This window comes from Lissotriton helveticus, chromosome 2_1 (genome assembly GCF_964261635.1).
Source record: "Lissotriton helveticus chromosome 2_1, aLisHel1.1, whole genome shotgun sequence".
Classification (NCBI taxonomy): Eukaryota; Metazoa; Chordata; class Amphibia; order Caudata; family Salamandridae; genus Lissotriton; species Lissotriton helveticus.
This window is the reverse complement of record NC_136059.1, coordinates 387,393,362-387,465,450: the sequence shown is the minus strand read 5'-3', so window position 1 is coordinate 387,465,450 and position 72,089 is coordinate 387,393,362.

Below are 72,089 nucleotides of genomic sequence, written 5' to 3'. Positions count from 1 at the left end.
CAGGTAAGTGAAGGAGCCGAGGGGACATGCTCACAATATACTGTCGAGCAGAACTACATCCACCAGCAGGGCGGTGGACCCAATAGCGCACTAGTGACCCGCTGGTGTTGTGGTCACCCTGTTCTCCCAAGATGTGAATGCTTGTTAACTTCATTGGTTGAAAATATGCAATAATTGACAGCGACAGTGGAAGATATTGAAGAATTGTTGGAGGACTTAGTTGAGGGTCAGGCCAGGATACTATTAAGAAATTTGGGGCCAGATGTAGGTAACTTCAATTTAGCGAGTCCTTAATAGTGCTTTTTACCGAATCGCTATTAAGGACTCGCTAAATGGAATGTAGGTAGGAATCGCTAAAATATTAGGGATTCCTTAACATTCCTTAATAACGAATCGGTAATTGAGATTCGTTATTAAGGAATACCTAGCCATTCATTCCTATGGGCTAGGAGGCCCATAGTAATGAATGGGAAGATATTCAATATTAGCGATTCAGTATTACCGAATCGCTAATAGTGGGAGCTATTTCCAGGGTGCCAGGGTGTCCAAAGTAAGCATGGGCGGATTTTGCGAATTGGCAATCCGCGAACTTGCGTATTTACAGATTCGCAATCCGCAAAATCCGCGAACTCTCGCAAATTTTTTTTTTTTGTGTTCGCAAGGATTTCTGCCAGTTCGCGAGGGTTCTGTACCAGTTCGCAATTGCGAACTTACTTGTCGGCTCGCAACGGCCGCGACTATGTTGTTTCTACATCTGGTTCATCATCACAGGTTCACAGCACCCTCTGTTTCACTGCCACCCTCTGGTTGGTTTATCACTGTAGATTATGGGGGTGAAAAAAAGCAAGCACACCTGCCCTGCTTCAACTGACATGAATTAATTTGGGGTTGATTAATGTGTCACTGAATTTAAACTTCCAGTCTGGCTGGCACCTGCTTCCTTATCTATAATTTGCTTTCTGTTGCAGTGCACTTTTTTTCACAGGACCTTTGTGGCCTATAGTTGCAAGTAGGCAACTGAACTCTGAAGGGGCCCCTCATGAAGCACTACAGGGAATGGTTACTAATGATAAGATTGAACTTTTGCACCTGCTGAGTGCTTTCAGTTTTGTCTGTAATTGCTTTCTGTTGCAGTGTAATTTTTTTAACAGGACCTTTGTTGTATACTTGTAGCTATTCTCTGAGCCTGCTGTGAGGGTCAGAGCAGGGTCATAGAATAGTTGCAAGTAGGCAAATGAACTCTGAAGGGGCCCCTCAGGAAGCACTACAGGGAATGGTTACTAATGATAAGATTGAACTTTTGCACCTGATGAGTGCTTTCAGTTTTGCAAAAATCCAAATATCCAGCAGCATCCACAAAAAGTAATCCTTCCAGGTCAAGATCCAAATCAAAGTGACCAGCACATGAAGAAAGCACTGGGAGGAGCCTGGTGGACAGGAACAGGAAGTTGGAGACTGTGGGGCACTTCCTTCCTCCCACCCCCACCCCCCAAAATGGACTCCTTGCAAAGAAAAAGTGCAGGCAAATGTCAACCTGAGGAGTTATTCTGATAAAAATCATAATTTTCAAGGTTTATGCTGCCTGCTGGTGGATTTCTTGTGCGAAATTGCAAATTTTGCAATCTCGCAATTGCGAGATTGTCGCTGCCCGCCGCATCTACGTGTTCGCAAGTGTTTACTCCTGCGAAATTGTATAGTATTCTAGTTGGCAAGTGCGACCAAGCAAAAAATCCGCTTCGCACGGATTTTACGAATTTTCGGCAAGTTCGCGAGAGTTCGCGGATTGCGATTTTACCGAAAATCCGCGAGCGGAACGGATTTTACGCCCATGCTTATTCCAAAGGACACCCTGTTGCACCCCTGAAATGTGCATGCGTGCACATGTGGCACACATACGTGCCCTAAGGGCATTGATGTATGCCACATGGCACATTTAAAAAAGCAAAAAAGTGCTTTTTTAAAGGAAATCACTACTTACCACCAACTTCAAGTTGGTGATAATTAGCGATTCCTTAAGGCTCAAGTGCACTATTGTTAGTGCTACATACATTCAGGCACATGCATCAAAGCCTTTTGCGATCGCACACGATGCGATTCGCAAAAATCGTCCGTTTGCGATCGCAAAATTAGCTTTTGCGATGCATCAAGAATCAAGGCCCTCGCAATTTGAGAATCCGCAATTCATTGCGAGTTCTCAAATTGCGATTGCATTTAAGGAATCGCATTTTGCTTACTTTGAAGTAGCGATTCACCTCCAGGTTTAAAGGAATGAATGGGGTGGTATTCCTTAATTGCGACTCACATATTTGCGAGTTGCAATTAAGGAATGTTTAAAATCGCTATTTTTTTAAGCGATTTCTACATGCATAGGCTTTTGCGATTCCTTAATTGCGATTCCTTAAAAATAACAATTAAGAAATCGCAAAAGCCAACATTGATGCATGTGCCTGTTTGCATTTAAGGAATCGGTATTTCCAATTCCTTAAATGCAAGAGCAAAATAAGGAATAGCTATTTTGCGATTCCTTATTTTGCAAGTAGCTTTCAACTCACCTACATTGCACTTAGCCAAATACCGGTCGGTACCGCTCGGTATTTGGCCACCTACATCTGGCCCTTGAAGAGCAAAAAAATCTGTTGAAATAAATGTGAGGATGAGAAAAGAGGAAGAAGAGAAAAAAATTGTCAGAGATAAACAAGTTCTTTTGCCGCCTCAATACTTACCTTTGTCAAAAGATGTGATGCACTAGTAATAGGAACTCTAAAGAAGATTCTATTGCATCTGGAGAAAAATCATCAGCCTTAGATACTGGTCAACAAGGTACTCTTAAAAGGCACATTTGACTTCATAAAGAGGAGAGGAAAAGTCCGTGGAGGACAAGCAAAAACCAAAGGCAAAAAAGTTTACAGACGAGAGATCTAAAAAGTGTATTTTAGAGATCACATATGAAGTAAAAAGAAAGTTGTGCATTTGGTTAATAGTAATAAATAAAGAAAACAAGCATGGGTAAAAACAATAGGTTTTGCTTCAATGTGGCTGGTTAGCTAACCATTTTTCAATTTAGACAAAACTGAATTATTCCTCATGCACAAACAACACCATCCCAAATTTAACTATGAATGGCTCAAAGAACTTAGGAATTCTGCTTCACTTAACATCTCTCAACCAAAGTAGATTTATTAGGCATTTGGATTACTCACTCTCTTTCTATGACATCCCAAATCAACCACGTTAACAAATCTACAAGACATTTTCTCCTCCTAACTTGCATCTGTTCGTCCAATCTATGTTTTTTTTCCCACCTCAGCTATGGCACTGCAACTCCCATCAAGGTTCTTAAAAATTCTCTTGCACCTCTTAAAACAGTTCTATACACCACAGCCCATTTACCTCCAGCACCCACAAATTGAATGATATTACCCAAATGCTATAAGACATACATTGCCTCACAATTGAGGGCTGAATGTAACTCAAATGTGCCTGCATTATTTTTAAAGTAGTTCACTCCCCTTTATAGCATCTTATAAGTGGAGCCATCCTCAGACTTGAAAATGAAGATCTGAAACCCAAGTCAACTAAATCTCAGTCCTTGGCATGAGCAGCATGATCCCACTGGAACTCACTCCAAGCTGAAATGCATCCCCAAGACGGCCTGCTCACCTTCCACAAGTAACTGGAACCATCCTATCAACTTAAAGGTAAACTGATTATGGTTCAGAGCACTAGTCCTAACCTTTTCCTTCCTCGTCTCTCTCCTTTCTACCTTCTCTTCTCTTGCTCTTTCTTCTTTGTCAGTACCTTCTTCTTATTTTCCTCATTTTTTCTCTCTTTCACGTCCTCTCTGACAACCACTTACATTTCTTAATTCGACACACTGTCCCCACCCACCTCTGTGCTTCCTCTCCCACCATCACTGCCTCTCGGCCCCTCTTTTTCCCCATACCTGCTTCTTTGACCCTCTTCTCCTTTGCCTCATTTCTTCCTTCACCAGCCTCCCCTATTTTAGCTTCCCCTTGTCTCTCCCTGACTCCACCCTCAGCCTCACCCCTCCTTCATCCAAGCCAAATATCTTTCCTAACCTACTTTCCAGTTTTCCTTTACATCTCCCCTCCTCAGTCTCTCTGTGCCTTCTTTCTACCTGTTCTCACTCGATCCTGACTACCTTCCTTGATCCCTCACCCTCATCTCTTATCCCTCTTTCGCCATCTCTTTTTCTGTTTCCTTGTACCACCTACATACAGCTTCCCTTTCTCCTACTCCTGCTTCCCCATCATCTCCTCAACCATAACAGTTTAAAGTGTTCTTAGTTTACTATTCTTAATCTGGGGATTGGTCTGCCCATTTTTAATGATTAATATAAAATGAGACCCGAGCTTCCCTCTTTCATTACATTATAAAATGTGCAGACACCCCCACGTAGAGTGGTGCTACTGAAAGATTTTTAATACATAAAAAAAATATATTTTGTGGAATTTACAATCTACCTTGTAAACAGATGATTCAACAATTAAATGCTGAATTGTGATCACGCTACCAAGGGCTTTATTACTTCCTCAGAGATGTCCCTCACACTTAGTGTAAATAAAACGCCTATAGGATTTATTAAAAGACCCCTCACCCACCAACCTAGTTGATGGGATGCTTCATCATTGGGGTCCCACCTAAGGCACCTAGTATGTCATGGGTGTGCTTCAAAGCCTAATTACAGCTTAGCCGATGTTTGGGGGAGGGTTAGTTTATCTTAAAAGAGGAAAGAGGTGAATTCAATTTTCTTTGGGTTACCCACCGCTGTGGTATATTTTTATTAGTGGCAACATAGGACAAGGATTAACAACAAGGAAAACTAAGACACTCATCTTCGAACACAGCAGTAACATCCGCTGCAAATGGAACACAACTACAATGAATGACCATTTCCTTAGAGAAGGCCACACCACCTACAACATAAAATGGGTCATAATTGAACAACTGGATGGCAACAACAGCAACACAGAGAGACAATTGTTCGAAAAAGAACACTTGATTTACCAGCTTTCTCCACAGAAAACCAGTTGATTTACCAGCATCCAATTGTGAGTCCATAACTCTCTACTATATGTTCTACAGAAAAACATTTTGAACTGCGCATCTGCTACATTGCCTACTACTGGTTGCCAAGTGTGCCCTGGTTTTTCATATAAGCCTAAAACTACATGATCCTAACTCCACCGTTTTTGGAAAATACGATATGTTGATTGGTTGTAAATAACTTAAGCCACATGAGCATAAAAGTGGCTCAATGATTCCAACACACTTTGGTAAACTGAATCAAGGACAAACCTGCCCCCTCTTTTTCACATATACAGTGTAATTGGTGCAATTTCTTAATAAAAATAATTTTGTGGAATTGTTTGTTAATATCCCAGTATTAGTACATACTTTCCTAGTCTTGTCCTAGTCTTCCTTTATCAAAGTTCTTCTTCAGTTTTTAGGTCTCGCCTACGCAGCGTGCATGCGCTGCATAGGAAATAGACCTCTTGAGATCACTTTAGCTTTCTAGGCAAAAACGTGCACGCTTTCCATTGCTTTCAATGCAGCGCGCGCACGTTTTGGCAATTTCCTTGCACGAGCGCGCAGGCCCCCCTCCTACCCCTGCTGCAGCGCGAGGCGCGCGCCTCCCCCTGTTGCGGCACAAGAGGCATTCGCGCTTGTTTGCTTCTTGGCAGTGCCATGCGTATGTTTGCTTTGCCTCAGCTAATCTTAAAGTGCCTGGGAACGCTGGAGAGCAGTGAGCAGTGTACACTGCTAGCCATGCGGGAAGCAGCGCGCACTGGGAATACAGATGCAGACTCGGGGAGAGATCGAGTTAGGCTCAGCAGTCGCACGGAATGTCTCAGTGACGAGGTCCGGGGGCACTTCAGCTTCCTTCCAGAGTGTAATCTACTGCTCCAGAAGGCGTCTGGTCGATTTACTTCATGGCTCGCTTGACAGGTGGGTTATGTCTGGTAGCACCTGTGGTGCGAGCCAACAGGTGGACCATTTATCAGATCAGCGCTGCATGACTGCCAGGGGTAGTTGGACTCCATGTGTGCGTAGGCCAAAATGTGGGAGATATTTAATATTGGATACATGATATCAACCTTACCCACATCTACAGAACAGTGTGGTCTGAACACGCATCACATAAATGTCAGCCACCACTTCCAGAACAGGACTCGGTACATTCTCTTATGCTATGCCTGTATGTCTGCCAAACGTGTACATATGGAGCTGTTTTGCGCCTCCCGGGAGGCCGAGGCAGGAAATGCTAGCCATCCCAAAGGGCGCAGGCGACATTCCGGCATTCCGTGGCTCTAGCTGCCACATTATTACAGCAGCTTTGAGTGACAGCTCCGGGCTTCCCCGTTGCCAAACTTCTGGCGCGAGCATCAGCACTTGGAATGAGGTGAGAACTTGCTGGAAGTATGAATAAAAGCACACTTTTCACACAGCTCACCCCTGACATGTAACTTTCACCAACGTCTCACCACAGCCATTTTTCAGTGGCCATGCGAAACACTGGATTTTTTTCAATTCGATTTAGATATAGCAGAGTCAGACACAAACACATTTCAAACAAGCATTTGCAATGCAATTGGTCTTGCATTTGCGAGAGTATAAGCTATTGGCATTGTAAATGACAATGCCTTTTATTTATGTTTTAAAAACCAACATGTACATAAAAGGCATTGCCATTTACAATGCCAATAGCTCAAACTCTCACAACTGCGAGACCTATTGTATTGCATCCTATTGGAGAAGCGTGGCTCAGTGGTTAGAGGCGGCAGACCTGGAAGCTGAGATCGACCGTGGCCAGGGTTCGATTCCCCTCCTCGGCGGGTCTCGGGCTCAAAATTCCACGGACTTGACAATTCTCGCTCTGGTGCCTACTCAACTCACGGGGTCAAACTCTGCGACTCTGGGCAATAGCTTGCTTAATCTTCACTACGGCCCCTCGCGGCGGGATGCCTGGCTTTCACCTTGTGGACACCCTGCCGGGGTTTCTCACAGGGGAATACCAGGACGGGTTCCCTAAGCAAGCGCCGGGATGCTCACGGGCAGCCGTGCGCTTTACAAATCCAGCACATTTACATTGCAAATGCTTGTTTTTGTTAGCCACAGACTTGTGCTGCAATGTCAGAGCACGTCCTCCTTTGTTTCCATGGTGCTTCTATCAACAGATACCAACGGCACGCCCACATGCACCTGCCTAGGATGCTACTGACAAGCCCATGTACATTTGTGGCTTCGTCTCAATGCGACAACTATTTAGTCAGGAGCAGTTAGGGGTAGAGGCAAGGTACAGAGCTCCAGAGGTCGCAAAGTAGGTATTAGGGCAATCACCCTTAACAAAGTAAATACGGGCTATGGGCAGAGCAGTTGAATCCTTTTTATCTGAACAAAGCCACAACAATGGAGGGATTGTTAATTATTTGTATTATTACTAACAGTGTGTGACTGCAGGGCTTGCCCCCATGGTGCTTCCATGTTGTCAGCGACTGCTGAGCAATAAGTATGTAAATACAGCATGATATTCATGTCCTTTCTTCACACCATTTTGTGTACTTTGTCACTCTGAGAATATTCATTATGAGCCTTATTACTCAATGTGATGCATGTTCACATACATCCCTATGTCATTACACAGCAGTGCATGCAGATTCATATTCCTCTGCATAACATCACGGTGCAGAACACAGCAGTATTTATCTATTTTCATTTTGGGGAAAGGAGGTTCCTACTGCTCTCTACTGCCACCACCACTCAAATGTAGTGAAACACAGCCACATGTGTAAGTTAAACATGGTAATTTTGTTGCATACCTTAGTGAGCACGCATATTTGGTCCTGAAGAAAGTATTACTGACCCTCTTGGGTTGCTTAGACATTATGGCTGAAACATGTCGAGTTCATAGGTTTCTCAAACCACATCCACCACTACTTTTAATTCTTGCCCAAGGTAGCCCCTTAAACAAATGTACCACATTGGTGAGTAAAACCTGAATTAAGATTGTTTTTTGTGCACCATCAAAATAGAACTAAAAGGCTAAGTAATGGTGACTAAACATAAATTACTACTGTTTATTAATTTTCCTTTTTTTTAATTATTAACCCAGAATGGCCTTGCCATTTTTACTACTCACCTGAGAATAAAGTTTATGCACATTTGTTTATAATTTGTACACGTTTTGGAATTATATGTTTATATTTATTAGTTTTATAAAGTGTGCAAAAGTCAAGAGGTGTGCTGGAATGGAAAAAACACCACAGCAATAAACCAAAAAATGATAAATTGAACAGCCATGTACTCCGTGCTTTTTGAATTTAAGGTAACAAGTTATTGCTTCTAAGTCCAGAGGAAGGGAATTCCAGAAAGAGGCTACTTTGTAAGAGAAGGTGTGCCTGCCTTCTCTCGATTTTTTTTATCCTCGGCTCACAAAGCAGGAAGCATAACATGTTAACTGCTGTATTCTGACAGAGTGCATTGAAACATAAACAGAGGCTTATAAACAGAAAACTCTAATGAATGGGAAGCCAATGAATCTGCTTTAGATGGTTAGAAATGGGAGAAAAACAAGGGTGTAGTAGCAGGACGCTGTTAGCATCATCTAGGCAAGAGGCCAGAATAAGCTGGCTAATACTGACATCTTCAAGTGTAGTGTAGTTCCGATAGTACCCTTTCATGCAGGGCCTATGCTGTTTACAGGTAACATTTACTGTGGGCTTGGTGGCAACCCACACCGAATATTTCAGCCTATGTTTTCGCATTAGGCAGCTCTCAGTGCTACTAGAATATCCTGTTATCAGAGAGATTGGTTTTTGCAACTTCAGAACATAATAACCTCAGACATGTGGAAACAATATAATACATTTTACCCAGTCACTCGTGCTTGCTTGTTTTGCTCTCAGAGAGATACACAGAAGAAACAGTTGAGCATGTTTACAATAAGAATTTATTGTACCGTTGTTCTTCTCATGTAAAATAAGTGTGCTGCTATAACTGTAACACAGTAGCAGAAATATAGAACCAGCAGTACAGTGAATAAAAAGAAATAGTATTGTTCTACCATTTTGCAATAGACATGAACACATGCATGAATATGAAATGCATTCATAAAATAAAGTATGTACTCCTGAGATGCCTGTCTAGATGTACCTAAGTGTACCTAGCATGTGAGTAGGTGCTATGAAACCTAAGTCTTAAAAGCCAAGAATCCCACTAGGATTTAGTCAAACCCCTATACCTGAATAGTGAGAGTGTGGGACTTCGTCCTGGACTTGAGTTGGACAACCCGCAAGGGATCGTCAAACCACTGTCAGCTGGAGCGATGGCATGCCGGAGCTGCAGCGTATCTGGTCAGTGTGTCGGCCTTGAAGTCTTGGTTCCCTCCTGCCTACTGATAGCAAGAGGTGCTGTATTTATACAGTCCATGTGCATATGTTCCCCATTGTTCAGTATGAGGATGACGTTGGGGATAACATCTTGTGCATCGAAGGGAGAAGTGAAGTGGACCTCCTGTAGAGTGTACTCATAAATTATTCAAATGCGCTAAGGATGACGTCTTAGCAATATCGATTGGGAAAAACCCACCCTCAGCATGGAACTAGGTGAAAGGTTTAGTCCATAAAAGGCTATAGTCCTTATAAGGCGTTATGTCCATACAAGGCAGCCTGTCCTTATTTGGAGTTATGTCCGTATAAGGCTCGTTCATATGAAATGATGGGGAGATGATGTAGGGAAAGTGTACGATGTTCCATAGATGTATATCAGGGTACCGATATGAAATAGAACACCCACTCCACCACCCACTCCACCTTAGACTTAACAATGATAATACACATTTGAGATACACATTTATAACAGTGTCAGTGCATAAAATTGTCAAGCAGTCATTTAAAATGTTTCTAAAAATGTTAAAAAGTTATTTAAAAGCAGTTTAAAAATGAGGAAAAATGTTCTTTGTGAAAGTATGACATTTGTAGTAAAGTTGCGCAAATCACAGTTCTAAATGAGTTCGATCACACAAGTTGAACTACTGTAATCATACTTAGAAGGCCATGCTTGGTATAGAAAGTGTCACTTTGAAAAGGTTCTTTAAAAAAAAAAGGGGATTGAAAAAAAACGCAAATCGTTCCCAGCACACGGTGAGCCAGATTCAGATTATATGTCCTGGCTGAGAGACATAACATTGTCGCTGCCTGCTGTCGTAGGGGACAAACGTTGTAGTACCACGCATAGCACATCAAGTGTGCATAGATGAAACTCCTCAGTGCTGCCAACAGTTGTTGGTGAGGCAACCGTTGCTGTATTCAATACCTCGGTGCCAAGGGTGGAGCTGAAATCCAACTCAGTCAAGGGCACCTGTGGATCCTCGAGGAATGCTTGCGAATATGCTCGGGACAGAGTCGAGCATGGGACTGCAGTGGTTCCAGCCTGGAGTCTAAGTCCATTGGCGTCTCCGTTAGAGGTGTAAGACAGATGTCTAACTCACATTCTCCTCCGCAGAACAGGCATCGGAACACAGGTTTGATGCAGTCGCCGTAGACTGGTCTGAATGAAAGGAACAAAGACACACTTAGTTCTCGAAGGCGGGGCGCACAGATGTTGTACCATGCGCTCACAGTAGTATCTTTCCAGGAGAACTTTTGCAATCTAGCTGGCATATGGTCCGTCCGTTGCGAAGCAGGTAAACGACAATCAGGATTCCAGCAATAGCAAGCAGGATCCGAGGTAGACCCTCGAAATTGCTTCCAAATACGGAGTGTATAAAGTTTGGAACAACTCCAAGGATGGTCTGGAAGGTGTTAAGGAATCACCAACCCTATGGTTTTAAATAGGTGTACTACACTGCTCGTATTTGACATATTTACGATACAACCCACCATTTCTGTGAAATGTCGGGGCAGTTTGTACAGATTAGTGCCTGTATCTCTGTCGAGGTCCTTGCAACTTGAAGTTCAGAGGATTCTCGTGCAGGGATCAATGGCACAGTTTGTTGTCAAAAACAAGGCTTTCACGCTGCTCAAAGCATCAAACTGTAAAAAGAAACATTCAGTGAAGGCCATACTGGCACTTCCCTGACTACATTTGTCGGAGGAAACAATACTTGCATACAACAAGTAACCCTGGTGTTCACGGTGACCGGATATGCAATAGCCGGGAGCATCCCACAACAACCTTGATCATTCAGCATCAAGTAACTCCCATTCGAAAGTAACTCAAACATTGGCGTGATCATGGCAGCTGGAGTTCCTTGCATGTGGCAAGACAGATTCGAAACCGAACCACTACATGCTCCGCGCAAGATGATATCTTGGCACATGAGAGAATCGCTTAAAGCGCTCTTGCAGTTAAAACTACTAAGAACCACTTCTTGATCCCCACTCTGTCATCAAAATCTATAGGGTAAATTCCAGGATTTCTTAATGTATTCTTTACCCAATTTCTCATATTTGCCTGCATGCCTTTGTTCAAGGCAATAGTGAAACTGAAAGGTCGTGACCGGGAGAGGGATATGTCCGTGGATTAGCCACTCTGTGGATGGTAATTCAGCCACTGTAAATGGATCCTGTCCAATTTTTCAGTTTACAGCATTGCATATTTAGCTCCCCTTTGTGCCATTTCTATCTGTGTATCAGTTAGATTGTAATCTGAAAACAGAGACGTACTGTTGATAAAACGCCAAGGCACAAAGCCTGCATGCAAAGATTGTAGCATCCAGCTCAATAACTTAATAGAACATAACTGAGATTGGCTGTGTTGTAATATTGCCAAATCCTGTTCCAGAATGTCTATAGCAGAAGATACTATGTTGCCCAATGAATATACTCTGGAGGTCAAAGCTCATTATCCACCACAGGTAAAGCTTTTTCTAAGTTTAAACTGTCTATTTCTTGTATTCTCTCGGTGGCTTCTTGTTGGAAAATCTTCCAGATTTCATTATAGGCAGCATAAATGCCTGCAAATATGAAATGTTGTTGACGTTGTTTCCTAGGTCCTAGTAAAAAGTCCCTAAGATCCATGTCTTGTGAGAGTAAAGATGAGTGTTGTTTCACTTCTGCAAGTGTTGCGGTTTCTAGCCATTCTAGGCACAACTTCCCAACACTATAGGATGTCACTACCCCTGGATGTTCTCTCTGTACATATCGTGGATCTGGCCTATGCATACTGAGTCCCTCGGTGATGTGCAGGAACCATTTATCTCAACAAAGAAGAGGGATATGGGGGGGCTTTTTAGAGAGGTCCAAGGTCCGTTCCCACCTGAGTCATGCTCAACAAAAAGATAGGGAGCTGTTCCTCTAGATAAGGGGCCAACCACCAGTCAAGTTTAGTGGTGGTTGGTGGGGTGTCGAGGGGACTGGTAAGGAGGAGGAAGTGGGATGGGGGACCCCACTTTTGCGGAACTAGGGTCCTCACACACCCAGCAAGCTAGGTGTCATGCTTCATCATTTGTACATGCTCCTCGTTGGACCGGCGCTGCAATGTCCAACGAGCACCCGCGAAGGGGCTCTTTATCGGAGATCTTTTGTTCCTTTGCCGTGTGATGAAGTGGGGGTGTGTGGCCCATGGGAGTGTAGATACTAGGTGGTGTCTAGGGAAATTATGAAAAAGGTTTTCTACAAAGGTGTTATGCACAATTTTGGGGAATATTTCCTTTCAAGCTTGGTTAACAAACACCCAATACATAGGATATCTCGTCTACTTTTTTTTCTCACATACTCCAGACGTCTCTGGGTTTTGTAAGTAGGGTCTCTGAGAAATAAGCACGACTGAGCTACTCTAATTCTACTGTTGAATATGTGCGCCATGTATTTACCACATTGGGCAAACCATGTTTGGCAAATTGTGTGCCGTTAGACCACGTTGGGCGCCATGCAGTGTAGTTCCGATAGTACCCTTTTATGCAGGACCTACACTGTTTACGGATAACAAATACTGTGGGCTTGGTGGCAAACTGAGTCGGTACACCCCCACCGAATATGTCAGCCTATGTTTTCCCATTATCTAACTCACAGTGCTACTAGAATCTCCTGTTATCAGAGAGATTAGTTTTTGCAACTTCAGAACATAATATACTCAGACGCGTGGAAGCAATACAATACTTTTCACCCAGTCACTCGTGCTTGCTTGTTTTGCTCTCAGAGACATACACAGAAGAAACAGTTGAGCAATTTACAATAAGAATTTATTGTACCGTTCATGTAAAATAAGTGTGCTGCTATAACTGTAACACAGTAGAAGAGATATAGAACCAGCAGTACAATGAATAAAAAGAAATAGTATTGTTCTACCATTTTGCAATAGTCATGAACACATACATGAATATCAATCAGTCAATCAATCAATCATTTGTAAGTGCACTACATACCCGTGAGGGTCTTAAGGCGCTGGGGAGGGGCGCTACTGATTGAACAGCCAGGTCTTGAGTATCCTCCTGAAGGTCAGCAGGTCTTGGGTCTGTCGTAGGCTGAGTGGGAGGGTGTTCCATGTCTTGGCGGCGAGGTGGCAGATGGATCTCCTACCGGTGGTTGTTCTCCGGATGCACGGGACAGTGGCGATTGAGAGGTTGGCGGAGCGTAGCTGGCGGTTGGGGATTTAGGAGAGTCGTCTGTTGAGGTAGGCTGGGCCGGTCTTGTGGAGTGCCTTGCGTGCATGGGTGAGGAGCTTGAAGGATATCCTCTTGTTGATGGGGAGCCAGTGCAGGTTTCTCAGGGTGATGTGGCCGTGGCGTGGTACGTCAAGGATCAGTCGTGCCGAGGAGTTTTGGATGCGTTGTAGTCATTTGATGAGCTTGGTCAGGGTTCCTGCATAGAGGGCGTTTCTGTAGTCGAGTCTGCTGCTGACGAGGGCCTGTGTGACTGTCATTCTTGTATCTGTTGGGATCCATCTGTAGATCTTACGGAGCATGCGGAGGGTGTTGAAGCAGGAGGAGGAGACGGCGTTGACTTGTTTGGTCACTGAGAGCGTTGAGTCGAGGATGATACCCAGGTTGCGTGCGTGGTCGGTGGGTGTCGCGGCTGCCCCCAGTGCCGTCGGCCACCAGGAGTCGTCCCAGGCTGAAGGGTTGGAGCTGAGGATGAGGACCTCCGTCTTGTCCGAGTTCAGCTTCAGACGGCTGGTCATCATCCCGTCGGTGACGGCCTTCATTCTTTCGTGGAGGTTGGCTTTGGTGGTGATGGGGGACTTGGTGAGGGAGAGGATCAGCTGAGTGTCGTTGGCATAGGAGATTATGTTGAGGTTGTGCTGTCGGGCTACGTGTGCGAGCGGGCCATGTAAATGTTGAACAATGTTGGGCTGGGGTACGTCGGAGATGTTCTCGGAGGCATTGGAACGGAATGGTGGGAGGCGGATGCTCTGGTTCTGCCGGAAAGGAAGGAGGTGGTCCAATCCAGATCCTTGTCTCGGATCCCTGCGGCGTGGAGGCGTGCACATAGTGTGCGGTGGCAGACGGTGTCAAAGGCGGCAGAGAGGTCAAGGAGGATGAGTGCTGCGGTCTTGCCGTTCTCCAGCAGGGTCCTGATGTCATCGGTGGTGGCGATGAGGGTAGTCTCAGTGCTGTGGTTGATGCGGAACCCTGACTGGGATTCTGTTTTCATCGTGGCATCGGGTTAGCTGTCTGTTGATGGTTTTCTCGATGACCTTGGCCGTGAAGGGGAGCAGAGAGATGGGCCGGAAGTTCTTGAGGTCTCTTGGGTCTGCCTTAGGTTTTTTGAGTAGGGCGTTGATCTCGGCGTGTTTCCAGATCTCTGGGAAGGTCGCGGTCTCAAGGGAGAGATTGATGATGTTGCGCAGGTGGGGTGCGATGGAGCTGCTTGCTCTGTTGGAGACGTGGTGCAGGAATGGGTCTGACGGAGAGCCGGAGTGGATTGTGCGCATGGTCTTGATGGTGTCATCGATGCTCAAGCTGGCCCAGACTAGCAAGGGGGTCATGGTCGATGGTGCGCGGAGGGTTTGTTGTGTTGCTGTCTGTTGGGGCTGTCTGGGTGTTGAAGCTGTTGTGGATGTCTGCTATATTGCGGTGGAAGAAGGTGGCGAGGGAGTTGCACAGGGCTTGCGACGTCGGGATGTCGTTGGTGTTGGAGCTGGGGTTGGAGAGTTCCTTCATGATGTTGAAGAGCTCCTTGCTATTGTGTGCGTTGTTGTCGAGGCGGTCTTTGAAGGAGGTCCTCTTGGCAGCCCTGATAAGGTGGTGGATAAGGTGGTGGTGGTTGCAGATGGCGTCCTTGTGTGCTGCGTGGCTGTCCGGAGTTTGTTCACTGTGCCATTTCTTCTCTAGTTTCCGGCAGGCTTGCTTGGAGGCTAGGAGTTCTGGGGTGAACCAACTGGTCCTATTGCTGGTGTCTCTGTGGGGGGGTTTCTTCAGTGGGCGAGGGTGTTGGCGCAGACCTCGATCCAACGTCTGAGGCTGTGGGCAGCGTTGTCGGTGTTGGAGGGTTTGGTGGGTGGGCTGAGAGCGAGGTTTGCGTGTAGTTGGTCTTCAGTGATTTTTCTCCAGCAGCGGCAGGGGATCTGCGTGGTGGTGTGTGGTGGGCTTCTGGAAGGTGAAGTGGATGCAGTGGTGGTCGGTCCAGAGGAGTTCGGTGGTGTGGCTGACGAAGAAGTAGGGGCTAGAGGAGAAGACGGAGTCGAGTGTGTGGGTGGCAGAGTGGGTGGGCGTTGTGATGAGTTGCTTCAGTCTGAGGCTGGCGAGGTTATCGATCAGGGTTGTGGAGTTGTTGTTGTTGTTGTTCTCAAGGTGAAAGTTCAGGTCTCCGAGGAGTATGTAGTCGGTGGAGGTCAGGGCGTGCGTGCATCGGAGGTGGTTGGGGTCTTTCTTGGCGGGTGGTTTGTCGGCTCTGAGGCTAGTGTAGCTGCAGTTCGGGCAGGAGAAGGGGCCGTGTGTGCATTTTGAAGCAGGTGTGGCTCCGTTCGGAGTTCAGAGCATGCAGAGTGCTGGTATCGTAGTGGCGACGGTCGTCGTGGTGGGTGCGGGGGCCAGGGGTTCTGTCGCTGGGCGCGGTTCAGGCGCGGTCCAGGTGCGGACGTGCGGCGACGGGCTTGCCTTAGGCACACCTTCGGCACCTTCGGCTTCGGAGAAAGGGTCACAAAATCGAGGGGAAAATGAGTGGCACAGCAGGCAAAGGGGCACAAAAACTAGTGTAACAGAAGGCAAAAGGGGCACAGAAATGAGGGGAAAACAAGTGGCACAGCGAGCAGAAGGGCACAAAAAAACGAGTGGAACAGAGGGCAGAAGGGCACAAAAAACGAGTGGAACAGAAGGCAAAAAGTGGCACAAAAACAAGGGAAAAACGAGTGGCACAGAGGGAAGAAGGGCACAAAAAACGAGTGGAACAGAAGGCAAAAGGATCACAAAAACAAGGGAAAAACGAGTGGCACTGAAGGCAAAAAGGGCACAGAAATACCGGAAAAACGAGTGGCACAGAGGCAAAATACAGAACACAGAAATACAGGGGCAGCTAAGAAATGAAGGCAGAACGGGCAGAGAGGCACGGGGGCAGCGAGGGGAACAGAAGGGAAAACCGGGCAGAGACACGGGGCAGCGAGGGGAACAGAAGGAAAAAGCGGGCAGAGACACGGTGGGCAGCGAGGGGTAGAGAAGGAAAGACCGGACAGAGAGAGCATGGGGACAGCAAGGGGAACAGAGGGAAGAAAAAGGGGCATGCACCATGTACAGGCAGCGGGGGAAGACAGACAACAGCAGTCACACACACAACAATGAAAATACAGGCAATACAATAAAAGCAATAAAGCAGAGGATGAACAAACCAACCTACGGCCTACCACTGGCCACCAGGGATGAGGCGCAGGTGGTAGCCTGCTGGCGGTGGAGGGCCTCGAACTTCCTCAGCAGCGGTCGCTGGGGCAGGGAGACACAGGCTGTGCTGTGCGGAGGGGGAGCGACCTACCTGGTGGGGTCAAGGGTCGCTCATAAAAAGCATTTATAAAATAAAGTGCCTATTCCTAAGATGCCTGTCTAGATGTACCTGAGTGTACCTACCATGTGAGTAGGTGCTATGAAGCCTAAGTCTAAGAACCTTAGTCTAAGAGCCCAAGTCTTAAGAGCCAAGAATCCCACTTTTGATTTAGTCAAACCCCCATACCTGAAAAAAGAGAGTGTGGGACTTCGTCCTGGACTTGAGTTGGACACCCGCAAGGGTTCGTCAGACCACTGTTAACTGGAGCGATGGCATGCCGGAGCTGTAGCATGTCTGGTAGTGTGTCGGCCTTGAAGTCTCGGTTCCCTCCTGCCTACTGATAGCAAGAGGTGCTGTATTCATACAGTCTATGTGCGCATGTTCCCCATTGTTCAGTATGAGGATGACGTTTTGGATTAAACCTTGTGCGTTGATGGGAGAGGTGAAGTGGACCTGCTGTAGAGTGTACTCATAAATTATTCGTATGCGCTAAGGATGACGTCCTAGCAATATCAATTGGGAAAAACCCACCCTCAGCATGGAACTAGGTGAAAGGTTTAATCCATAACATGATACAGTCCTTATAAGGCGTTTTGTCCATACAAGGCAGTCTGTCCTTTTTTGGAGTTATGTCCTTATAAGGCTTGTTGATGATGTAGGGAAAGTTTACGATGTTCCCTAGACCTATATCCAGGGTACCAATATGAAATATAACACAAGACCTTGAGGTTGAAAAAATAGGTTAAAGCAAACTTTGCAATCTGTAGTTATGTCATCAAAATAAATCGCAAAGTTGGGAAGGGCCTAAAGGGTATGGCCGCTAAGTTTCATTTCATTTCAAAATACTTTATTCGGTTTATGAAAAAACCATAAAAGTAAACATATCAGAAAAGGGAAAAACATTCAGAATACAATATAAGTTAACCATCAGGAACGATACATTAGCTGCTGGAAAAAAAAAATTATTACATTTTTTTTTTTAAACTACAGCAATTCATCTCGATTAAAAGGCCACAAGTCATTAGTTAACAGTTTCCATGGTATCATCTCAAACTATTTAATTAATTTTTCCCTCAATCTCATAGCTATATTTAAAAAAGTAGCAACATTAAAAATTTCCCACGTATTGGACAACAGTTGGAGATATAGAAGCGCAGGTTTCACTTGTTTAAACCCTTTGTCCTTTAGCAGTGGTACAATACATTTTTTCCGTATCTCCCTAAAGTACCCACAAAAGAACATAAAGTGGGCCGTGTCCATTATTGAAAAACCATCACAAGTACATAGTTTCAAGTCTATATCCTTAGTCCAGCATGTGCTCCCAGATATGAGTAAATGAATTTTGTTTAATCTAAACTTTGTTAATAGATATCTATGGTTGGCATTGTTGACAACTTTCAGATATAGTTCTAGGTCATTTTCTGATGTAACGACTAACTGATGGGTTCTCACAGATGGCTTAATCAACTCGAAACCCTCTCTTTCCATCCCTCTGTGTAGTTTAAAGTTGGTCTTGACCCATTTTATGTCAGCTTTAACCAGTTTAGATGGTTCCTCAAAAAGTTCCGGGCGTCCCAATGAGACTGCAGTCTTTTTCACATAGCTTAACCATGGTATAGAGTCCCAATGTGCTAGTCTAAGGCAATCCATCAGGATCTCATGGTTTACCTCAACCTCTGGGTTTAACCATACCGAGATCCACTTCAAGAGGGGGGGCGATAGCAATTCGGTCTTCTAAATAACCCACCCCACACTCTTGGTGGACAATAAAACATGATGTCGATTGTGGGACAGAGAGAATAGACTTTAGAAATTTATCCTCTGCCACCTGTAGCTGCTTGACATTCTTAAATCCCCATAAGTCTGCGCCGTACATTGCAATGGAAACGCATTTAGCGTCATAAACTTTTAACACTGCTTCTAGTGGTTTTACCCCCAATTTGCGAGAAAAGCTCAAAACAGCCGAGATAGATCTTACAAAAGCATTTCTCTTCTCAAACAGTTGGGGAAGCCAGGTGGATTTTTCGTCAAAGACCACCCCTAGGTATGGAAATTTGGTTACCCTAGAAAGCCTATTTCCATTGCAATGTAAGGTCATCAGCTTCCTTTGCCTGCCCTTTGTGCCCAAGGCCATGACATGGGATTTAGTGTAATTAACACCAAGATCCAAAGCGGACATAAACTCATAAAATGTATTTAAGAGACTTTGTAGACCCACTGGTGTACGCGATATAAGTGCGGCATCATCCGCATATAACAGAGCGGGTAATAAAAACTTGCCTGCCTTTGGAATATCTTTACAGGCTGTTCCCAGGATGCTTGCTAATTCATTGATATATAAGGTGAATAATAATGGGGCTAGAATGCAACCTTGCCTAACCCCATTAGATATTCCTATCTCACCCGTCCTATTCCCCTTCCGATCGTATCTCACTGTAGCAGTGAGATCCCGATGGAGGTCCGAAAGAAAGTACACTATGTTCTCGTCGATACCCATTTTGAGAAGCAGTTCCCATAGCTTGGACCTGTTTACTCGATCGAAGGCCGAGGACAGGTCCATAAAAGCTATATACAAACTACCTGGCTTCGCTAGAGTATACTTACCGATTAACAATTGAAGGTTAAGGCTCTGGTCAATGGTACTGTGTCCCTTTCTAAACCCGTACTGTACGGGTGCAAGGGAATTTGTAACCTCAAGCCAGTCAGATAATTTGGACAGTACCACTCTGCCAAGTACCTTTACTGCAGAGTCTATAAGGGAAATTGGGCGGTAATTGCTTGGCTCTCCTCTGTTACCTTTTTTGAAAATGGGGACAATTACCGACTGCGACCAGGTCTTAGGGATCCCAATTGTTGGGATTCTATTAAAAATATTGGTTAGAACTTTTGACCATGTCTCTATATCACACTTAAAAAGGTCGGCTGGCACGCCATCAGGACCAGGGGCCTTGTTACTAGTCATTTTATTAATGGCTTCAGCCACCTCTGCCTCGTTCACCTCTAAGGTGTAAAAATGGGTAGACCCCCTACTTCTATTGTCGCCCCCTACGGACATGTGTTCATAAACTGATTTAAAATGGGAAAACCACTTGTCCTCTTGGATACCACAATCTAAAACATTATTGCTTGAGTCTGAGAAGTAAGGTTGATTGATCACTTCCCAAAATTTTGCACTATTTTTTATGACTTCTATAGAGGTCAATTCTGCCCAAGCATCTTCCCTGATCTCCCGCCTCCTCTGTTCTACTGCTCCTTTGTAAGCTTTCCTTAATAAAGCCACTTGTTTCCTATCAAGGGGCTTACATTTCAGAGCCTCCTTCAGTTTACGATTACATGTTGAGAAGTTTCGGTCAAACCACCCAACGGATCCCGAATCTTTAACTTTACCATTATTTGTTAAGTCGGTCATAACCTGGCGGCAAACCGTTTGATATGCATCCGCTACCTCCTTGTCCCCTGCTTCCTTATCCATACAGATATGCATCTCCTCACCTCTACTGTGGAAAAGGTTGCATGAGAAATCCTCGGGGATAACTTTGCACCATTTATTTCTCCGGGCCTGGTCTGTGGCCCGGATGTCTAGATTGACCCCACTATTTGATATAATCTCGGAACCACTAAAAACTCCATTGACTCGTAGAAAAACAGGGTTGTGGTCACTAAAGTAGGACCATTCCGGGGAGTATTCTGCAATATTACTCCCTAATGTTAAGCTTGTAAAGATGTAGTCAATAGTGTACCCACAACCATTACCCTTGAAAGTTGGTATATCAGAGTCATCCCCCATAGGCAACATCAAACCATTTTCCGCAAGGATATATTCCAATAATGTCCCCTGTTCCCTGTGCTCAAAGTGAGAATCAACTAGCCCAGGGGGGGCAAAAAGATAATTGGGCGGACATTTATCAGGACATCTATGAATGTTGAAATCCCCCAGCAAAATTACGTAACAATCATTCTCTGGCAAATCCTTGTAGTCTGTTAAAAAAGAGTGTAGCGCTGTCAGATTGCTCGTTGAGGTAGCTCTATCAAAGGAATTATAAAAATTCACAATTAACACGTTATGAGCCCCTCTACAAACAATTTTAACTACCAAACAGTAGGGTGAACCTGAGTCAATCATAGTATGTTTTCCTGCTATATTAGCAGCCACTAAAGTTACCAGACCTCCTCTTGCTCTACCACTAGAGGTGGGGACCGCGGGGAGGAAATAGGTGGTATAGCCATCTAAGGTAAGTATGTTATTAATGTCCCAGGTCTCTTGAAGAGGGATGATATCGGCGGAGCCTAAAAGTTTCCTCCAAATAGGATCATCAATTTTATTTCTAAGCCCGGCAATATTCCAAGTTCCCACTTTGGTGTATCTTCTTACTCTTGAGACATTCCTACCCTCAAGTTCATTTACTGAGCTAGTTGTTATAGCATTGCCGGTTCCAGGGTCGTGGATAATTGAGGTTGATACCATATTATTCGTATCTTTGACCCTGTTGTCCAAACCCATATTTATCGGGGACACTAAATTAACCCTTTTTGGTTTATCCAAATCTGATGAAGTGATCACCTGTTGTCAATCAACCCAATCTAGGTCTGTCAGGCACGCATACTGATTTGCCATCGGAACATTATAGGGGTTGTTTAGTGTATAAGGGACTTCGGCATGATTATGGTTATAGCCAGCAATCATGCCGTTGCCCCTACGCCTATCTGTTTGGAATCTAGGGTCTTGATTATACCTGCCTCCTCTATGCTGAACTAAATTCCACCCCTCCTTGCTAGTCCTATGCCAACCATTGGGATTTCTTTCCCTGAGTACCTCTTGCCTCATACCTCCTTTATGATAGGTTGGATTTTTGAGCCAGCTCCATCTATTATCTTGCTGATCTTTGGGCATATAAAAAAAGGACAGGGGTCTAGCCGCGACCAAGGAGCCATTATGGTTACGGGGATTTCTCCTACAGATATATTCTACAACATGTGGATCTTCGAAGGTCACTACTATACAGTCATCCTGTATAGTTTTCCGATTTTATCCTACCCATGGTGTTCTTTCGGCCATTAACATATTACCACAGAGATTTGGTGGTAAGGGATGATAATTCATGAGCCAGTGACATACCTTATTTTTAAGTGCCTGAAAAGTTTCTGATTGTGAGGGAGCCAGTTCTGTTACCCCTGTCAGTATGATCACATATGGGCAGGCATCTGGTGGGAGATGAATATTGCGCCTTGTTTGATTTATTTCAGTAGGAACAGGGTCAATCTGTGGGGCAGGAATTATAGGAGTTTTAGGATTAGCTTGGGCAGTGGACTTATTTAATGTATGGGATTGAACATGAGATTTTGCTTTACTCGTCACAGGGGTAGGTCGATTCAGAGTCTGATTCTTTGTCGTTTTCCGATTTTCTATTACTGTGTTCTTGGCGGCTGCCCGGGCTTTAGTGGCTACAGTGGAGACATTAGTGGCCCTATTAGCATAACTGCTATTATGGAACCTGATATCTTTATGTCTATCATGTAGCACTTTTTCAATGCCATTGAGTCTGGCTTCTAGGGGTGCGAGTAAGCTTTTGTTAATTTTCGTTATGGTACAACCTAATGGTTCCTCCTTCCCAACAACTTCCCCAGTAGTGTCATACTGTGACCTATCGGCTATGATGCTGTCTTTGAGAATATCCACCAAGGAATCATCCAGGATGGTGTCATCAATGATGGTCAAGGGTAAACTGACGGTATCCGGGCCATTTTGAACTGCCCCATTTATCTGACCGGTAGGCTCAGTTACACAATCTCTTGCCTCTACTGAGCTGCCCGTATTATTTACATCCTCACTAGTTTGACTAGCATGAACGGAACGAGCTTGTTTGGCTTTAGTGACACAAACAAATGATTGCTTACGTTTAGGAATTGCCCCCTCCCTCTTCCCCCTTCCTTGTTCATCTGTACACAGTGTCTGGTGGGCTACTTGAGGGATTATTTGTGCTTGCCCCATGCTGGTCTCCGAGGGGATAGAAGACTCAGCCTGGGGATTTGGGGGCAATAGAACTGGAGAGCCTTGCTGACTACCATTCATATTATGGATATCAGCCACAGCCTGAACTAAGTTGGGTGTATGTAGGGATTTATCTGGGGTACGGGCAGCACCAATAAGGCCTAACGACGATCTCTTTGCTATTGCTAAATCATGTGACACCCTTCTTTCCATAAGTACAATGCCCTCATTAATCAAGGAATTGGTGCGCACAATAAAATCATCTAGTGTCCCAGTCAATTTTTTCCCTCCCGCAGCTGCCATGCTTCTGGTTTCACGGCACTCCATGATCCCTGCCAAGACAAAAAGCAGGGGTGGCGGGAAACGTGGGCGCTATTATAGGGGTGGATTATGTAAAAATAACAACTTGGTAAATCAATAAATGAATATAACCCCACACTAAGCTAACAACTACGGCACACGAAAAGGCACTATCACAATAATTTCCCAAATCAACCTCAAATTAAAGAGCCTAAATCCAGTCCAGTCTCTACCGGCCTCGGACAGCCACAGACGGTCCCGCCCTTGTCCCGGGCTTCTCCCGGTCGCTCCCGCGCGCTCCCGCGCAGCGGGGATAGATAGTTAGTTTTGTATGGTCAAGGTGAGAGGGGAGGGGCCTGCAGGGAGAGCGGCCCAGGTGGTGGCAATTGGGTCTGGCGGGCGCTCCTGGGACTTGAAGTCCTGCGCCCGCCCTCGCTCGCAGCCCCGCACAACACAGACACCCCAAGAAGCTTGTTAGAATCCTCACACGAAGCGGGACCCGCGAAGCGGGTTCCGCGAGCAGTGTCCTTAAAATATCGGTGAGAGCAGGGGATTCCTCTGCAGCACGATTTCCTCGGCGTTTACCAGCGTTGGCGTTTAGCACCTCCAATGGTTTCCCAATCAGCAGGCACAAGGAGAGGTTTCTTATCTCAGAGCGGTGGGGAGGGGCCTGCAGGGAGAGCGGCCGAGGTGGTGGCAATTGGGTCTGGTGGGCGCTCCTGGGACTTGAAGTCCTGCGCCCGCCCTCGCTCGCAGCCCCGCACAACACAGACACCCCAAGAAGCTTGATAGAATCCTCACACGAAGCGGGACCCGCAAAGCGGGTTCCGCGAGCAGTGTCCTTAAAATACCGGTGAGAGCAGGGGATTCCTCTGCAGCACGATTTCCTCAGCGTTTACCAGCGTTGGCGTTTAGCACCTCCAATGGTTTCCCAATCAGCAGGCAGAAGGAGAGGTTTCTTATCTCAGAGCGGTGGGGAGGGGCCTGCAGCGAGAGCGGCCCAGGTGGTGGCATTTGGGTCTGGCGGGCGCTCCTGGGACTTGAAGTCCTGCGCCCGCCCTCGCTCGCGGCCCCGCACAACACAGACACCCCAAGAAGCTTGATAGAATCCTCACACGAAGCGGGACACGCGAAGCGGGTTCCGCGAGCAGTGTCCTTAAAATACCGGTGAGAGCAGGGGATTCCCCTGCAGCACGATTTCCTCGGCGTTTACCAGCGTTGGCGTTTAGCACCTCCAATGGTTTCCCAATCAGCAGGCAGAAGGAGAGGTTTCTTATCTCAGAGCGGTGGGGAGGGGCCTGCAGGGAGAGGGGCCCAGGTGGTGGCAATTGGGTCTGGCGGGCGCTCCTGGGACTTGAAGTCCTGCGCCCGCCCTCGCTCGCAGCCCCGCACAGCACAGACACCCCAAGAAGCTTGATAGAATCCTCACACGAAGCGGGACCCGCGAAGCGGGTTCCGCGAGCAGTATCCTTAAAATACCGGTGAGAGCAGGGGATTCCTCTGCAGCACGATTTCCTCGGCGTTTACCAGCGTTGGCGTTTAGCACCTCCAATGGTTTCCCCTAAGTTATTGACCATATTGAGGGTGATCCTCTAATCACAAATACCTCTGTTTTATCTGTATTTAGCGGTAAGATGTGGTAATTCACCCATGATGCATCTTAAAATGCCAACATTTGACTAAAAATGAGTTGAGCGTCATCAGTGCAGCACATTAAAGATAGGCCAAAAGTGGGGATGAGATAATCAGAGGGGAAACATGGATATTAAAAAGGATTAGCCTAAGCAAGCGCCCTGAAAAACACCACAAGGCAATTGAATAGGTGAAAGATGGTAAAAGAATTTCCTGACTCCATCTGGAAACAAAGGATTTAACCCAGTCCAGAGCCATCCACCATCAGCTTCATGCAACCCGGTGATCGGTGTCTTATGGGATACTGTATCAAAGGACATTAAATAAAAATATTGATGGCTTGTGACGGTAAGTCACACATAGCCTATATTCTTTTTATTTGTCTCGACTATTACAGCAAGATAGTTCTCTATTTTCATACATACTGGGTAATGCAAATAAGAAAGATGAAAAACGAACCGTGTTTTGATACATTTTGTCATGACAAAAGATTTACTGGCATATGTTGAAACTTGTTGCTGTGATGCAATAAACATAAATATTTATAACTGACTTGAGAAACTAATGCTTAATACTGCAAAGCTTCCATTCTAGACTCACTCTACCGAAGAAAGCAACGGGGGCCTCACATACAAGCTGACTTACATGGATTTAACCGCTTGTGCCCTCGTGTGGCTAAATACATTCTTTATGACTACCACTCATGTAAACAAAACACAGTATAAATCGTACATGCAGATTCGCTGAGTGCAACATGCATCTATTACCAAAGTTGATGGAGAGTAGGAGTGCCATGACCTATTCAAGGTTTCGTCTCTCATGAGTTTTGGCCCCTCCCAAAAATGGTCAATAATAATATTTTACACTCTGTACATTTGCATATAATTACTATATATAAATATGAATTTTGTGTGCATGCGTCAAACATTATGAAGAATGAGTTAGAAAAAACAATATTTTTTAATGTAATAAAAATATTTATTGGGAATTATCCTACCCCCACTGTAATTCCAAACCCACTGTTAAAATCATCAGCATCCCACCCTAGCAGAAAACACCATGTAGCATTATCTTTCTCCTTCACCTCTCACTAACCACTACTCATTGCAACCTAGCCGCATCCTACTGATAAACCCATTCCACTAGGCAAACATCCCATAAACCCTTTCTCCTCCCCCATATCCCTAACTCTAAACCACCCATAGGGAAAGGAGGAAAAATGGTTACCTTTACAAATGGGGAATGTATTATAAGATTTGCTGTGACAGCACTCAGAATACTACTGGGTGAGAGTGCCATTGCTAGAAATGATCCCTCGGCTGTGCTTCTTCTTGGTCGTTGGTAGTGCTGTAGTTGCGGGCATCGCCTAGAACAGGGGTTTTGACTTGGCAGGCATTACAGTTGCTACAAGGTGTTTGGTGCAGAGCCCCCCTCCTAAAGCCAGTGGTAGAATGCCTGAATGCTGGTTTAACCACATTTCTGCCACATGTTTCCTGAAGTGGATCATAATTTGGACCAACTTCACCTTAACCCTGAACTATGTATCACGCCCCTTCCTGACTTAAAAACTTTCTCTTAGTAGATATGGGATTTCAGCGTGCAGCATTGCCTCAAGTTTCCCAACGTCACCAGTCTGAATTAGCTGCTCTCTCTTGTCCATTCTCTTATCTGAGGGACATAAAATATACAATTATAGTATCCATAGAGAAACCTGTTAACAAGCACTTGGTTGGAAACTTGTTATTATTGTCTAGCCCAATACTTTCAGTTGGACTATGCAGCCCAGATACCTAGCACTCCTAGAACACTTAGCTGTCTTAAATACAACAAACCACAGAACTGCATAGCTTTCTTGAGCTTTAATTACATTTCTCCCACCACTTGTTTTCTATTCAAAGTAATTTCGCACCTCGCTCTCTGCATTGCCTAATAAGGAAGCAGCTGTGGCACCAAAAAACATAGAACTCCATACACTTGATCTGTTCATATAGTCTGGTCTTGTTAAAGCAACCAAACTGGCAACGGATAAGTGAAAACATGTACTACATATAACGGGTAGTCAGAACTTACATTTATTGACTGCTTTATTTGTTGAAGTTATGGCCAAATGCAAAAAAGACAATTTTCAGTGAAGAAACATTATGATTTTGTAAATCTTCAGTAATCCACTACTGCAAACATTTGGTAACAATTCATAAAAAAGAGGTGTACTGTACTTCTGAAGGTTATATCAGATCAAATACTAATTAAGTTTTGGAAATATCAAATAGCATGACTATATTGTGTGCGGACACATAGCACTAAGATTTTACAGAAAGTGTCATTTGACAATCACGTTTATTGGACTCACCATTTTACTTACTTACCTAGATCACCTGAGTGCTAGGATAATTATTCCTTTAGACATAGTTCATCTGATCTCTAGGTCAGGCCTTCTAAGAGACCTAAAATTGCTAGGGCTCAAATTTGATTTTTCGGTTTAGGGCTCACATTGGACCCAGGTCTATTGATTGGTAGGGTTAGTCACTAGACCAATAGGGCTTTCCTTCATACCTAAGAAGAACATTTAGGGTGTCCTGCCTGGGTAAAGAGTGGCAAGTTAAGGATGATATCTGTTTGATCATGTTAGGGTCTGGAAGAGCCTAGTGCCAGAACCCTGCCTCTCTAACATCAGACTATCAGATAAACCCTGTACTCCCTATACATGTATGCCTTACTTGGCTCTGCATAGCCGTTCCAGGTCAATACCTTGAGGATGGCTGCAGGATCTAAAACACATCAGTTATAACCCAGTAGCTCTCTACAAGGTGGATACTTCTCAGTCCTGGCGAGCCAACTTGACAACATTTAAAAACAAAATCCAGCCTCACTCCATATGAATGAAACAGGTTACTTCTGAGCAAAATCTTCTACCATCTGAGTATGTGGACAAACTACTATTGTTTTGGCATACATCCACAAGTGGGGAGGGAATAGTCACTCTTCAGTTAAGGTACTCCCGGATATTGAATTTAGCAACTCTAAATGGTGGAAAAGACTTTCCTAAGATTACTGCATAGGTACAATTTAAATGTTATTCTGCAGGGTGGGGACAGTAGTTACTCTTGGGGCATACCATTCTAGTAGGTAGGCTATCTTCACTGGGTTATAACTCACAGTCAACCACTTAATAGCTCACAGCCTCTGTACAGGGTGGTAATAATCAGTTATAGTTACACTTGGCCATAGATCATAGCCCATATAGGGCGGGAATAATTATTTACCACGGGATGTTGCTCATGGGTATACCTTACAGCCACTCTAAAAGGGAAAGGGAGAGTCACTACCAAGCTTACCCTTACTGCCTACCTACAGGGTTAGGATAACTGTTCTTGGTTATAGCCCACAGCCACTCTATAGTTGGAAAGAACCATTCCTTTATAGAACGTGTAGCCTCTCTACAGCGTGGGGATCACAAGTGTTCCATAGCATAGCTCACAGCCACTCCTGGACATAACTCGTGTGCACTTTAGCAGTCAACGATAGTCACTCACAGACTTAACTTTCAGCCATTTGACAGGGCAGGACTGATTAGCCAACACCTGTTTCTGTTTCTACTTAGCTTAGGTTCACAAGAAGACCACAATCCATTATTTACCTTGCTCACCAGAAGTGAAAACTATAGCCCTGCGAGTCACAAGATTGGAATGGCACCAAAAACATTCCACTGCCAAACAGTCAAGACAAATCAGTGCCCTAAAAAATGTCTGCTGTCCATCCAGAGGTGAGACCAGTCTCTTCTGGACTTCGAACCCTTTTTGTCTTGGCCTAATGCTTGAACACTCAGCGTTCCTGTGTATGATCGTAAACCAATACATGCTGCATAATAAGACACTTTGTGAAATGGCTCTCCTATACTAAATGCTAGAATATCCACCTACTACAGATTTTGCATATAATCCAATACATTTATTAGTCCACAGAATCTAACTACTCTGTATACCATCTGGAAAAGTAAGGAATTACTTTCTGAAGAGATCTGCTGCTCACTGCTGGCAACTAGAGAACTCTAATATAGGCCACCCCTGCCAGACCATCCAAACCACATACTATGATAGCCAATTGACATCTGCTAATGACATTCATAGAAAGGATAACCATATTGCAATCTTTCCTGACAGTTTGTTGATTCTCTCTTCTTTCACCCCTGCCTGTTTGAATCTATAAGACCTCAGAATAGATGACCCTATGCAGTAACGATCAAGGTAGACTGTAAAATACAAGAACACTACAAAGGGTACCACTACTAACCACAAACTGTGCTGCTGTCACTCACACCTCTTAATCCATCACACCACTATGTGTTGTGGCTCATAACATGATAACAGCACCTCGGATGTCATCATGCACAACATGGAAATATTTCTCTTATAGGATCAAACAGGGTGGGCGTTCTTTCACAAGGAAGTCTCACAAAAGTGGCACTTTTACGACGCTGCTGCGTCAAAACCTAACCCCTGTTTGACGCAGCACTATAAGTATAGGCTTCCCCATAGCATTTAAGTATAGGCTGCCCCTGAGCATTGCTGGAGTTGCATTGTGCTTGCAACACAACTACTGCATTGCGCTGCCCTTACGACATAAGATGTGACACGCATCTGTCTATCCTTGCGCCACAGTGAGCCGCATTGTAATTGTGACGCATCCGTGGAGGCACAAGAGTATTTTTATGTGTCGCATATTTACTGGTGCATCCTTTCTAATATGCAGAGATGCGCAAGTCCTTGTAAATCTGCCCCATAATATGGAAATCATTTTTTCATTGTGGTTGTTAATGTGAAATTAACTTCTGTCTAGTTAGGTTTCCTAAATGTAGCTACTGTATTGCATTTATAATCACATTCAATATTTTAAAGGAAAATAAATATCAAATACATTCCTAATCCTGTGTGACAGGGTGTTATATCGCTTGCTAATGATCTCTCTATCAGTTCTATTGTCTTCTCCTTGTGCTTAAATGAGGGGGTAATCAATTTTTAACTGTCCAGTTTGCCCTTTAAAAGGCACGTTCTCGATTCTATTATCAGTGTAATGGTTGGCATTAAATCAGTAGAGCAATTATTCGTGTGCCTTCGCTGTTATCCTACAGAGACGCCTGGAAAAATGTCTCTGGATCTTCATTTTCTTTAGTGAGATCTGCCATCAATTGGCTTTCGCAATATTTTTGACTGAAGTTTCTATTTGACTAATCTCATAAGAGTGCCATTCAGTATCATTAATTTCCGCAAAAAACTGAATGAGATGAATGTAATTAATGACCTAGAAAATCTTTTGTTTTTAAAGACGTGTCATAGTATGCCATCTAAACTCTAGGAAACGGCTGTTAGCATTGAAAAATACATCCACTATGGCCTTTGTTTGTGCATTTTGTGCAGTGTATTGAGTCTAGCACATATTTAAGCACATATTTAAGGAGACAAGGGAACCCAAAGGATCTGAGATACCTTGTGTGTGGATAATTATAGAGAGACAGATGTCCTTATCAACAATTACAAATGAAACACAATTAAACAGAAATATAATAATAACTGTGTCATAAACTTCTTGTAGAAAAATAAACATTTTAAATTTCATCATGAAGAACAAGGAGAAAACACGAGGGAAGTAGGGTAGAGTCTCAAAAACATAGCGAAATTTAAAACAAGTATTTGCAATGCAATAGGTCTCACATTTGCAAGAGTTTAAGCTAATGCCATTGTAAATGACAATACCTTTTATTTATGTTTTCAAAACCAAAACATAAATAAAAGGCTATGTCATTTACAATGCCAATAGCTCAAACTCGTGTAAATGCGAGACCTATCGCATTGCAGATGCTGGTCTTTAAAGTGATAGATTTCGAAACAAATTCAGAAACTTTTATTCTTTCCCCCACTTTGACTACAATGCCAATAGTGAACTAAGCGACAAGTCAGTTGTTATGTGCACTCTTAGGGTGGCCTGGTTTCCTATTATACATGAACAGTATATAGTTTATTAAATCAAAAACAGTTCATGCGCGGTCTCATGCAAGACCTAAAAAGGAGAGAGATACAGATCATGTAATGTCATGAACAAAGCACTGCAAAACAGCTGTATCATTTTTTGATAGCCCTCCTCACATTTGTCGCAATTAAAGATATCCACAGAAAACCCTCCAACTACCTGACCAAGGATGCAAAATTGCAGGAATTATGTGCTATTGAGCACCTATACTGCTGTTTGAGAGTAAAATTGTGACTGCAGAAAAACCACAGCTGGCAGCACCTTCAGGGGCATCACACTAGTTCATGGTCATAAGATAAAACCCTCCATTTAAAGAAACCTAAAGACTTCATTCCACAGCTATAAACACCCATCAGCTATGTTTAAAATTCAGTTCTTTCCATTCCCACAACTGCCCAAAACACTCCACCTTATGTGTCTGCCACTGTCTAATTGCATAGTCATTGCAAAAAACACAGTTATTATCCAGCAGCAGTGCAAACTCTTAGAGCTTGCAACTCCCTTGATGTTTCCGACTGCCATTATCTGGGAGGAGGTTATAAAAAAACAAACACCTAACCAATCTCACCCTCCTAAATTCTGAGAGGGAAGAGTATTATATTGCACCGATTTAAATATAAACTAGGCACCATTCCACTGCACAAAAGACACAATCTCATACTCTTACCTAGATGCTGAATTCGCTCTCAATCCTAACTGGATTAGGTTTACAGAGTTAAAAGAAGAAGAGCAACGTAAAGAGACCCACACTGCTGTGTAAAGCACAACTGAAGGGAAAATGTGTCTAACACGTTTTCCTGTGAGTCTGAATCAAAGCTAGTGGCATCAATGCTATCAAGATAACTGTTTCGGGCTGGAATACCAAAGTAAGATGGAAATTGTAGGCCGAGCGCGATATACTGCACATTAGGAGGTGGGAGCAGGCCAATACCACAAACCATCACATGATTTTAATTCAATGTACAAATCAAATCACAAGGTCATTTTGATTTTATCATAGCTACAGCACATATTTGAAAGGGTCACAACAGTAATTTGGCAAAAGTGGTTGCTCATTCAATAACTTTAACTATACAAATTCACATTAACAAACTGGTGTGATACTTTCAATCCTCAAAACTTCAATTTGAGTTGCCTGGCTTGTGGTCGGGCACGTCTATTTCATTAACATGTTTAAAGAGTTGTTAAATGAATGTACTTACTATGTACATATTAAATATAATATATCTCTTCAACATATAATTAATAGGAAATAACCTTTAATCTGAGACATGTGTTGGTGAAATTGAATGAACTCCTGGAAAGCCGTTTGTGGCACAGTTCCCACGATTTAGACGTTTAGTGTCTTCAATTTCAGAATTTATCGATAGATGACAGCGTAAGAAACAATTAAAAAAATAAGTCAATCCAACAGCACTACCCAAGTGTAAAACGTTGACTAAATATTTTAAGGACGAACTCCAGTGTTTTATTATCGCGACAGAATACCGAACATTTATCCAATTGGAGGTTTCTGTCGACTTCCTGCACAGAGGCGGAGCAAGCGATTAGTCAGGCGAGCAGGCGAGCAGTGTGAGAGCGGAGCAAGAGGAGCCGCGAAACCACAAGACCGCGGCGAGCTTCCGGTCCCATCGCGGCTCGTGCCTGGCCTTACTCTGGGAATTCTTGGAACCTCTACACCGGTCTGGATCTTCCAGAGAGCCTGCACAGTAGTTCTGCCAAGTATCACGCAACTGACGTGACACTAACGCATTTCAGTGCGCTGTTCCGCATCACCGCACTGAAATGCATTGTCACGCATTTCCACTGACTGCACTCTGCTGACAGCGGTGGCTAAAAAGGGCAATGTAACGCCGGGGTGCTAGTGCCGGGCCCCGGGGGAAGCAAAGTCGCAGACTAGTCTTCCCCCGGGGTCATTCGCGCAGGGGATAGGACAGGCAGGGGAAGGAGGGGAGTTAGGTGGGGGGGTATAAGGCACAGGGGAGGAAGGGGACTTCCTCTTCCTGTTGCCTGGCACCATCGGGAGGGTTTAGCGAAGGGAGCTTAGCGTAGTGGTTTCAAGAGCATGTTGGCAGTAGTAGCAGTTGCTTTAGGGGCCTGTGCTAGTGTTTGTGGCGTCGTGGGCTGTCTGTCGGCAGTCGAGGTTTCGTACACGCCAGAAGCGTGCAATTTGGCGGCATGTCGGGCGTCTCGGCCAAGGAGGTCCGGGCGGCCCTGTTGTTGCTGGCCCGCGCGGGCCGGGAGGACCTTCTCCAGCCAGGTGTGTTGGGGCAGGCATGGGTGGAGGCCACGAGGGCCACGCGCGCGGCCTCGGCCGGGGTCGCGGCGGCGGTCCTGGCCTGCCAGGAGGACTCTCTGCCGAGCAATGAGCAGGAGGCAGGTCGGAGGGGAGCGGGGCAGTCCGAGACTCGGCGCGGGGCGGGAAGCGCAAGAGCCTGCCCCTGCGAGCCTTCCCCCCGCTGCATTTCCTCCCTGGGGCCTCCGGGGCTACAATAGGGGGTGGGGACCTCAACCCCACGCGGCCGGTGGATGCTCCTCTTCCCGGGGGAGTGGAGAGAGAGGCTGGGCCCTGTGACTTGTCCAGTGGGGGTGGGGGAGAGGGTGCAGGACAGGAGGTGCTGTCATCTGGGGGTGAGGGGTCGTATGTGGTCCCGGCTGCTGTGCTCCTGGGTGAGGCAGGCACTGAGGAGGCAGGGGATGATCAAGGGGAGGTCGGCCCCATTGATTTATCTATAAGCTCCAGGGCGAACACCCCTGCCCCTGTGGGGCGGGAGGTGGTAGTGCAGGCGGGGGGGCCGGGGGAGCCTGATTTGTTTGGGGCCTTGGGGATGGGGGGGTGGTCCCTGGGTCATGGGCAGGTTGGATTTCTTCCGCCGGGTGGGGATTTTCAGGGCTACTGCCCGCCCCCTCCCCCCCCCACCGATTTGGGGGCCATGATATGGGAGGACAGGGCCAGGGAGCAGAGGCTTATGGAACAGATTCAGGAGGCTAGGTGGGCCGAGCAGATCATGGCCCGGGTGGGTGCAGTGTGGGGAGACGACATAGGGGGGCCGCCTACCCCAACCTCAGAGGAGGAAAGGGCGGCGGAGCTGGAGGAGGTGCAGAGGCACGGGAAGGGCAAGAAGGCGTCCATCGAGGACCCTAAGGACAGGATGGCAGGTGTAGGGACGGCCACAACGGCTTTGAGGCCCGATGGTGCTGGGGCCCTCTCAGGCTGGAGCGACCTGAGGGACGGGAGGGGATCTAAGCCGGCGGCTGTTGGCAGAGCCCGGGGGTGCCTGGCGGGGTGCAAGATGGCCCCAAGACGCAGGACTGAAGCAGCAGGGCAGTCCGCGGCGGCTGTCCCTCCTCCGCAGGCTCGGGAACTGGCGGCGCGAGTTGCGAATGTGTCACGTGTGTCAGTGGGAATGCAGAAAGGTGTGAAGAGGGCGGTGAAGTATGTGTTGAGGGTGCCTGTGGAAGTGGAACCAGTGCTGGAGTTGGACTATGGTGACGAGAGTGAGGAACTTGAGGATGGGGAGGTGCGGGATGACACAGACGGCCCGGGGGGCGTGGTGGACAACAGCGACCTTGGTGTTTTGCAGGCCCCGGCTATATCACGGAACAAGGTCAAGGCGGTGGCGGTTCAGGCCTCGACTCCCAGAGGACGGTCCAGAGAGCGGCGTCCAGCAGTCACAGGTCCTGGTGGGCGGCCTGGGATGACGGTCCACAGGGGGGTAGGGAGAAGGCGTGTAGGTCGGTGGGTGTGGGGAGGGGTTGGTCCGGGAGCCGGAATCGCCAACGGGCGGTCCACCTATGGAGGATAAGAAGGTGGACGGTAAGTCGGTGGCCACGGCGGGGGTGCAGACGGACAAAGGGGACGGTAAGGATGAGGTGGGGGTGAAGTTGCCGAAGAAGCTCCCATGTATGGGGTAGGCGATGCCCTTGGGGTCGCATTTATCGGAAAAGATCAGGACTAAGATTTGGAAGCACGAATTCGTGGATGTCTTCAAGTTGTTACATAGGGAGGTACAGGCCAAGGAGGGCTCGAAGGAGGAGGAATGGGAGCTAAGGAGGAGGAATGGGAGCTGACTCGGCGGCCCAGGGTCCCGGTGACGATGGAGAACTGGACTTCGGCATTTTTTATATATGCCAGTATTTACTGCGAAAAGTACTTAGATAGGGCTAATGCACTGTTGAAGTATATGGACATTATTCGCAAGGCTCATATGCAGTTTGGGGGGTTCGCGTGGTTAAGTTATGACGAGGAATTCAGGGCCAGAGTCAGTGCGAATCCTGAGAAGAATTTTGGGGAAGTGGATCAGGAGCTCTGGGTGCAATGGAGTCCAGGCATTCTACCACGTCGACGAATACGGCCAGCGGTTTGCCGGTGGCGTATCGGTCCTTTCCGCCGCGTCCCGCCCACGGCGGGGCGGGTGGAGGTGCGGTGCCCAGTACCATTGACACTGGTCAGCCCGGTAAGCCAGGGGGTTACACGACAGGGACCTGTTGGAGCTACAACAGGGGGTACTGCTCCAGATACCCATGTATGAGTGCTCCAAGTGCGGCGGGAAGCATGCACTCACCTAATGCCTTACGCTGGTCACCCCCTCGGAGCAGTCGCAGAATGCCAAGGGACGGGGCCACCCCCGCCAAAAGGGCGCCTACACCGGTTAAGGTCGAGGCGATGGCCCCGTGGCTTGCGTGTTTCCCGGACCAGGAGGTGGCGTCGCGACTTTTCTGGGGTTTCACGGAGGGCTTTAGGGTAGGTTATCAGGGTCCCAGGATAAGGAGGTGGGCGGACAATTTGCGGTCTGCAAAGGAATTGCCTGGGGTGGTGTCGGCTAAGTTGCTGAAGGAAGTTGAGGAAGGAAGGGTAGCCGGCCCGTTTACTGACTGGCCTTTGGAGGATCTGATCATTTCTCCACTGGGGGTGGTGCCGAAGAAAGAAGAGGGGGAGTTTCGGATGATTCACCATCTCTCGTGGCCGGAGGGCCAGTCAGTGAACAACTTTATTGCGGAGGAGGATTCGAGGGTGTTCTATGCTTCTGTGGATGACGCGATCCGTCTGGTGAGGGTGTGCGGGACAGGGGCTGAATTGGCGAAATGCGACATCAAGTCGACTTTCCGTCTGCTGCCTATACACCCGGTGGATTTCTCGCTCCTGGGAATGCAGTTTGGAGGGGCCATATACGTGGACAAGGTTTTGCCCATGGGGTGCGCCATCTCTTGTGCCTTGTTTGAACTCTTTAGTACTTTTCTGCAATGGGCAATGGTGAGACTTAGTGGGTGCCGTGAGGTCACTCACTATTTGGATGATTTCCTCTTCCTGGGGAGGGCGGATTCTGGTGATTGCGGCAGGGCCCTGTCACGGTTCCAGGAGATGGCTTTCCATTTCGGTGTTCCTTTGGCGCCAGAGAAAACGGCTGGTCCCAGCTGTTGCCTGACGTTTCTGGGAATTGAGTTGGACTCTGTGCAGTGGCTGGCGCGCCTTCCGGGGGCCAAGGTGGCTGAAATTCTGTCATGTCTACGGTGGGCGATTGGAGAGAAGCGAATCCCTTTGAGAGCAGTGCAGAAACTGTTGGGTTTCCTGAACTTTGCGTGTAGAGTGGTAAGAGCAGGGTGGACGTTCTGAGGGCGGCTCGGCATGGCCATGTCGGGGGCGGTGCTTCCACACCACAGAGTCAGGATTTCGATGGGGGTGCGGGCTGATTTGAGGACCTGGATTACATTTCTGTCTGATTTCAAAGGAGTGTCCCTGGATTTTGATGAAGATAGGGCGGTTTGGCAATGTCAAATTTTCTCTGATGCAGCTGGGTCAGCGGGGTTTGGCATCTTCTGGGACGGGAGGTGGTGCGCAGAGAGTTGGCCTGCTCACTGGTTGAAGCAGGGGAGGAGCATTGCTTTCCTGGAATTCTTTCCGTTGCTGGTGGCGCTGGAGATTTGGGGGAGTGAATTTCAGAATAAATCAGTGCTCGTCCACATCGACAACATGACGGTGGTGGAATTGGTGAACCGCCAGAGAGCCAGGGACCTGAGAGTGCTACGTTTGTTGCGGAGATTCATGCTGTCTTGCTTGCGGCTGAATGTGGTGTTTAGGGCTAAGCATGTCCCTTGGGTGAATAATGACATTGCGGATGCTTTGTCTCATTCGCAATGGCAGCGGTTCCGGCACCTGGCACCGGGAGTGGATATGTGCAAGACCGAGCTGCCGGACGGCATCTGGGCCTTGGGGAAGTGAGGATGATTGGCCTGGTGGAGCGTTCAGTTGCTGATACCACGAGGAAGACATATCGGCTGGCATGGTCAGAGTTTGGTGCTTTCATGGGGTGGAATCCGGAGTCAAGTCTGTGTGACCGGTCAGAGGTGGAACAGGGCGTTAAGCGTTTTGTGCTGTGCTGTATTGATAAGGGGTTGCCTGCAGCTACGATATCTGGGAAGCTGGCAGGGATCTCTTTTTATTGTACTTTGTTTATGGGGTTTGATCCGACGAAAGATGTGATTGTGAGCAGGATGCTACGAGGATGGGGTAGGGAATGCAGGGGGGGGTGGGTAGACTGCGTGAGGTAGTTACGTTTGAGCTGTTGGTTTGGCTGGTTGGGGTGTTGCCGGAATGTTGCTATGATCTTTTTGAAACGAGGATTTTCCGTTTGTGTATGGTATCGATGTTTTTTGGTGCGTTTCGAGTGTCTGAATTGTTGGGTACGCGGACGACGGCTGGTAGGGTGTTTGAGGAGATTTGTGTGGATGGTGGGCACATGGGGATTTGGCTGGGGTGCTCTAAGACTGATCAGATGGGTAGGGGTAAGTGGGTGTGGCTGAATGAGGCGGATGGTGGGATAGTATGCCCGGTGGCCGAGTGGCGGGCTTTCCTGGGGGCGGCGCGGGTGATGCGGGGTGAAATCTTCTCTCATGCATCAGGTGCACAAGTGACTGCTGGCCAGTTGTTGGCGGTGTTGCGCATGGCTTTGCGGAGGCCAGGTTTGGATGCTTCTGGTTTCGGGACCCACTCCTTTCGTATCAGGGCTGCGACAGCTGCAGCCCGCTTGGGGTGGTCCTGGGACAGGATTAGGAGGATTGGAAGATGGAAGTCAAGCTGTTGCGAGCGACATGTGAGAAAGTAATGCGGTCGCAGTTAGTCGGTTGGCTGGGACGTGGGTTTGTGTTTTGGTGCTAACATATTTTTCTTTCATAGGTTGCGTGGGTGGCCCAGGCTCTAAGACGGTGACCTGGATTGTGGGGCACTCCTTCGTGCACTGGGCATATAAGTACGTGGAACAGCAGGTGTACGGACGTAACCTGGGACTGAAAGCACAATTCCACGAAGTACACTGTGGGGAAAAGGTGGCATGCGATGGGGGGCACTACTGCTCTGGCTCGCTAAAATGGTCCCGCAAAAAGGATGCACGGACCTGTTGATTATTCATCTGGAAGAGAACTATCTGGTGCAGCTGTCAGGTTTGGCGCTTTTGCAGCTGATGCAGAGGGACCTGGAGGTATTGAAGTCAAGGCTTGCAGGGACTTGCATTGCCTGGAGAGAGTTGGTGCCCAGGAAAGTATGGAGGGGGGCACGGAATCACGGGGCAATTGAGAAAGCACGGAGGAAACTCAACAGGTCAATGAGACTTTTTTGCAGTGACAAAGACATTTAGGTGATCTCGCACGAAGGCATTCGACTGGAGGAGCCGTTAGTTTTCAGGAACGACGGAGTGCACCTCTCTTGTTTGGGGAATGCGTATTGCATGATGGAGATTCGAGATGTGGTGAGCAAGTTGTGGAACGAGGCGATATGGTGTTGCAGGGAGTGAGTGCGGATGGGGCGCTGGTTGCGTGGAACGGCGGACCCGTGGGGGGGGGTGGGGCAGGGAACCGCCCTACAGGGGGTTACCTGGTTGGCGGTACTTTGAAGGGAGAGGGGGGTCAAGAGCGGGCATTCCCATCCCTTGGGGGGGAGTTTGAATGGCAGATAGAGGCATGACTGGAAGGTCACAGGATCTGGCAGGATGACAGGTGATTGATGGTTATGAATGAGGACGGTATGGGGCATGGAGTGGTTCAGAGGATGTAGAATGGGTGAAGTGTGTGATAAGAGAAGTGTTCTGAGGGTTTTGAAGTTATTTATTGTTGATGTTTACTGTTTGTAAGATTACGCAGCCTGGTCTAATAAATGGCCTTTTACGCTTAACACTGCGTGGTCTGTTTATTGCGCCTGTGTGCCTGCTGCTCAGCTCCCCGCAGACTTGCCAGCAGGAGACACTGAAAAGATCCAATCGCGCTCTGACAGTGCTACAAATACAATGTTACACTCTATCTGCCAGGGCGCCTGCACAATTGAAACAAAATTCCCGAGCGGGGCCTGCCCTCTCAGTCCTTCCGTTAGTTGTGGCGCCAGCGCCGTGTGGGGGAAATCAATGACACACGTCCTTTGCAGGAAGGATTCAGAAGTAAGGCTTGTCAGAAGCGGCAGCCAGGAGCTCCACGCGGACTGGAGTTAACTTGTGAGATTCCGCGCCGTGCAGCGTGCTCGGTATATGACCCGGCAGGCTTTGCCGGATCACCACGGCGGGACTGGGCACTACAGCATCGACCTGCAGCACGCACTGTCTGTCTCATCATCATGGCCACACGGCATCAGAGGCACCGGGCGCTGCGGGGAGACTGCTGCATGTGTAGTGCTTGCTGTGCGGCCGCCGGTACCGCTGCGGCCCTGGCGCTCAGAGAGACAGTAGTGTCTGCCAGTGCCACAGTCACTGCACTGTTCCGGTATATGCTCACATGTGCAGCGCATGCTGCCGACTCCTCCCCGTGCTTCACAGTGTTGGAGTGAAGAGCAGCGCACAGAGCAGAACTCAGACTATGTTACCATGAAAAAGGTAAAACACACCAAATAATTAAAGACAGGTTGGAACAGTAATTAACTTGTTGTTTTACATGCTGCTGCCGAAGCCTGCGACCTGTTAAGTAGCAGGTGACTCGAACATGCGTTTCCTGTTATTAACTCCTTAGTGCAGCACAGACGGCTTTCTCACGTCCAGTGTGTGCCCGGTATCTAGTTACACTTGGCTGATATGAAAAGGGCTTCATCTGAGCTACCTTCCATGCCGCCCTCTACCAACTGTGCAGTCAAGCAGTCTGTCTCTGCTTGATCAATGACATCTTAGCGGACATTACTGTAGGTCAACTGAGAGGGGGTGGGGTGTAATAGGGTGTTGTGCTAGTCGACTAGCGCTGCATGCAATTATAGCGCCATGGGCGGTGCCATGCACAGAACGGGTCGTCTCGCGCAGCTTAACAGTACGATAAGGTTACAAAAGAACTAGATTAGTGACTTTCAATTTTTGATCTCATTGCTTGAATAGGAGTGAATTCTGATAATTATCTAATGTTTCCCTCTACTCAATTGCTTTAATTTCCTCATGAGAAAGTGTCACTCATGGTCGTTGAAATGTCACTCATAATTACACTGACATTATGAAAGTGTTACACATGAGCAATCTGAAACTTTGGCAGCTATGCACAGTGCTGCATAGTGCCTGCAGCCAGTGTTCCCTGAAGCAGCCTGAAGCTGTGAAGGAGCAAGCTGCTGTCTGCTCTCTGTCCGCCAGCCCGCCTCCACGCTGACAACGAGTGTCCGGGAGGTTTTGAGGTAGCTACTGCCACCAGCAAAGTGCGAGCTTTGCAGTGGTGCGGCAAGCAATTTAGCCCAGCAAAGATCCCGGCAAATGACAAAAATAAAGGCATTGCCAAAAGAAATTTGAGCCGAACGATATATCGGTTTCTCTTGGTTTTGGTTTGGTTTTGGTTTGTGGTCTGAAGTCAGTGGCGCTGCAGTTTCTAGCAGTGTTGAGCAGTCTGGCGGTGATTCCTTGATCATACCTTGACCGTACCTGACCATACTGAAATTAGCTGGAATTGGCTGGAAGACCCGTGCTGAAACCAAAAGTGCGGTAAGTGTGGCAGCTATCAACGGCCGTTTACAGTGAGACAGTGTGTCAGTGAGACCATAGTGTGCTAAGCGGGGCCAAGCTGAAAGAAACTCAAACGCATACTGTAACAGCAAGCGCGGCTGCCATTAGTGGACGGCTACAGTGAGAGATTGACCTTGGCTCAATTGCAGAGGCGGCCTGATTAGTATTGGCGCAGCCTGCACCCACGCCAAGTGCCCGCTTGCCGCCCCTCCCCCAATTCACTTTATCCCCACCGGCTTGTACTGTTACGGAGGAAAATACATATTGTTCTACAAAGTATGGCTTATTGTGGAGAAGTGTGGCTCACTGGTTAGAGGCGGCAGACCCGTAAGCAGAGAACGGCCTGGGACCAGGGTTCAATTCCCGACGCGGCAGGGTCGTGGACCAGGGTCAGCAGACTCGATAATTCTCGCCTCGGTGCCTACTCTAGTCAGAAACCACACTCGGCAATTCTGGGCATCAGTTTGCCTCATCTTCACAACGGCCCCCCCAGACTGCCGGGGATGCTTGGTCGCACCTTAGAGATACCCATCAGGGACCATCTCTCAGGGTGAGCCAGGACGGGTTCCCCAGCGGTCGAAGCGTGGAGATACTCCTCCGGGAGTCGATTCCTAGCACTATATAAACCCGCAATTAAATTAAATTAAATTAAATTAAATTAAATGAGGTCAGGAAAGGAGCGGCCACCTTTCCCTCCCATTAAGAGGAAGAAAAAACCACAACAACCAACAATCCTAAACTTATTAAAAATAAAACTTGCTGGAGAGGTCGAGACTCCTAAATCATCTATAGTCCATACATTTGGGAAAACAGGAAAGTCTCCAACAAAATTTGATTTTATGAAAGATCCAACGGGTGCTTTGCTAACGTTATCAACCAATTCACACAGACTCCAAACCCCAATTAAGCCAATGGGTGAATTGAGTATAACATCTCTTAATCATGGAGTAAGGGAACCCAGCCAGTCTGAGTTGGAGGTGGAGTCAAGTTTACAGTCAATTCAAGATCTAGGCGACTACTGAGATCAAATAACAGACCAAGAACTGCTAACCATTTCTCTAACGGCACAGTCGCAACAAGGACTCCCAAACTGCATGGGGCAATTGACAGGAGATAACCAACAATTGTTAACAACAGGGCTGCCAATGCCAATTGAAGTGCAAGTTACCATAATATAAGCCAACGATATAGGGGTCCCAATTAATCAGGCTCAAACAAATCAGCTCCAACAAGAATCTCCAAAAGAAGGGGTTGACTGGGTGAATACTACAAGGGATGATAAAATCCTCCCTAATTACCAGCAATTGGATCTTAATTTGTCTAAAACACATATTGTCCAAAAGTTGGACCAGGAGAACTCCAAACAAAATAATGAGTCTCATTATAATATGGAGGAATATAACAGTAAACCAGAAACCTTGCAGCGTTGGAGTACTCCCTATCAAAAAGATGATCAGAATAGTAGGCTACAATACACTGGTCTATGAGATAAGTGGCTGGATCAGCAAGGACCGGTAAATGATGCCTATAAAGAAGATCTATTTATAAATGGGTAAAGTCAAAATCCGGGAGTACAAGAATTCAGAAACGGGAACTCGGGGTCAATTTGGAGTTTATGTTTTAGAACTTCGCAACTAACTATGGAAGCATTAACATATCAGTCCAATAAAATGGAGGTGCAAATAGATCTTTTGAGTGCCATGGCTACCTCCGTAGCCGGAATTGACCAGAAGTTAGCAACATTAAACAATCTCATAATAGGGGAACAAGCACAACCAATATCCTCATATACAGAGTGCAATTGTGCACGACTAATTAATAAATTGGCCACCATTCCTGATGTTTTAAGAACAATAATCAATGATGTGAAAGGTAATTTACTCAATGTTAGAAATCAAGCCAGCCTGAGGGAATGCTTACCTAAAGATATGACAGACGGTAACAATAACATTGCAGCTAAAGAAAATCAAAAAGATTTAATAGCCGATGAAATGAAAAATCAGGCTGGTAAAATTCCATGTTTACCACAATTAACATCTTTGAATGTGTCACCAGAAGTTAATTTATCCAAAAGACAGAAAAAACCGAACCTAATGCTAGAAAAAAAAGTCTCTAAAGTAGCAAAAAATGTAAACACCTCGGAAGTAGAGAGAACAAATAAAGGAAATAATTATGAACAAACATCAATCCGGGAATAAGATGTCAAATAAATGCTACCAGTAAAACCTTTCTATCCTCTATTCAATGCAAAACTGGCAGAAATACATTCAGTCATAATATAAAACAGCCAGACAAGGAAAAGGTTCACCTTTTGGCTATGATGTAAGTGAAAGAAAGTAATGAAATGGTGAAAAACAATCTACCGCAATCGAGAGAGCATTGGAGGGGCTAAAGAGAGTACAGAATCTCCAGAAAACCGGAAGGACAATAATGCACCACAGGGTCAGGGAATTGAGGTAAAACAACAACCTAAACAACAACAAATATGGCCAGAGGAGTTAAGCAAACAATGGGTAGCAAATTGAGTGCGATCAGAAAAAAGATGAAAATTGTTTACAACAATCTGAGATAAAAAATCCAGACCAAAAAGGGTGCAATACAGGTAATTTTTATGCCGGAATATAAATCGAGGGGTAACAACGATATCGTGAATCAAGGAAATATTTTAAAATTGCGTAATGCAGTATCTTCATTGGAAAGAATTAGAAGTGCTGACATTGAATATATTGAATTTCTAGCTAGTCATAACAACGATTGTACTACATCTACTGTTGCAGGTCTTATTATACAAGAATACAATATTTTTCTGGACTGGGGAATAAAAGTGACATCCCCACTCCAACCCTCTTATCTTAGCCCATTCATCTCACCAAAATTACAAAATAAGAAGCAAAAGAGAGTAGATAATCAGAAATACTCAATACAAAATAATTTGATAGGTTTGACAAATGGGCACGCATTGAGAGCATTAGAGGTGAAAAAGGTTGACTCATCTGATACTGTAAAGTTTGACTGGCTGACATCAGCTCTACATAATGTCAGGCAGGATTGATGAAGTGTAACTAATGTTCCTAGAAGGGGGACAAAAACCCAGAGTGAGAGGATTAGAATATGCTCCTGGAATATAAACAGTGTACAATCAAAGATCCAGAATGAGCAAATACATTTCTAAATTGTCTACCTACAAGAGACTTGGGCATCAGTACCTTTCAGGTTAGAAGGTTACAAGGGCTACTATTCGTTGGCCGAGAAAACAAGTAAATATGGCAGATCCTGTGGGGGTTTGGCTACTTTTATTTCGTCCGAACTAAATATGAAGAGTGAGATGGATGTTCAAAGTCTAAAGGACTGTTTGATTGTCAAACTATGTTATAATGAACAAAAAATAAATAAATCTCTTGTAATAACTAACATATATATCCATCCTGACACTGGATCACGAAGAACAATGGCTAACTGTCTACCAACTATTTGATATTGTAAAAGGCTTCGTCGAGCCAGAGGTATGTAAGCAAGCGGTAATTGAATCTAAAGACCTGTGCAATTCACTGGCTGGTTTCTTCCAGGAGAAGATTGAGAAAATGTATGTAAATTTTCCTCAAATGAATCAGGCAATCTCACCTTGTCTGATTGACACCCCCGCACTAGAGCAAGTACTGTGTGCTTGTTGGAAAATTTCGATCCCATCTCTCTAGCGTATACAGAAAGGGCCTTAGTATCAGCAAAATCAGGCTCTCCTGCAGACCCCTGCCCCCCTAAGATCATCGCATTACTGGCCCACGCCTTAGCCCCATGGGTTCAAAATATTTTCAACTGCTCTATCTCAGAAGGAGCCAACCCCCTATTATGGAAAGAAGCCTTTGTCAGGCCGATATTAAAAAAACCTACAGCAGATCCTACGGATCTGGCCAACTACCGTCCGATATCTTTGCTTCCTTTGCTAGGTAAGATTCTTGAAGCCCAAATCAACAAGCAGCTAAATTACTACTTAGAGACCAATAGTATTCTGGACCCCTCACAGTCGGGCTTTTGGCAAGGATATAGTACAGAGACAGCTCTCCTTGCAGTGACCGATTCACTGAGAACAACGGTGGACAAGGGCGGATCAGCGATTTTGATCTTACGCGACCTCTCCGCCGCCTTTGATACCATCTCTCATAGTAGGCTGGCGGAGAGGCTCAGATCCTTTGGCATCTGTGGTCTAGCCCTAAATGGCTCCAACACTTCTTGACAGATCGCTGTCAAACGGTCACCATGGGCCCCCACCAAGCAGGAAAAACATCACTAGACAAAGGTGTTCCCCAGGGCTCCTGCCTTAGCCCCACCCTGTTTAATATCTATATGGCCCCTTTGGCGAAGGCAGTGGAAGCTCTGGGGTGCGTAGTCATCTCGTATGCTTATGACACTCAGCTACTATTTAACATCGAGCCAAACCCAGAAGCAGATAGACTTCGTTTTGTCTCAGGAATTATCACAATCTCTAACTGGATGACCGACAATCGTCTCCAGCTAAATCCGGGCAAAACTGAAGTTATGCTCCTGGGGAAAGCCGCAGCTGTATTAGCGCGAATATCTCCAGAAGTTGATAATAGGAGATAGCGATGTTAGCGACTGTTTCCAGTTGCTAACATCTTGGCACGCCCACTTTGCATGTCATTAGTGATAAATATCACTGACATGCAAAGCGGGGCCCAAGATGGTCGCTATCTCCTACTCGCTGTCGCTAACTGGTGTTAGTGACAGCTAGGTAATAGGGAGATAATTTTATCTCCGCTTTCTTGGCTTTTAAAGCCAAAAAAAGCGGAGATAAAACCCATTGATAATATGCCCCCAAATTTGAAAATTAATTAAGAAACAGAGAAGTAATGGTGCCCCTGGCCCAAAAAGGATTCCAGCTGTGTTTTATAAGGAGAAAGCATTATATTGGTCAACTTATTTAACATCAGCTTTCAACCACGTTTTGCAATCAGAATCCATCACAGTCCTATAAAGGTTCCATAATTTCACCTATCTATAAAAGTGGGGATTGGTCACTTCCAGCAAGATATAGATTGATTATGCTGCAAGTTATTGTAGCAAAGCTTTTTGCATCAATTCTCCTTAAAGAGTTATTAGACTGGCCAACAGACAAGCATTTAATTCCGCCTAATCCATCATGTTTTGTACAAGGACACGGGACAGCAGCAAACATTTTAATACTGGGAACATTAATGGAAAAATATAAAACAAAAAAACAGCCTCTATATTTATGTTTTGTCAATTTTGTCTGCTTTTGATTGTGTGGATAGGCAAATGCTATGGAGGAAGCTGGATCATTATGGTATTAGTCCTGGCCTTTTAAAAGCAATTCAATTATTATATACTGAGACCTGGACAAGGATTCGACTACTCAACGGCTCAAGGCTTTCTAGAAAAATTAAGACATCATGAGGTTTAAAGCAAGGTTGTGTTTTAGCACCATTTTTATTTAACTTATTTTTATCTGATCTTACAGTAGCATTTGACAATGTTTTAGCAGATCCGCCAAAGCTGGCTGATAAACAAATATCGAATTTATTATATACTCACAATGTCGTCTTGCTAAGTCAAAGAAGGATAGGGTTACAGTGATTAATAAACAAAACATCAATGTATTCAATTGTCAATAAAATGATAATAAATGAAACAAAAACTAAAGTAATGGAAGTCAGTAACAAGGTTTCGCAGCGCAGCAAATATAAATTATATCTGTAAAGCAGCAGCTAGAAAAAATGCAATGTTATAAATACCTTGGCATACTGTTTGATGAAAATGGATCCTTTTCTCATAATAATATAGAGATGAAAAAAAGAGGCAACCGTTTACAAGGGGTTTTTCGCTTACTTTATAGATCTTTGGGAGGTCCAACTTATCTCCTACTTCTAAAAGTAATAAATGCGAAATTGCTTCCTAGCCTTACTTATGGCAGTGAAATTCTCCGTGGTATGGACTCTACGGGGCATATTATCAAGGGGGTTTATCTCCGCTTTTTTGGTTTTAAAAGCCAAGCAAGCGGAGATAAAATTATCTCCCTATTACCAAGCTGTCGCTAACACCAGTTAGTGACAGCTAATAGGAGATAGCGACCATCTTGGGCCCCGCTTTGCATGTCAGTGATATTTATCACTAATGACATGCAAAGTGGGCGTGCCAAGATGTTAGCGACTGGAAACAGTCGCTAACATCGCTATCTCCTATTACCAACTTTTGGAGATATTCGCGCTAAGCGCGAATATCTCCAAAAGCTAACACCTGCCCTGAGCAGTTCTTCACCATGTTATCCAATGGGAGGTGGATAACATGGCTAAGAGCATTTGCTCGATAATGCATGAATATCGCTGACTTTTCAGCGATATTCATGCATTGCGGCCGTTTTTTATCGCATTTGCGATAAACCTTGCTAATAGCAAGGTTTATCTGCGATAAAAATCGCCGATGTGCGGCGATAATTTTTGTCTCTAAACAAGTTAGAGACAAAAATTATCGCTAGTTGTTGGTAATATACCCCTACGGGGCATATTATCAAGGGGGTTTATCTCCGCTTTTTTGGTTTTAAAAGCCAAGCAAGCGGAGATAAAATTATCTCCCTATTACCTAGCTGTCGCTAACACCAGTTAGCGACAGCTAGTAGGAGATAGCGACCATCTTGGGCCCCACTTTGCATGTCAGTGATATTTATCACTAATGACATGCAAAGTGGGCGTGCCAAGATGTAGCGACTGGAAACAGTCGATAACATCGCTATCTCCTATTACCAACTTTTGGAGATATTCGCGCTAAGCGCGAATATCTCCAAAAGATAACACCTGCCCTGAGCAGTTCTTAGCCATGTTATCCAATGGGAGGTGGATAACACGGCTAAGAGCATTAGCTCGGTAATGCATGAATATCGCTGACTTTTCAGCGATATTCATGCATTGCGGCCGTTTTTTATCGCATTTGCGATAAACCTTGGTAATACCAAGGTTTATCTGCGATAAAAATCGCCGCAGCTTAGCGGTAAATTTTTGTCTCTAACCAAGCAATAGCGATAATTATCGCTATTGCTTGGTAATATGCCCCTACATTATTAAATAATGCTGTTACAAAAACCTTTAAATACTTGTCTCGACTTCCATCCAATGCATCACCTAACCAACAAATTGCAAGGATGGGCCAATATGTAAAGACTTGGAAACAAATAAAAGCAATATTAATAACCCAATGTGCTGTCTTCTGTGGCAAGAGATGGAACGGAATCAAAAGTCCTTATTTTATAAATATCTTCAGAAGTCTTTGAAAGAATTGTCAATTCTTGAGATCTGGGAGATGCCTCTTTAAGAAAATAATTCACAAATCAGTAAGATATCTATCTCTTCTGAAAGATAAAGATCTATTTATTAAGCGATTGCATGCCTGGATGACAGTGAATGAATATTCAAGTCTAAAAGTTCAGCCATATTTAGAAATGCCCTGGACAGTTCAAACCCAAAATATATTTGTGAAAGCAAGATTTGGTAACTTGCCAGGCTCAAAACATGCGATGCCGTGGCTGAGACCATCTACACAGACTCCCTGCAGATTATGCAAATTATCGGCCGAAAATATTATTCATTTGGTTTGCATATGCACAGTAATGACGGCTGAAAGAAAACAGTATTTGAAAAACTGCTTCATTGACAGTGGTGTTGGCACATGTAGACATGCTATGTTAGTTTGTTTTAGACCAATGGACATTATAATGAATGCTAATTTTACAAATTTTTTGATACTCGTAAAAAAGAAGCTGGATGGCAGTGAGTCGAGCCCAATAAATGTGGCAGTTTTTAAATAGTTAAGGATACATTTTGCACTTTGTAAATGAATTTGCGCAAAAGTAATGAAATTAGATTTGTTACTATCCATATTAAGTTTTCTTTTGTAAATGATGGTCTGAATTATTGTTTACAACTTACTTTTTGAGATTATTCGAGAAAACTGTTCGAATAAGACTATTTAGAATTTTAAACTGATTTATCATGTTTTAAAGCGTGTTTATTAAACATTGTTTTCATGGTAAGATTTTAACTAATCATACAATAACTTTTACAATATATTTATCCAATTAACTTTGTTGCACTCTTCCCCAGCTATCTATAATAATGTATTACACGCACAGCGCTCGTACACTTTCAGTAAAGTTGTAGTCAATCCTTTTGGAACTGACAACCAAGCTTTCAATACCATGTCGCGAGTAGGCAAGATGCTCAGCTACAAAACATTTGATGTCAGTTTGCACCATGTATGCAGCATAAACGGTCTATTTATTCCCTGTAACAACTTGCAAACGTGACGAGTCCCTCAAGAAACACCTACTGTACAGAGCACACTGGCGGAGGGGTGCTACTATCCAATCCTGAGGACAGAGTTACTGGACCTACGAATGGGGTTAGTGGGTAAGTAAAAAAACATAAACCAGAAATACATGCGGGCCGAAGGGTTAAAGCATCACACCACTGTAAAGAGATCAGCAGCAACATTTACTAATGGGAAGCACTAAAGACAGCATCTAAAGGGGAGGGAGGAAACCAATGCATAGCAGAAAGAGGGATGTGGCACAGCTCCAACATTACAGGTACTGTAAAAAGACTGAAGGATATATAATGGTCATTTTTCTGGGATAAAAGTCCCTCTCCTTTCCGACGTCAGGTTCCTGAGAGCACTTTGGGTTATCTGTAGAAACAAAGCTTGGGTTGGAAATGCACGTCCTCAACAAGGCCTCTGGCTGGAGTTGAGATTGAGAGAAGGAGAGGGTAAAAAGAGAGACTCAGGTGCTTCAGAGGCAGTAAGTAGAACCACAGGTAGTGCCGGGGTTTGGCTTTCTTCCTCGATTTACACCTTTCTTCGAGTCAGATCCAGAAAATGGCGGATGATTGACGCTGAGTTACAACAGTGTTTCCCAGTCCCAGGCACACGGCTTGCTCGCAAGATCACACAACATCTACAGTCTAGACTGAAGCCCTACGAGAGATAAGCAATGTCATGTCATGAACAAAGCCCAGCAAAACAGCTGTATAATTTTTCAATAGCTCTCCTCACATTTGTCGCAATTAAAGATATCCACAGAAAACCCTCCACCTACCTGATCAAGGATGCAAAATTGCAAGGATTATGCACTATTGCGCGCCTTTACCACTGTTAGATAGTAACCTTGTGACTGCAGAAAAACCACAGCTGGCAGCACCACGAGAACGCACAGACTGCGAGGGGTGGGTGTTGGACTAGCGCCTGATACAATTCGCCTTCATTGGATTGTGAGAAGGCACAGACTGCGGGGGGGGGGGGGGTGAGAAGGCACGGGAAGAAAATAGTTACCGTGAAACACATGAAGTAAAGGGGCCAGTAGCCTTGGAAGGATACAAATGACGGCATGGATGTCATAGGAGGGGCTAACAATCCTGTAAACCATAGGAAGGCTTCATTTAGGAATGACAGAGACACAAGCCAATTATAAAGATGGGCTGGGAAGTGGGCGAGGCTTCTCTCCCGTACTCAACAACCCCAGAGCAGCGCTTGTGAGCTAGCTCAGGGCTAGACCTAATAAAAGCTCAGGCATAAGCAAACTAGGTTGGCTAAGATTAATCAAATAGTTAGGCCAAACAAAATAGTGAGAGCACCATTGCACCAATATAGAGTAGTTTATATACAACAATTTTGTGTCAAGGTGCTAAAGTCGTATTGAGTATAGGGCACATAGCAGTGAGTGTGATAGTTAGATGTTGAACTCATTAGTGATTTTAATGTTTAACGGTCAACACATTTCCATCGCGTTGACCTCAATAGTTATTTCAGATCATCATATCTTGGAGGATTGCACATGCATTATTTTCTTGATGAAACCAAATATTGCTCTTTGTGTGGAAGTGGATTATTATTTGAGGTAGTTGGTGGTTGACCACAAGCAATCAAGGCACTATGCTTGTTAGGTCCAATAAATGTTTCAGTAATTTAAATGTGAGCTCAACCCCTGGTAGCTGTGGCACACAACAGACAGTCTTAACTTATGAAAATCTGTAAAGCATTTGGAAGTAACAAAACAGCTATTTTATTTTATTTATTTGCAAGTTTGTATCGCGCTGGCTTCGAATCCCGGGGGAGTATCTCCACGCCTTTAACTTCTACCACATCGGTTTAGGGGAAGAGCTAGTATTGCAGCATTCTAATGATTGAACAGGAATGTTTTCAGCATTTTTCTGAAAGGAAGGTGATCCACACATAGCCTGAGAGTTTTTGGGAGACTATTCCAAAGGGAAGGTCCTGCTACTGATAGGGCTTTACTTCCGTGTCTGGCCTTCTTTGCTCTAGGTACACAGAGAAGGCCTTGTTCGCTCGACCTGAGTGACCTGGAGGGTGTATAGGGAACAAATTTGGTGGACAGGTATGCAGGACCCATTCCGTTGAGGCTTTTATGTATCGTGCAGCATACCTTAAACTTTGCCCTCTGTTTGACAGATAACCAGTGAAGTTTTGTCAGTAGGGGTTTTGAAGGCGTGCGAGGAGGGGCGTTCAGGACCAGGCGGGCAGCCGTGTTCTTGACCACCTGAAGTCTTGTCATGACTCCCTCGTTGGCAGATAGTAGCAGACCATTGCAATAGTCTAGTCGACTCATGACTAGAGCTTGTACCAGCGTCCGCCTAGTTGTATCTGGTAAAAGGGGGAACATTTTACGCAGCATGCCAATTACATGGAAGCAGGCTCCCACTACTTGGTTGCCATGTTGTTTGAGGGTCAGTTCCTGATCTAGTTGGACTCCCAGATTCTTGACTGTTTGTTTAGGCTCAGGTACTGGGCCGAGGTCTTGTGGCCACCAGTCAGGAGTCCAGAGTAGTTTTACCTCACCAAACAACATGACTTCTGTCTTTCCAACGTTGCACTGCAGGTAGTTGGAGGACATCCAGTGTGCCACTGCTTTCATGCCCTGGGAGAAGGAGTTCCTAACCTCGGGAGTAAAGGTCTTGAAAGGAAAGAGGAGTTGCGTATCATCCGCGTAGGATATCAGGACGAATCCATACGCTCTCATGATGTTAGCTAGGGGTGCCACATATATGTTAAAAAGCGTGGGGCTCAAGCATGAGCCCTGTGGCACCCCCTTGGAGATTTCAACTTCCTCTGACCGATATGCACCCATGGTTACTTGCTGGGTGCGGTTTGTTAGGAAGCTCCTCAGACATTCCAGGGCTTCGTGCTTCAGGCCGATGTTAGCTAGCCTGGCAGTAAGGATGGAATGGGATACGGTGTTAAATGCCGCAGACAGATCCAGTAGTACCAGGATAACGGAGAAGCCCCCATCCTGGTACATGTGTAGATCGTCTGCGACTGACATCAGGGCGGTCTCAGTGCTGTGTTTAGGCCTAAAGCCTGATTGTGATAGGTCTAAGGCTCCTGCGGATTCAATGTATCTAGACAGGTTTTTATTTACATATTTTTCAATGATTTTGCCTAGAAAGGGAAGCAGAGATATTGGTCTGAGGTTGGCTAGCTCATTCCAGGGGATAGTGGTGTTTTTCCTGAGCGGCTTGACCAGTGCCTTTTTCCATCCTTTTGGAACCTGCTCAGTACTTAGCGAGAGGTTTAACAGCCTCTGGATAGCAGGTACTAGATCTATTGCCAGTGTGGGCATAACACGTGCAGGAATAATGTCCGTCGGGCAACCACTTTTTATCTGGGAAATGAGTGCTAATACTTCCTCAATCGGAATAGGGGGAAATACAGAGAAGGAATGCATGGAAGGGGGCCGTATTTCAGTATTTAAAATAGGGTCATTGTCTTCTTACTGGTATAATTAGATTGTATGATTTTATCGTAGATAGCATCAATTTTATGGGTAAAAAATTAGGAGATATTGTCGCATAATTGCTGTGAGGCCACTTCCGGACCATCGCAAGCTATGGGTTTTGTGAAAGTCTGTAAGATTTGATATAATGCATTGGGGTTGTTGCCAGCAGTCTGTAGCTGTGATGCTATGTGGTTTTTCCGTGCCAGGCGAATATCTTTATGGTATGCTGTCAAGGACCTTTTATATATTTGTTTGTCACTGTCTAGACGGGAAGCCCTCCATTTCTTTTCTAATTTTCTTGTGGCTTGTTTGAGCGATCTGAGGTCTTCCGAAAACCAGATTTCCTGTTTATGTGCAGGTCTAGGTTTAAAAGTTTTTAGTGGAATGATCCCATCTATGGTTTTAAGTAGCGTCTCTTCATATTTGCATAAGGCGTTTTCAATGCTCTCACTCGCGATAGGTGTCGGTGCTACAAACTTTTTATTGAAGTCTTGCTGGGTCAGTTTATGCCATGGTCTTCTTTTACTAGATAGGGCAATGTGTCCCATGTCATGTGAAGTAGGAGTAGGGGTGTAGAATTCGATGATGTAATGGTCTGTCCATTCAACCTGGTAGGGAGGTGTACACTCAATCTTTAGGGAGTTGGTTAGGATTAAGTCTAGCGTGTGCCCTGCCTTATGAGTGGGCCCGGTATTTACCTGCCTTAGACCCAGTAAGTTGAGGTCTGCCATAAATGTCTGTACCTCAGAGCTATTGGCTAACTCACTGTGGACATTACAATGACCTAGTAGTAGGAAATCAGAGTTGTCATATATATGGGGTGCTAGTGCTTCCATCAGTGCGACAGATATATTGGAGCATGGACCGGGGGGGGGGCGGTATATTAACGCTCCCTTTCTACTCATTTTAGGTGAGAATTGGATTTTAAAAATCATGAGTTCTAAATCTGGGGTGCACATCTCATCCAGCACTGTGACATTAATTTCCTGCTTATGGACAATCGCTATCCCACCTCCAATTTTCGTGGGGCGATCCAGCCTAATAATCTTGTAGCCCGTTGGAATTCCTAATGTTATGACAGGGACTAAGTGAGGTTTGAGCCATGTTTCCGTCAGAAAGCACAGGTCAGGTTCCTCAGAGGAAATCAGATCCCATACTTCGACGGCGTGTTTAGGCAATGATCTGGTGTTACATAACAAGTTTTTGTTTTTCAGGGAAGTATTGGTAGTCTTTTTGATTATAGAGGTTGAATAGTGAGGCAATATGCCGTTTCCGAGTATGCAACATTTAGGGAGGGATTTAGGGGTATGTCTGGGCCAAATGGGAGCCTCAAATTGAGTTTTGCAGTGGCGACAAGTGAATGGACCCTCTAAACTGTCCTCCACCCTGTTAGGACATTCCAGGTAGGTGATATAGGATGTTTAGTAGTACCTGTGATGAATACATTAGTCGTGAGTCTGGGAGTATCGCCATAGCTTCCGGCCCCCGGCCACGTCCAGTCGCGGACGGGCGTAGACGGGCAGGTCTTTGGCTTGTCTTCAGCGCTGGCTATGGCGCCCCACTGCGCGCAACCGCTGCGCGCTTGGGCCGACGAGGGCTATATAGCCCTGTGAAAGTGGAGAGCTGGAGCGCTAACCGCTCGCCTCCCTGGGCGTGTCTTGCTCTTGCCTGCCCTGCCCTCCGCTCAACGGTATAGGCTACCGAGTCGGACCGGGCAGACTTGAGTAATGGGCAAGACCGCCGAAGATACTGTAGGAGCCCCTCTGAGCCCTGTCAGGTGCAGGTGCTTCAGCGAGTTACAAACAAAGGTTTAAAATTATTAAATCAATTTTAAAACGATCTATCCGGGTAGGCGCAGGGTTTTTAAAATATTACATTCAATTTTAAAATACGAGGGGTGCGGGGTCAGTGCTGGGACAGTTAAAATTATTACATCAATTTCAATCACTCTGCAGCAGCGCTTCCGCTTCAACAATTAGGTAGGAGCGAGGCGGGGTCGGGAGATGCTGCCACGGTTGTCCTTTACCGCAAGATTTCAATGCCTCTTCGCTGCCTATATAGCCCTGTGAAAGTGGAGAGCTGGAGCGCTAACCGCTCGCCTCCCTGGGCGTGTCTTGCTCTTGCCTGCCCCGCCCTCCGCTCAACGGTATAGGCTACCGAGTCGGACCGGGGCGGGCAGACTTGAGTAATGGGCAAGACCGCCGAAGATACTGTAGGAGCCCCTCTGAGCCCTGTCAGGTGCAGGTGCTTCAGCGAGTTACAAACAAAGGTTTACAATTATTAAATCAATTTTAAAACAATCTATCCGGGTAGGCGCAGGGTTTTTAAAATGTTACATTCAATTTTAAAATACGAGGGGTGCGGGGTCAGTGCTGGGACAGTTAAAATTATTACATCAATTTCAATCACTCTGCAGCAGCGCTTCCGCTTCAACAATTAGGTAGGCGCCAAGCGGGGTCGGGAGATGCTGCCACCGTCGTCCCTTATCTTAGCTAGAAAGTCGAAAACACAACACACTCCATTTTATAAAACTAGAGAATAATCCCATGAACAAAATGTCACAAAAACTGCACAAATCAAATGAGAGGAGCCTGATATATGATTTTTTAAAGGTTTTAAATGAAAATAGTGCAAAGTGTTAAGCGTAAGCGCCAGCTGTGGTCATCTGGTTGCATTTGACCTAGGTGCAACTTAAGGCCAACCGAGATGGACCACAGGTCAGATACTGAAACATTTTGCAAAGAGTGTATTTTGTCATTTACAGCAGTGGGCTCATGAAATGAATATTAATCCCCCAGAACAAGCCAACTTTAGATGGAATCATAGTACATTCAGTCCTTCAAATGGTACTGGAAAAATAAGCCATTTCCCAAAGTATGCCAGTACACATGCCGCTCATTTATTTCTCTACAGCGTTTGATAGAACTGATTGCCAAACGCTGTGGGGAAAGCATCTTCACCTGGGTGTTCACTCCATCTTTTGGGTCTTATCATGGGGCTACACAAGAATATCTGATGTCAAATTCTGATGGGTGGGATGCAGGGTTTATCATGTAAGGTTAAAACCCAAAACAGCTTTAAGCAAGGCTGCATGTTGTCTCCCCTTTTGTTTTCTTTATAGATTTATGATCTTCCAGACACCTTAAATCTAGTGAGGTGTGATTCTCCCAGAATTCAGGTGATGTCCATTAGCTCCCTATGATATGCCAATGACATAGCCATTATGGATCTAACGCCTATTGGCTTCCAGCATCATCTTGTAGCATTGTTGAAATATACAGAAGTCAATTTTTGAAGATTAATATTTCTAAAAGCAAAGTCTTGATCCTTCGTAAGAATGGATCAAGACTAAAGAGGAGTCTCAATTGGTACCTGGGTACTGACAAATTTGAAATAGTGGACGCCTATCTTTATCTCAGGAAAGCTTTTCTAAAAATGGGCAGGATACTGATCACACGAAGAGCTGTTAACGCTGTGCCCTTTTGCAGGTCAATGCCCTGTACAAATTTGACAAAACATTTTGGACAAGTCTTTGTGGGCATGTCCTGTCAGTTTAAATGGCCAAATCTCCCCCACCCCTTGTGCTATGTGTGCATAGTACTAGATAATAATTACTGGCACTTTTTGGAGGGGGATTGACGGTCACATTTCTGATCAGATGTGTAATTTGAATATATATGCTCCAATGCCTTGTGCCTTGAGTTTGGTCTACTATCCTCTTATTCCTTTTCCCTGGATGCTGTGATGAGGTGGGGAAACACACTCCTTAGTAGAGAGTAATGAACACTGTGGGCAGCCCCAAAGCCTGGGATTTGTTTTCTTCATAACAAACGCAGCTCATGTTTTAGGTCTTTGGAGTGGGCTAATACATTTTTGGGCTTGACTTGAATATAGAATTTTTTTAAAGTCCAAGTCAGCTCAGTGTTTAAAACAAATGTGGCCCGAGATATTGCCCTAAGCCAGTCAAATCTGTGTAATTTGGTGGTTCAGGATAGCAATTTAGGGAAGAAACATCAGCCTATTTTAAAATGGAACCTGCCCAAGGGATCAGAAGGTTGATCCTATTGCTGACACTGGATTTGCTCCCTTTATATGTGATAACTGTCATCAAGGATAAAATCCAGAGCAAGTATAGAAGATGTAAGTTATGCCAGCTACGTATTCAAGATCTGACCAATGTAATATTTGTGTGTCATGTGTTACAAAATGTTTGTTAATATTTTTTAAGGCCTTTGTTTATTAAATACACCACCCATTAAACACTGGAGGCACATACATTTTTATTGTTTCTGATTAATTAAATCTTTAGATCCTTTTTGAACACATATTAGGACAATGACTGGTGAGTGATCTAGAATTTATTTTTGATCATTTTAAGACATCTGTTAGGGCCTTGGCGTATTCCTGGTGCATGTTAAATGAATGCAATAGTGATTCCTTAAGGTTCCATTCACAAAAATCTATTATGCATTATATGCACTTCGCACGTTGCACTAAGCACATTGCACTGCGCTCTCTTTGACTTTTTAAACTACACCTACCTGATTAGAGGTTGTTTGTTCTTTGCTCTGCCGATTAGGTGCGGAGTTGCCACCTTGCTGTGAGCCTGCCGGTGCACCCCACGCCCACCTCCCTGACAGGACGCTGGGGCGGCGGCTTAGCCCTGTGACGCACTCTGCGTCAGTACAAAAGTAGATGGTTATCTCTCCACGCAGCGGACGCGGGCAGCGGGCGCTCCATTGGCGCGCCGAAGGTGCGCCAAAGGTAATCCCGTCTGCGCCCGTCCGAGCCCTGAAGAGCCCAGAGACCATGATCCCTGCTCGATCACATCTTGAGACAAATGCCCTGACGAATATAGTGTATTCTTCTACGGAGCTTCGAAACATATTGCATTCAACACCTAGTCCACTGGCTGACATACTAGCTTGTCCACAACAATTTCCAGATTGTATGGAAGGTCCGGTAGCTTGTAGAAGCTGTACCTTCCAAGGAAACCAATTTATTAGCTATGTCCCTCTCATTCATTCCTTTAGGACTCCGTCGTCGCCGGGACTATCCTATATCCTATGCAATGTTCGATCTTTAGCCTGGCATCCTCTGGAAGTTTGGGACTTGATACACTCTCATGCCCCAGAGATATGTTTCCTGACGGAATTTGGCTGAACCCCGCCAATCTGCCGATGATACACTTGGCCATACCTGATAACTACAGACTTATACAGTTGGATAGGGAGGGGAAAACCGGGGGGGGCATTGCCATAGCTTTTAAAAAACATCTTAAAGTAGCTTGGGTTGAAACATTCTCTGATAGAAGCTGTGAGCTAGGCCTTTTGAAAGTAATTTTTTCACCGTCGGAAAGCTGGACCGGTGCTTTAGTCTACCGGCCACCTGGCGCTAGGACGGACTTTACAGATAGACTGGTTGACCTCATAGCTACTCATGCCCTGTCTTCCAGTAAATTCTTATTATTAGGTGACTTTAATTTCCATGCTGAATTATTCGCATCCCCGGATGTGAATAAACTCGTCACAGACATGGCGCATCTGGGACTTTCACAAAAAATCCTAAGATCCACCCATAAAGGGGGGGGGGGGGCACACTCTTGGCCTACTGTTCACGAATTTTGCTTCCCTTATGTATGACACTGCATTGCCTCTCACGTGGTCGGACCACTTTATGATTACATTTACAAGCCCATCTTGCTTGCCGACATCTACGGGACAGCACGTTGGCAGAGACCAACGGTTTCTGCGCCCTTGAAAAAAGTTAACTCCACAGGCATTTGAGGAAGTGTTCTCGGCACCCTCAATAACAGAGGAAAGGGAGGTCTCTAAAGCCTTGTCGACCTTTACTATTGAGTTGGGGAGAACTTTGGACATAATCATCCCAGCGAAAAAGAAATCCAGACCCTTGCTGAACCGTCACTCAGCACAGTGGTATACCTCCGAATTAAAACAGGAAAAATCTGCCTGTAAATGATTGGAGAGATTTTGGCGCCGAAGCAAATCCCCCCAGTCAAAAGCACTTTTTAAAAATTCACAGAAAACCTATCACCTTAACTTGAGGGCAGCAAGAAGTACGTTTATAGCGAATCAAATCGAGAACGCTAACAATTTGCCTAAAGTGCTATTTGACATTGTGAATGAGTTTGTGTCCCCAGCGGCATGTAAGCAACCGTCCATAGATTCTCAGGACCTATGCGACTCACTTGCTAGGTTTTTCCAGGAGAAAATCGAAATGATCTATTCCAAATTCTCACACCTTGCTCCCACCTTTCCTCATTTAGATAATCAATTTGTACGGACGGACTGCTCTCTTACAGGTTTCAGACCAATCACTTTAGCTGAAACTTACAAAGCGCTTGAGTACGCCTAAGTCGGGCTCTCTGGCAGACCTCTGCCCCCCAAAAGTTATGGCACTCTTGTCTCATTCATTGGCGCCTACCATTGAGAAAATCTTCAATCTATCAATTTCAGAGGGTGAAATTCCGGTCCCTTGGAAGGAAGCTTTTGTCCACCCTATACTAAAAAAACCAGCGGCTAACCCATTAGAGCTGAGTAACTATCGGCCGATATCGCTGCTCCCTCTCCTGGGTAAAGCACTCGAGAGCATGATTAATCAACAACTGAACCTCTACCTGGAATCAAACTGCATTTTGGATGCCTCGCAGTCCGGTTTCCGTAGGGGTTTCAGTACTGAAACAGCACTCTTAGCGGTAACTGACTCCCTGCGGATGACGGTGGATGCCGGAGGATCGGCAATCCTGATTCTTTTATACCTCTCCGCAGCCTTTGATACCATCTCACATGTTAGGCTGCTGGAGATGTTAAGAGCTATTGGTATCCAGGGGCTAGCCCTTAAGTGGCTACAAAACTTTCTGACGGATAGATCCCAGACGGTCATCATGGGTTCCTATCAGGCAGAAAAAATGTCACTGGATAAAGGCGTTCCCCAGGGCTCCTGCCTTAGCCCTACCCTCTTTAACATCTATATGGCACCGCTGGCCAAGGTAGTGGAAGCCCTGGGGTTTGAAACTATTTCATACGCTGACGACACACAACTGTTGTTTAACATCAGCCCCAATCAGGAGGCGGACAGACTATGCTTTTCCACAGGGATCCTGGAAATCTCTAACTGGATGAATAACAATTTTCTCCAGTTGAACCCAGGAAAGACGGAAGTCATGTTGCTGGGTAAGGCGGCGGCTATCTGGTCCATGGACTGGTGGCCCTCACAGTTGGCTCCTGTACCGAAAGAGGGTGTTAATAACTTAGGTATCAAAATCAATCGCTCTCTTTCAATGCAGGACCATGTAGCGGCCGTTGCCGGGTCCTGTTATTTCAGGTTAAAATTGCTTAGGAAGATCTTTCCTTTTATTCCTTTAGAACATTGCAGAACCCTGACTCAAGCCATGGTTATTAGCCGTTTGGACTATGGCAACGCCCTTATAGCAGAAGTTGGGCTGACTTCCCTTAAAAAGTTGCAGGTTATCCACAATACAGCGGCCAGGCTGGTTTTGAACATGCCTGCTAGATCCTCTTCGCTACCACTACTGAGAAAGCTGTAAGGCAAAGATCCATCTTTAAAGTCTGTTGTTTGACATTTAGTGCCCTACAGGGTCCGGGCCCTAAATATCTGCAACATAAGTTGGTAAAACATATTCCGAGCCGAACTCTTAGATCTAGCTCGCAATTATTACTGCATGTCCCCCGAATCAGACGTCACAGGTCAGGAGGTATGGCTTTCTCTTATCTAGCTCCTGTCTACTGGAATAGTCTTCCTATCTCCTTGTGAGAAATCCCATCTTATCAAATTTTCAGGAAACATCTAAAAGCTTTCCTTTAGTAAGGCCCCTTCCTCTCTGCTTCTCTTCTCCTTGGGTTGTGCTCTAAGTAAGCGCCGAGATGCCTCACGGTGAGTCGTTGCGCTATACAAGAAAGTATAACATAACACTATTTAATGGCCTGAATTTTATATGCTATATTGTTTTCTTTATTTTTTATGGTGCACAATACCTCCTATCGAGATTGGGGACAAGTGATCTGTTTAAAGTTAGATGACATAGTATACAGTAAAAGTGTTTTAGGGTCTGTTATATTGTTAGGTTATGTTTATACATCTTTGATTGTGCTATGCACTATGCACTTCGCCTTGTTCAAAGGGTGCACTTGTAGAACTGTAGTCACATAATATATTCTTTATGGTGCTATGCATGTCCATTCCTCACCTTAGAAAGGACAGCTATTGAAGCTTTGAAATTATGCAAGTATCATACTGGAGGTTTTATATTTCTCATTTACTGATTTTAATATGTATTACGTATTACGTATCATAGTTTTACTATTATCTCATGTTAAGGGGACCTCCTCAGAGATGTAATCATGATGTCATTTGAGATGTCATGAGTGATGTCAACATTGATGTCACTGACCATGTCCTGACTGATGTTATATGTGAGGTCATAAGCAGTGCACTGTTGGGCGTAAATTATACTTAGCTCAGGTAACTATAAATTATGAATTTCACGGGTTCTGTACGAGTGAAATCCATAACGTTCCTGTAACCTTTTGCTTTTTCAGTGAATTTCTTAGGTTTTTTAAATTCTATTTCCTAACTATAACATCCCTGTATCCTCGTTTTAAAAAAAGTAAATTTCTATTGTTTTTTTTCTTTTATTTTCTAAGTGTAACCTGTAACCTCTGAAAGAGAGTGTGTGAGTGAGTGCACAGGTGTCTCAGTCAGTGTGTGAGTGAGTTTGTGAGTGTCTCAATGGGTCTGTGAGTGGGCGTAAGAGCATCTAAGTGGGTATAAGAGTGGCTGTATAAGTGTCTCACTGGGTATGTGAGAGGGTGTGTAAGTTTCTAAGTAGATCTGTGAGTGGGTACATGAGTGAAAGTGGGTGTGTGAGTTTATAAGTCAGTCTATGAGTGAGTGCATGGTTGTCTGAGTGGGTCTGTAGGTGGGTGTGTGCGTCTCTGAGTGAGTCGGTGAGTGGGTAAGTGAGTTTGAGAGTAGGCTAGTGAGTTAGTACCTGCATCTCTGAGTGGGTCTGTGAATGAGTGTGTGAGTCTCTGAGTGGGTCTATAAGTGGGTGCATGAGTGTTTAAGTGGGTCTGTGAAGGGGTGCATACGTCTCTGAGTAGGTCTGTGAGTGGGTGCATGAGTGTAAGTGGGTCCATGAGTGGGTGCGTGAGTTTATGAGTCAGTCTGTGAGTGAGTGCATGGTTGTCTGAGTGGGTCTGTAGGTGGATGTGTGAGTCTCTGAGTGAGTCAGTGATTGGGTAAGTGAGTTTGTGAGTGGGCAAGTGAGTTAGTACATGCATCTCTGAGTGGGCCTGTGAATGAGTGTGTGTTTCTCTGAGTGGCTCTGTGAGTGAGTACATGAGTGTCTAAGTAGGTCTGTGCATAAGTGTCTGAGTGGGTCTGCAAGTGGGTGCGTGAGACTCTGAGTGGGTTTGTGAGTGAATGTGTGAGTGACTCTGTAATTTAATGGGAAGGGCCTGGCCACATACAAAGGGGGAAATAGAGCCAGGCGACCACCCTCCCTGGGCTGATTTCGGTCTTAGGGACCTCATCCCCGGGGGGCCAACCATCTCTCCGGGGTGCCTGGGCATTCAGTGTGCAATGGGACTGCAAGGGGAGCTTCAAGGCCCTGAAGTCTCTGCCAGCTCCCCACCTCCGCCTCATTCATCAAACAAAGTATCTCACAAATGTTATGTACTGAAGGGCAACATGTGGGCCCTGGGTAAAGGAAAGGCCCACTCTGTATTAGAAGTAAAGGTGCGAATTGAAACAAAAGGTAGCTGCTTACAACTAGCTCTGATAAATTGCTCCATGGCAAAGCACTGTGATGAGGGTGAGTTCTGAAGAGAGCCATTTCGGCATTGGCTTAACAACCTTGATTTTGAGTAAATCACTTATTCTCACGGTGCCTACAAAAATTAATTTGTCCTTGTGTGCAGTAACTCATGCTAATGTAAAGCGTTCCTAAACCTTCAGGTGGTGTTGGTGCTACATAAAACTGCACAAAAAAATGTATTGATGTTAACGTAAAGTGCTCCAATACCTTTGGGTGCTGTGTGTGCCATATAAAACTGCACAAAAAAGTAACTGGTGCTAATGCAAAGCGCTCCAGTACCTCCAGGTGTTGCTGGCACTATTTAAAACTGCACAAAAAATAGTAACTGGTGCTGATGGTTGGTGTTGGTGTTACATAAAACTGCTAATAAAAAATGAGAAAAGCAGAGTCAGGGGCGGAGGGGATCTGGGGAAGAGGGGATCTGTGAAATGGGAGTGCCCCTTTTTGACATGGCCACCCCCCCTTTTTTTCCTGGCATTTGTGGCAATTTTGACTGAAGTGCACCTAGTTCCTGCTAACCAGGTCCCCATTGCTAGTGCTCTTACCTTAAAACAAGGTAACTATTGAATGAATTAAGTAACTTATGGAATCCAATGCTTGCCTGGAGGCATCTTGGCACAATGAGAAACTAGGAGCAGTGAAACCTCAATCATCAATTTGCTAGACAAAGAGCCAAGTTTTCAGTGATTTCCTAAATACAGAAAGAGAGGCGGCAGCCTTTATACTATAAGGGAGGCGATTGCAATGTGACGCGGTAGACCTGAAGAAATGTCTGCCACCCAAAGCTGACAGTTTGAACAATAGCACCACTAAATGCATATCAGAGCTACAACGAAGAGCCCTTCCATGCACATACCATCTCAGATTCTTCCTAATGTAGGTATGACCCTGCCCATGAAGATTCTTATAGACTGTCAATAGGGCTTTAAAGATATTAGGGCAGATTTACAAGCCCCTTGCGCCTCTTTTACGCCGCCGTTGCGTCACTTTTGTGACGCAGCGGCGGCACAAAGCCAGTGTCATGTTGCAGGGTATTTACAACGTGACGCATCTGAGAGATGCGTCACGCTGTAAAGCCCTGCGGCACATGTAGGCGTTCCGGCTCAGGGGGTGGTGTTCCAGCGCAGGAAAGCCTCCTAAAAGTGGCTGAGTGAAATCTACAAGATATCACTCAGTCACTTTTAAGGCCATGCTGCGTCGAAACCCTGCGCCTGCTTGAAGCAGGCGTAAGGATTGACCCAGCAAGTTAGGGATTGAGCACCCCCGAGCCTTGCTGGAGCTGCGTCGCGCTTGCTACGCAACTCCAGCTATGCGCCGCCTTTCCGACGGGGGATGCAACACGCATCTGTCCATCCGTGCGCCAAGGTGCGCCTCATTGTAAATGCGGCGCATCAGTGGTGGCGCACGGGTGGGCAGATGCATCGCAACTCTTCTGGCGCATCCCTGCTGATTAGCAGAGATGTGCCAGAAGTAGTAAATCTGCGCCATTTTGTTTAACCGGAAACCAGTGCAATTTCCTAATCATCACTTTCCCCGAGTGGAATGTAGGTATTTTCAGAAGGAAAAGCGCTGTGACGTTTGTTTAAAGAACTTTCAGGGCAGATCTAGGTAGAGAATGTTGCAATTATCCAATCTGGCCTAAACCAGTGCAACAACCACTGTTTTTAAAAGATCGCAAGGTACACATTTTATTTTGTTATCACTCTGTGCAAGAAAAGAAGACAAAGTAACCTTATTGACTTGATTTTCATATTTCAGTTCATTGTCAAGCAGCACTCTAAGACTTTTTACCTTTGTAATGGAAGCTGTTGTTCCCAAAAAGAATAACCTTTGTCTTAGATGAGTTAAGTTTTAGACAGCTGCAGTTCATCTATTTACTTACTGCACTCATACAATTCCTGAATAGTTCGCTTGAATGGTCATCATTTTCACGATATTCAGTTGTACACTAATTGGCAAGACCTTGAGCACCTCTGTAAGTCTCTAATAAATGGTACCACTGGTACCTAGGGTAGCACGTATTGTGCCATTCTAAGTGACCCACCATGAAACTCTTGTAGACTACTTTTGCAGGTGGCGTTAAATGGTGCAAACAAGTGTGAAAACACTGCCCAGAGACACTGCATGCAATATATGTAAGTCACCCCTACAGCAGGCCTTATAGCTTCCTGCAGCACACATAGAGAGAGAAATATGACATTGATCATCCCCGCAAGGCATGCACCCTTGTAACATGACACAAGGGTGTCTACATTGGTGCACAGCTGGGGAGAAGGACAGGAATGCGCTGTATCTTATAGATATGGCGCATTCTTGCCCTTTTATTTTGATGCACTGCAACACAGCAGGAAGGCTCGCTGAGCTGCCGAGCATCAAAATGTAGTAAATGAGGCCCTTGGTGCTTCCTGGACCTAGGCCCCTATTCACCTTCAGTCTAGAAGAACAGTCCTGTAAGTCATTTGCAAATAAACCTATGCACTGAATGTTTCTCCCATAGGATAACATTACCGCGCTTGAGGGTCATGCCTCAATCTGTCATTTTCTACCGTTTCTAATGTACATTTGATAACCTCTAATGTACTTACCCGATTACAAAGTTCTTGGTGTCTAAAATTCGATAAAAACATATGTTAGTTTTCTAAAGTTTCTACTTGAGTGTGTGTCTCATTTATTTACTCTGTGTGTAGAACAAATGCCTAACACTACCCTGTGATAAGGTGAAATTGCTTACCCACACTACCACAAAAGGGGGCATTTCGGATTATTAATGTAAGCCCTGCCAGCCAATAAGGGTAGTCTGGAGTTTTTACATGGTGTACCTCATTTTGGTACCCTACATAAAAAGTCAGCTTCTTACAGTCCTTGTGCAAAGTAACTGGTACTAATGTGAAGCTCTCCAATACCTTCAGGTGGAGTTGGTGCTACAAAAAACTGCACTCGAAAAACAAATGGGAAAAGCAAATTTATATGGTAGGGAGATCTGAGGGGACAGGGGACCTGTGCAAATGCAGCTCAACATGGGGAAGCAGCAATGGACATGAGAGTGACGGATAACCAGCAGCAAATGAGAGCTGCCATGGGGAGATTAAGGGCCATATGTAGGTAATCTCTATTTACCGATTCTTAACCCCTTCCATGCTCATGACGAGCTGAGCTCGTCATGAGTTGCGCCACTCGCATGTTCATGACGAGCTCAGCTCGTCATGTAACGCGGCTTTTTTTAAAATGCAGCACAGCGCGAAAATAGTCGCCGCACGCAGGCGGTTAAATACCAAATTTTACTGATTCGGTATTTAAGAATCGGTAAATAGTATGTAGGTAAAAATTCGGTAAATTTGACCGAATCGGTAATATTCTATTACCGATTCAGTATTTACTGATTCAGTAATTCTTAATCATTCCTATGGGCCTGCAGGCCCATAGGAATAAATGGGAAGCCATTCACTATTACCAAATCGGTAAATACTGAATCGGTAATAGGGGAACATATTCAAGGATGGCAGGGTGTCACATTGACACCCTGTTGCACCCCTGAATCGTACATGTGGCACACATACATGCCCTAAGGGCATGCATGTCTGCCACATGGCACTTTTAAAAAATCACAAAATTGCTTTTTTAAGGTTTTCGATATTTACCACCAACTTATAGTTGGTGGTAAATAACGAATCCTTAAATCAAAAATGGGCTAACTTGAGTGCTCCCTACATAGGATTTAAGGATTTGGGGCCCGATGTAGGTAAAACGCATTTACTGATTTTAAAATACCGATCCGTACCGAATCGGTATTTCAAAATCGGAAAATGATATGTAGTTAAAATTATTCGGAACATTACCGATTCGGTAGCAACCGGTATCGTGAGTCGATAGGTACCGATTCGCCAAGTACCGAATCGGTATAGCCCGGATCGGACATTTCCGATTCGGTAAATAAAAATGCGGATCCTACCGATTCGGTAAACGCCGAATCGGAAATAGCAATACGCCCCATGGGCCAAAAGGCCAATAGGAACGCATAATACATACCGATTCGGTATTTACCGAACATATTCGGTATATTCCGAATCGGAAAATACCGAATCGGAGAATGCCGCTTCGGAGAATGCCGATTCGTCGAGCAGGTTAACTGACACTGAAGACATCAGCCAATGAGCTGGAAGCACCCTCCTCCACAGGGAGTGGCAACCCAGGCAGGTGCAACTCATCAGAACTTTCTGGAAAGCTGCCTGAGCTGAGCAAACACAGTGAGCAGCAGTGTTAGCAGGATCCCTGTGAGACATGGCAAACAGCACTGAGAGCCAGAAGGCAGAGCGCAAGAGGAAGACCAAATTCAGCACCATGGAGCTGCAAACGTTGGTGGAGGAGGTGGTGAGGGTGCACAGGCAGCTTTATGGAAGGCTGTCCCTCACTGTTCCGGAGAGCACCAAGAGGAAGCTGTGGATAGACATTGGGGAAAAAGTCAACGCTGTTGGTGTCACCCACAGGAGCCACGACGACCTCAAGAAGAGGTTCTACGATATCCGTGGCGTGACAAAGAGAAAACTGGCTGACCTGCACAAGCAGGCTGGACTTACTGGTGGAGGCACAAACCGGGCGACACCCCTCACTGAGCTGGAGGAACTAGTGGCGACCACCATTGAGAGGGCGAGTGTCGTGGGAATTGGGGACCTGGATAGCTCATTCCGAGCTACAGCTACAGGTAAGAAGCATGCGCAACTTGACACACCATACCAGACACCTCCCCTATAGACCCAATGCACAGCCAAACCCCAGGCCAGTACTGCTAGCAACAGACATGAGCAATGCATCTTGCTAAATGTAGTCAGCAAAAGTACCCCAAAATGCCACTGCAGAAGCATAAGAAAAATAACAGTAATACTGCATCTACGTTTTTGTAATGAGATGTGCAATGATGTAATAGTAGTGACTGGAACACATTAGCACTCAGTTGACAAATGCTTCTTTATACCTAGGGGCACCATCAGGCGGGGGAGCAGCACCAACTCAAGCACCAGCTCCAGCACCAACAGCCAGTGCGGTGGCGGTGGCAAGCACCAGTGTAGTAGCACAGGAGGAGGACAACAGCAGTGCCCTGGGCAATGAGGAAGACACTGGACATTCCCTCACATATCCACACTCCCCCCGACTGTCTCTGTCTCAGTCGCCCACATTGCAATTCTCCCCGGAGGACACACCACCACAGAGCCACCCTGCACCTGCCACATCCCCTGCCAGGAGGAGAATCGTTGCTCCATTAATCATCATGGAGGGAGCAGCGGGTCAGGCTCCTGCACAAGACCCTGTGACACCAGCGTCACCCCAGCACACACAGCAGGGCAGCAGAAATCCACGGAGGCCACGTGCACCCAGCAGTCCAATACAAGCACAGGGAGGCAGCGTCTTCGCAGGGCTGGAGACCAGTATGGTGACGAGTCAGAGAATGCAGGCAAAATCTATCATGGCCTGCCATCGCCAGTTGCGCCTGCACAACCTGCAGATGGGGGAAATGGCACAGGGATTCAAGACATTTGTAGATAGCAACAAGGAGATCGCAACATCTATTGGCCGAATGACCACTGCCATCACCCAGCTCTGCAACAGAATGGATGACCATGAGCAATGTCGTTGCAGGGATGCACGTATACAGAATAGGTCACTCAACCGCCTTGCAGCTGCGACCGCCCAGCTATGCCAACGTGGGGCAAACATGGAGGCCAGCCTCACACAGAACATGTCAGAGGTCACTAGGGGCATGGGCCGTATTACCACCGCCATGGAGACACTACTGATCTCCAACACTGTCCTTAATCCCGTCCTGGGCGAGGCTGGGGACAGCAGCAGCCGCAGCAGCCCGGCCAGCGCAGTGTCAGAGCCGCGCCGGAGCAGCAGGCGCTCAGCTGAGGCTGCTGGGCATACAGAAGGGGGTGAGGCTCATCCTAGTGGGGCTGCTAAGCGCAGCAAAAAATAAGACTGGCAGTGCGGGTGAGGCAACCCGGACAATGGACATTTCACCACTTCTTGTTTACCTTTTCTTTTGTTGCACATCAGTGCAGTAACGTTGATGCAACATTATTAAATTTAATTTCTGAAAACATACATTGACCTGTTTGTGCATCTGTACTCACTCAGAAATAGTTGTCTGTTATCTCCTGACGCCTGTATCTGCCGTCAGTTGGTGCAGAGACTCCAGCAGGTTGTGGTAGTGGCACAGCATTGTCATCGTCAGGGTCCTCGTAGTCGGATAACTCAACCTCAGTGCCTTTCCTGACTGCAAGGTTGTGCAACATTGCACAGACAGCAATAATCTTGCAGCAGGTGATGGGGGTATATTGCCTTGCACCTCCGCTCTTGTGCAGACATCTGAACCTGCTCTTCTAGATGCCAAAGGTCCTTTCCACTACATTCCTCGTGCTTTTGTGGGCACGGTTGTACCTCCTTTGGCTGGGTGTTGAGGGGTTGAGGTAGGGGGTGAGAATGAACGAGCGTAGGGCATATGCACTGTCGCCTAGAAGGAAAAGGGGTAACATTACTCACATGCATACATGTACTTCACACTGCAATTTTGGTTATGGGGGTCTGACACTGTGTCTTACCTAGGAGGTATCCTTCACCAAATTCCCCTGCCATCAGCCGTGCATAAATTCCGCTACTCTGGAAGATATAGGAGTCGTGGGTACTCCCCGGAAACTTTGCAACCAGGTCAGTGATGACACACTTAGCATTGCATATCACCTGCACATTTATGGTGTGCCGTGACTTCCGATTGCGGTATACGTATTCCGTGTCAGCAGGGGGGCAAATCGGAATGTGTGTGCCATCTATGCAGCCAATGATGTGGGGGAATCTTGCCATCTGATAGAATTCAGCTTTTGTCTGTGCCAGTTCTGCATGGGTGGAAGGGAAGGAAATGAAGGGGTCCATCCTCTGAATCATGGCATCAAGGAACTTGTGGAAGAACCTTGACAGGCTGCTCTGGGTCACCCCTCCTGCCACAGCAACTACACTTTGATAGCTGCCAGACGCCAGCAGGTGTAGGCAGCATAGCACCTGCACCTGCACAGGGATTGCGTGTGCCCTTGGGGTGGGGTGCTGCAACAGGGGTTGGAGGTCCCTAATGAGCTCTCTGATGGTCTCTGGGTCCAGCCTGTACCTCTGTAGGATCTCTGGATCTGTCAGCATGCACAGGGTGATCCGCTGTCTATACACCTGCTCCTGTCTCAGCCATTCCCTCTCTCCTTCCTGCTGTAGCCGTAGCCGTCTTGCTATGACATAGAAAGCTGCCATGTTGCAAGTAGAACTGCATTGTGGGTCCTTTTTTATAGGTTGCACCTGGTTACCACCTGATTCCAATCCATGGTAATTTCCGACTCTGGAATACCGAATTTGAAGCAAATTCGGTATTTCAGTGCTTACCTACATCTCATTCTTCAGCTTTTCGCAACGAATCGGATTATCACCGAATCGGTATTTATACCGAATCGGTGCGTTCACCATTCTGAAAAATCACCGAGTCGGTAGAATTCCGAATCGGAAAAAAGTAGGAATCTGAAAAATCTCCGATTGGGTATTCTACCGAATCGGAGATTTTTCAGATTTCTACTTTTTTCCGATTCGGGATTCTACCGACTCGGTGACTTTCCGATTCGGTAAAATCGCTGATTTTGCCGGATTTCGGCCTCCTACATCCCGTTGTCTCAATTCCGATCGGTAACGGCCGAAAATACCGATTTTCGGCCGTTACCGACCGACCTACATCGGGCCCTTGGTAATTTACTGATTCGTTATTTTAGGGATTCGGTAATTTACTGATTCATTAAATTACCAAATTGGTAAATTACCGAATCCTTAAATCCAGCCACCTACATTAGAAAAATCGAAATACCAGTCGGTAACGGCAAATTTACCGATTTTCGGCCGTTACCAACCGGTATTAAGCTATCTACATATGGCCCTAAGTGATTTGGCTGTAATCATAAAATGCGAACTGAGGCCAAATCTAGTGATATGTTGTAGTACTCTCTTGGGAGAAGATGTGGTGTAAGGGACAGAACTACTGACTATGAAAATGAGAAACTAGGTTTGAGGTTCAGCATCAGCTTAACATCCTTGATCCTGGGCAAATCACTCAATCTACACATGAACACAAAAATGAACGTGTCCTTGTGGAAAGGAGCTAGTGCTAATGTAAAGTGCTCCAATACCGCTAAATAAAACGGCATGAAAAAGTGACTGATGCTAATACAATGTGCTCCTGCACCTCCGGGTTGTGTTGGTGCGATATAAAACTGCACAAAACAATAGAATGAATCACAGTGCTAGGTTGGTTTGTAGTAGTGAACTTGAGGGAATACATTGCATCAGCAGCCTCATTAAAAGTAAGTCCTTGGCGCTGCAATGATAGTGTTGTGCGCTTCAGTACTTAATTGCCTAATTTGATAGATCCACTGTTTTTAAATGTTTTATACCTTTTTTAACTTTTGAACCGTTTTTATTTGACACTGACTTTATGCTTGGAGGTGTCGGGAAGAGTGGGGGCAGCTTTCCGCGAGTCTGGTCATATGGTCCTGATTTTGCCGAGGGTACTCTCGCCCTGGTCCGCCCCCGCTGGTGCCGCTTGTGTGGAGGGCAATGCGATGTACCCTTGACTATTGTCCTCATTTCCGGCATCTCCACTTACCCACTTCCGGTGCAGAGTGTGTGGTGCAGTTGGAGCGATCTAGTGCTCCCAGCACACACACTACTTAGGCACATGATCAAGCGGGCGAGCAGCCGGCATGCCGCTGGAGCACCAAAGTCAAGCCTGTATGTGCCCGTACGTGCCTGGAGGGTGCAAGGACCCCTGGATCTACCATGAACTATACAGGTTTTTACTCCGCAGATGAACTGGTAGCCCTTAGAAATGCAGTGGACACTGACTGCCTTCACTCAATAGCGGTCGATACCGGAATGAGGGGCTGCAGGAACTATCATTTCTTGCTGACATCAGACACAGAGGAAAGGCAAATGGGGGAGGCATTGGGATTCGTAAAAGACCCCTTACTCTGTCTATCCCTAAACTGAAGGTCTTTGAGTAAACATAGCCCAGAAATCTATGATAAAAAGCCGGTTGGGCTATTTCTAGTGGAGACTTGGCTCAAAGAGCATTCTGCTCCGGATTTTTTGGAAGCGCTGCCCGAAGGCTTTGCTATCCTCAGGGTTGATAGATCGGGGAAGAGGGGGGGCGGACTGGCCGTGATATTTAGGAAAGAATTTCAGTTAAGGATGTCCAAACTGCCGATGTCTGTCTTTTTTAAAGATTTTTTTATTTTCTCAGCAGCAGCACAATATAAAAGTTCTTTACAAATTATTCTTACGTTATACAAAATTTCCGTACATTTAAGCTCAATCAACATTTTAAGATGATATCCCTGTATTACAACACCGCTGTGATATAAGCCCCGCTTGAGGTTCATTTGGTCTTTCTTGTCATTCCGTTTCTGAATCCGCATCAGAAGCAGCCTTTTTTAACATGACTCTCAATAGTGTAAGATCAGTTTTAGAGCTTCCTATCTATAGACCAGCAAGAGCATTTATGGACGATCTAGTGGAGACA